General features: G+C 38.2%; 1 long non-coding RNA gene across 1 annotated transcript; it reads left to right on the top strand.

The window, feature by feature from the left end:
- The first annotated feature begins 26,832 nt into the window (after nucleotides 1–26,832).
- LOC149219319 (uncharacterized) lies at nucleotides 26,833–53,636 on the top strand. The gene is made up of 3 exons (XR_016249228.1): nucleotides 26,833–26,993; nucleotides 27,142–27,221; nucleotides 53,510–53,636. It is a non-coding gene; the product is annotated as an uncharacterized LOC149219319 (long non-coding RNA).
- Nucleotides 53,637–72,089: the final 18,453 nt, after the last annotated feature.

Raw genomic sequence — 72,089 nt, 5'->3', positions numbered from 1 at the left:
GTGCTCCTACTATCATCATCTCGCATCGAATGGAAAATATTTTGAAAAAGGGCCATCATAGAGTCATCGCCCAATTTAATGCCATCCAGTCTATTAAATCCACTACTCCTCATATTCATCCTAAGATGCAACAGGTCTTAGACCATCACCAACAGGTATTTGACAAACCTAAAAATCTTCCACCCTTTAGGGTGAACATGATCATAACATCCCTTTGGTCTCGGGGGCCCAACCGCCTAATGTTCACCCATACCGATATCCTTTCGCCCAAAAGAATGAAATTGAAAAATAATCACGGAACTCCTCAAATTCGTTGTTATTCATCCCAACATCAGTCCTTATTCATCACCAGTGGTCATGGTGCTAAAGAAAGATGGAGAATGGTGCATGTGTCCGGACTTTCGAGCCCTCAACAAGCTCACTATCAAAGACAAATTTCCTATTTCGGTTGTTGATGAACTACATGGTGCTCAATTCTTTACCAAGCTAGATCTTTGCTAGGACTATCACCAAATACGCATGAAGGAAGTAGACATTCCCAAGACTACCTTCTGAATTCATGAAGGCCAATATGAATTCCTGGTCATGCCATTTGGTCTCTGTAATGCTCCATCTACTTTTCAAAGCCTCATGAACCACCTGCTGAAACCATATCTCTGAAAATTTGTCCTCATCTTCTTTGATGACATTCTCATCTACAGCCTAACCTGGGACAAACATCTTCAACAGGTAGACTTGATCTTGCAACTGCTCTGGAATCACAAATTATTTTTCAAATTGTCCAAGTGCTCTTTTGGCGTGGAAGAAGTTGAGTATTTGGGACACATTGTAGGTCATGAAGGAGTGAGGGTTGATCCAAAAAAGATACAGGCAATGCAATATTGGCCCCAACCAAAAACCTTGAAGAGTTTGAGGGGATTCTTGGGTCTCACTAGCTACTATCACAAATTTGTTTGCAATTATGGTCGCATTTCTAGACCCTTCATTAATCTTCTCAAGAAAAATTAATTTCTCTGGACTGATGCAACTCAACAAGTGTTCATGGCTCTCAAACCGACCATGTGCTCCACTCCCGTATTGGCCCTACCAGACTTCACCAAATCTTTTGTGATTGAATGTGATGCTTTCGGTATTGGTATTGGTGTTGTATTAATGCAGGAAGGTCGACCTTTAGCCTTCACCAACCAACAACTGAGTGGAAAACATCTGGGTCAATCTACCTATGAGAAAGAAATGATGGCCATATTACATGTGGTAGACACCCGATGACCATACTTGTTGGGGCGACGTTTCCAAATCCGCACGGACCATCAAAGCCTAAAATATTTTTTGGAGCAATGTCTATCATTGCCACAACAAAATAAATGGTTGGCCAAAATGCTAGGATATGATTATGAGATAATTTACAAGAAAGGGCATGACAATGTAGTAGCTGATGCTTTACCGCACTAATTTGAGGATGAAAGCACCTTGTTATCAATCTCTCTTCCCATACCAGCTTGGATTGAATAGGCCCGCATGAAATGGTTCTCACACCCCTCTCTCTCCCAACTTATTAATAACTTGAGAGAAGATCCTAATTCCTCAGCTGACTACTCTTGGAAGGATGATATTCTTCACTACAAAGATCAAGTAGTTATATCACCAACGTCCACCCTCAAAACCCGCATTTTCGAAGAGTTTCACTCATCTCTAACTGCAGGGCATTTAGGATTTCAGAAGACTTATGCTCGCACTCGTCGTTCTTTCTTTTGTACTGGCATGAAAAACGACATTCTTACTTTTGTAGTTGAATGTGATGTGTGTTAATGCAACAAAGGACAAATAGTCAACTTACCGAGAACCTTACAGCCATTGCCACTCCCTGCCTCTGTCTAAATGGATGTTTCCATGGATTTCATCATTGGTCTCCCAAAGTCGAGCAACAAATCCGTCATCATAGTGGTTGTGGACAAACTTTCCAAATATTCTCATTTTTGCACTCTACCCCACCCATTTACCCCCACTTTGGTGGCTCAAGCTTTCATGGACCAGATCTTCAAACTGCATGGCATGCCTGTAACAACCCCGAGATTAAAACATGCAACTAATTAGATTAATCATGCGATTTATAATCAACATGCAATTTATCAACTATTTAACATCGAAATTCGGAAATATAAGCAGAGACAACTTACCTGTGGCGATGATATCCCTTACTTGCGATTTCGGAGTTAAATGTTATTTGAATCCTGCTAACTGCAACAAAGTTTTGGGGACGACTCTCCACCCAATCGTAGGCTCAATTGCACAAAATCTTGCTACAACTGACCACCCCCAAGCCATCAATCAACGTATCACTGCCAGGGAATCCTTTGTCTCACAACATTTTTCTCCCAAGAGAATGGATTATAGAATCATGGAATGATCTCTCATCTTCCTCACCGCCTATTAAATAGAGCAAACATTGGAAGGGGAACCACATGCACACATTCCATGTGTCAACATGCAACTTTTATTTCTTTATTTTAAGTTTAACTTAATTTAGTAATTCTCTTAATATAATTCCTTTTTCTTTTATTCATTTTTACTTTTTGATAACTTTACTTATTTTTACTATTTTTATAGTTTATTTTTATTTATATTTATTTAAAACTCTAGTATTGTTATTTACTATTTTATTTATTTATTATTATAATATTTTCTTCATTATTTATTATTTATTTACTATTATTATATTTTATTTATTGTTTATCATTTATTTTCTTATATTTTAATATTATATTATATTATTTATTATTTTTATTATTATTAGGGGACGTTACATACTCCTCCTCTTTAAGGAACTTCGTCTCGAAGTTAAGTTGAATTATTTAACATTTTATTTATTTAGTTATTTATTACTTCATGTTTGCCCTACACCCTTTGCTGAACTAGTATAACCAGCAGGCATCGAAAGTTTTCACAACACTCGGGAAATCTTAAGGAATCTTTGTCATTTTTCCCACTTTCGAAACCAGGCATAAGCCTCCCCGGTCTATATCCTAGTCCAAAGTTGGCCCCAAGGCTCACGCCTGACTCAGACTTCATCTGCCCCAAGGCAGGCATCCGATACAGTACTCAATGACTTCAGGTATCTCAAAAGGCTGGCCCACTCCCTCCACAACTACCAAGGCGCACAACCCCAGGCATCGAAGTCCTTACACCCCCATTAGACTTCGACACCCCAATCCAATACTAGGCACCTAGCCTACAATATCAAGCACTTGGCCTCCTCAAGATGGTCCCATAGCCCCTCAAGAGCTATCCATCAACAACTATACAAGACAAAGAAACCACTGGCATATGTAGTGTTGATTGAGTATGTCCCCAACGCATATGGTGTTTCATATTCTCTCTCGTAAGTATGGACTCCTACAAGATCATCAAATAAACTAGCCCTCTGAACCCATTTGTGGATTTCCTGTCAATTGCCACATCTCAACATGCAACTTTTTTTTTTTTTTTTTTTTTTTTTTAAGTTTAACTTAATTTAGTAATTCTCTTAATATAATTCTTTCTTATTTTATTTATTTTTATTTTTTGATAACTTTACTTATTTTTACTATTTTTATAGTTTTCTTAATTTAACTCTTTCTTATTTTATTTTACTTTTTGTTAACTTTACTTATTTTTACTATTTTATAGTGTATTTATATTTATTTAGAGCTCTAGTATTGTTATTTATTTTTTATTATTATATTTTATTCATTATTCATTATTTTTTTATTGTTTATCATTTATTTTCTTATATTTTAATATTGTATTATATTATTTATTATTTTTATTATTATTGGGGGACATTACATACTCCCTCTCTTAAGAAATTAAAACATGCAACTAATTAGATTAATCATGCGATTTATAATCAACACACAATTTATCAAATATTTAACATTGAAATTTGAAAATATGAGCATAAACAATTTATCTGTGGCGATGTTATTCCTTACTTGTGATTTCAGAGTTGAACACTATTTGAATCCTGCTAACCACAACAAAATTTTGGGAACGACTCTCCACCAGCCAATTTTAAGTTTATAAAAATCAAATTTCATTATAACTTGCTTAATACACATTTACACAAAACCTACTTAACGTAAATTCTAATCTTTAAATTTCTTGAGTAACTATAATACTTTTAAAATATATACATTATGCCCAAATTAACTTTCCCATACACATTAATATATTAAATTAAAATATTGAAATTTATGACATAATCTTTGATTTCATGAACAAAAATCATATAAAAAATTATGTATTATACTCTAACTACTTAAAAACACTAATATTTTAAAATTTCTAAAAACACATTCCACAATTACCTAATATTACCTAAAAAACACTAATATTATTCTCTTTTTTAACGACCTAAAAACACTAGTACAAATCTATAATAAAATTTTAAAAATATCTTAAACTCTCGAGTTTAATCAGTTCACCCTATTTTAAACATTCTTATCCTCATTTATTTTCCTTATATAGACCACCTAAATTTTACTATCATATATAAATAGAAAATATTATTAATTTTTATTTCAAAGCTTTCAATGTTGCAGGCTTGTGTTTTCTTTTGGTCCGGTATACTCCCCTCTAAATTTTATACCACTTATGTAAAAAAATAAGAGAGAATGGTTTGGTCCAACACCCCATGTGATATAAAACGAACAACTAATTCTTGTATTTTGTGCTGCATCCAGCAAAAGAACCTTGAATTTGGTTGTGCATGTATTTTATAAATTTGCGTAACAATAGCACAACAACTAGTCACTCAATTGGATAACAAAAATATCACGTGTACCATTGTATTTAAAATCATAACGCATACTAAATAACTGAATTCCGTGTAACATATCTATTAATAAGTTTAAGAATAATATGCATGCTAAATAACTCAATTTAGTAAAACATATCGATTAATAAGTTTAATAATAACTACAATCTATCAACTTGTAGATATAGATTATTGAGTATCTCTACTGGAAGTGAAACCAACTGTTACTTAATAAAATATTAATTCATTCACCAAAATATAATATATAATTATATTAATTGGATTACACTATAGTTAATTAAGCATGCAAAGCTAAGGCATTCCTTGTGATTAGAGGCATGGATCAATAAAGTATTATAATGAAAAAAATAAAATAAAAAAGGAAATATTTAATATTTTTGAGACTTTTAATATATTTTATAGGGAAAATAAATAATAATAATGTTTAATTTTTATAATATAATTATTATGTATAATTATTTGATGTCTATTTTATACTAAAAGTAACTAATTATATAGTTTTTTAATTGGCTTTAAAATGTACGAAATATATCTTAGATAAGGAGCATGTTTGGATAAGTTTTTTATTTTGGATGAAGCAATTTCCATAGAAATAAGCAAGCATGGTTTTTTTTTTCTTATAAAGAAAATTTAATAAAACAAAAGATCTATGTGATGTTATTGATGTTATTTTTTATGATTATGATGCTATTTCTAATACATGGGATAGATTAATGGTAATTTCTAAGAGTTGGATTAAACACAAAATATAAAATTTAGATATTATATCAATTTTTTTTGTGGTTTCTACATTAAAATGTGTATAGGCCCTAAGGGTTGAGCCTAAACTCTGATACCATATGTAACAACCCCGAAATTAGAACATGCAACTAATTAGATTAATCATGCGATTTATAATCAACACACAATTTATCAACTATTTAAAATCGAAATTCGGAAATATGAGCAAAGACAACTTACCTGTGGTGATGATATTCCTTACTTGTGATTTCGGAGTTGAATGCTATTTGAATCCTACTAACCGCAACAAAGTTTTGGGGACGTCTCTCCATCCAACCGTAGGCTCAATTTCACAAAATCTTGCTACAACTGACCATTCCCGAGCCCTCAATCAATGTACTACTGCCAGAGAATCCTTTGTCTCACAACACTTTTCTCCCAAGAGAATGGATGATGGAATCATGGAATGATCTCTCATCTTCCTCACCGTTTATTAAATAGAGCAAACATGGGAAGGGGAACCCCATGCACACATTCCATGTGTCAAAATGCAACTTTTATTTCTTTATTTTAAGTTTAACTTAATTTAGTAATTCTCTTAATATAATTCTTTCTTATTTTATTCATTTTTACTTTTTGATAACTTTACTTATTTTTACTATTTTTATAGTTCTCTTAATTTAACTCTTTCTTATTTTATTTTACTTTTTTGTTAACTTTATTCATTTTTACTATTTTTATAGTTTATTTTTATTTATATTTATTTAGAACTTTAGTATTGTTATTTATTATTATTATATTTTCTTTATTATTTATTATTCATTTACTATTATTATATTTTCTTTATTGTTTATCATTTATTTTCTTATATTTTAATATTATATTATTTATTTATTATTTTTATTATTATTATGGGACATTTTTTTTTTTTTACAGAAACAGTTATATTGTATTTATATTCCTCCTGGCTTAAATGCCAAATGTCTCAGTACAATGAGGATGTCTGAATCCTGAAAAGTCTCACTTATGGAAGTGATGATGTTATTGTGGCTTGAGATTTTTTTCATAGCATGAAGATCTATAGATTCTATATCCGCTATTTTCCCCCACTTGGATATACAGACAAATTTTTTTAAGGTCAAGCAGTAAAACATGGCGGACCGCGACTTAAGGGATGGATTCCCATGATTCTTTTCCTTCTTTCAGCTTGACCCCAGTGGAGAGGAGGGCTGCTTTATTTGCTTCACTGTCCGCTTCTTTATTGTGGGCTCTCAAAACATGGTAGTAGTTCAGCTTCTGAAAAGCATTTTCAAGGGCCTTGATTCTGAAAATCATCCTGGCTAGTTTAAGATCTGCAGCAGGGGAGTTAGAGATCATTACACTTATGATGATTTGGGAGTCTCCTATAACAGTTGCTTCCCTTATGTCTAGCTCCTTTAGGATCTTGAGGCCTTGCAGGAGGGCCAAGGCCTCAGCTTGAGTGCTGGTCATATGTCCAAGCCCCCAAGCGTATGAGTGAATTTTTTCTCCTATTGAGTTTAGGACGACACCTCCAGCACCTGCTCTGCCCGGATTACCCTTAGCTGCTCCATCGAAAAAAAGGGAGTACCTTGATTGTGATTTGAGCCAGTCTTGGAAGTCTGCTTCCGTTTTCCTTATTTGCCAGTCTCTGAGAGGTGGTGCATTTCTGACTGCTCGGAGAAATTGTAATCCTAAGAAGGAGCCCCAAATGTTATCATGATGGGTGAGATTAGCATCATCGTTTATTTGGGACAGACATTCCTTTATTTGGCACTTGATCTTAACTTCAATGGTCTTATGGTGTTGTCTGACGTTCCTAAAGGTTCTTCTGTTGCGTTCTAGCCATAGCTGCCAGCAAATGACCTTTGGAAGTATAGCCCAGGCTGATTTGATTAACCGATTTTGAGGAGGAGGGCCAAGGTATTTGGATGCCCAGCTAGAGAAGAGATCAACCATGGAACGCGGAAGCTGGAAGGAGGGATCCAAGGAATAGAGCAGGGCACACCATATCTGCTTGGCGTAGCTGCAATCCAGGAATAGATGCGCTGCTGATTCTTCACTATTGCGGCACAGGAGGCAGATGGAGGGGCCATTATATCCCAACTTCTGCAATCTGTTGAAGGTGAGGATTCTACCATGACACAGGATCCACGCGAATGTATCTATTTTGGGCCAAGCCTGACAGCGCTAGATCGCTTGCCATGGCGCTGGGATTAAGGGGACGTGCAGTCTCTCACGGTGCTTGGCGTAGCCCTCTGTGACAATGTAACCTTTAGTTTTATTCCCCCATCCGATTACGTCTTGAATGTTCTTATTCATAGGCGCAAGACCGTGGAGGAGGCCTGTCATCGTGGCCTAGTCATCGACCAAGCGTTTTGGCAGATCCACTGCCTTCCAGCCTGTCCAATCGCTGTCTTTCCAGAGGGAGATATCCCAAAGAGTTCGTAACTTATTCCTTTCCATCCACTCCCGCAGCTCGCCCAATTGCACTCTGTCGCTGATCGGATCTGTGGACAGGATTTTATCAGTCCATAATTTTATTTTCTTGCCGTTACCCGGGATCCAGTAACAATGGTTTTTGATCAGGGAGGCGGCCTTATCGTAAAGCTTGAGGAAAGGCGAATTAGGCAGGCGGATCACTCGGTCTAAGCAGCTGGAGCGAGGGCCATGGAAATATTTTTTTCTAAGAGTTGTTTGGGCCCAGCCAGGTTTGGGCGCGACAACTCTCCAGATGACCTTTGCAGCCATTGCTACATTCAGGTGGCCTAAATTTTTGAAATTAAGTCCTCCCTCCCACAGAGGCTTAGAAATAACTTCCCAACTGATGAGGGGAATTTTTCTTTCGTTCTGCTTTCCTCCTTTCCAGAAGAATCTATGGATATGCTTGTCCATTTTTTTTAGAATGATTGATGGAGCAAGCATCCCTGCAAATTGAAAAATAGGAAGACTAGTGAGCACTGATTTGATAAGGACGGATTTGCCAACAAAGTTGAGCCAGGTGAAGCCCCAGGCCTGAATTTTTTATTGGAATTTTTCGAGCTGGGGTAGCCAATCTTTGCTTGAGATTCTTTTGTGGACAACCGAGAGGCCCAAATATTTGAAGGAGGTCCATGAAGCGGAGGCTGCGAATCCAAGGCACCTGGAGATAGCAGAGAGAAGTCTGGGCGGGGTATTCCAACTGTAAATGTGACACTTGTTCTTGTTAACAACGCTGCCTGAGGCCATGCTGAATTCTTCCAGGGCAGCTTTGAATTTGGAGGCGGAGGAGAGGGAGGCAGCGCCCAGAAGCAGGGTGTCGTCCGCGAACAGAGCATGATTAATGTTCTTGACTCCTCTTGCTATACGCAGTCCCATAAGATCTTGATCTTGCATTTTTTTGTCCAGCAGGAAGCTGAGAGCTGAGGCTTGAATGACAAATAGCAGAGGGGAGAGAGGGCACCCCTGCCTGAGCCCTCTTGAAGCTTTAAAGAAGTCTGTGGCTCTTCCATTTACAAGTGGAGCAATCCATGGCTCCGAAACGCAAGCCCAGATCCAGTTAATGAAGTTTGATCCAAACCCAAACCTGTTCATAACTTTTAACAGAAAACTGTGATTTACACGGTCAAATGCATTTGCTAAATCAAGTTTAATTACCATACCTTGCTCTTTTCGTTGAAGACTTGAGTGGATTGCCTCCTGAACAAGGGTGAAGTTGTCCGCTATCTGCCTCCCTTGGATGAAGCCTCCTTGGTTCTCCGGGATTATTTTGGGAAGGATGTGCTTCAATCGATTTGCTATGACTTTTTTGATTAGCTTATACCCAATGTTACATAGAGAGATCGGTCGGAATCTATTCAAATTGCTGGCACCTTTTTCCTTGGGAATGAGGGCTAAGAAGGCAGAATTTGTGCTTCTGCCTATTTTTTGGGAGTTCTGAGATTTTCGGATCATTTTGATCAGATCTTTTTCGATAATGGGCCAGCATGTTTGGAGAAATATGGCAGAGAAACCATCCGGCCCAGGGGCCTTGTCCAGATCCATGTCATATAAGGCTTTTTTGACTTCATCTTTGGTTATTTTGGCCTCCAAGATTTCATTCATACCTGGAGAAATTGTAGTTGGGATCATGTCTAATAGATCTGAAGCTTGATGCTGAACCTTTTCTTCGCTATACATCTTTAGGAAGTGGGTGTGGGCTGCCTTCTTTATGTCTACAAACTCCTTGAATGTTTTGTTGTCCACCTTGATCTCGGAAATGGTGTTATGACATTTTCTGCTCTGCGCTTGTTTATGGAAAAAAGCAGTGTTTCTGTCCCTTGATTTGAGCTAGAGGTTTCTAGATTTTAATCTCTAGTATTCCTCTTCAACAAGACAGGCCTTATTATAGTGCTGTTGGAGATGGGCGTCTTGGTCAAGTAGATCTTTGGTGACTGAAGTAACTTCCATATGAGATTGATGATTGACAAGGGCGGCTTTGATATTTTTTCTTTCTATATCAGGTTTGGGTAGACTTTTGGCCCAATGTTTTAGAGCTCTTTTTACCCTTCTAAGCTTTTCTTCCCATATGTAGAAGGGGGATCCTTTAATAGATCGGTTCCAGCATTCCTTAACTAGCTGCATGAAATCTGGTTCCTTGATCCAGATTTGGCTGAATCTGAAGGGAATAGGACCCAGATCAAGGTGAGCTAGTAATTCTAGCTTTATGGGTTTATGGTCCGAGATACTGTTAGGGAGAATGTGCATTCTTGGTTCTAATCCCAGCAACAAATAAGAGCTTTGCATGAAAAATCTGTCTAATCTAGTAGCTATATGACCTGGGCCTATTCTTTTGTTGGACCAAGAGTACTTACCGAAGGAGGGTTTGATGTCAAGCAAATCCCAGTCTTGCATGAGATCCTCCGCCCATTCTCTTACCGGATCGCGAACAGCACTGCCACCTCTTTTTTCAGACGAGCTAAGGGTAAGATTGAGATCTCCGGCAATGATAGTATTCTCCAGATTCATGAGATTTGCTTGAAGTCTTATCGAATCCCAGCATGCTTTTTTTTCCCAGCGTTGACTGGAGAGTAGACATTAAAGATGCAATGAATTTCTTTAGTGTTCAGATTCTATATTTTCAGCAGCAACCAGTGAGTGTTGTTGGCCTCACTGATGAATGCAAATTTGTTATCATTCCAAAGAGTACCAATACCTCCCGAGGCTCCCCTAGCGGAGACTGCTCTTGCTTCACTTTTGAACCAAAGTTTCTTTCTTGTTTGCAGGAAGACTGAGTCTTCCAGCTTGGTCTCCTAGATGAGAAGTATGTCTAGGGTTTCTGTTCTTATCAGACTTCGCATGGCTTCTTCCTTGACCTTGCTCCCCATACCTCTGCAATTCCAGGAGATGATCTTCATTATTTATGTTTCTAATGGGCTCCCTTGGAGCCTTGAGGTTGGCTTTTCGGCATCCTAGGCTTTGAGGCTAGCAAGTTTTCCAGAGTGGGCTGGCTGCCTTGTAGTTTTTCCTTATACGTCTCCTCCTCTCTTTTTTCTCTGTCCGTTTTGCGGCCTCTCGTGGATCTTCTTACCGAGGCTTGGGACTCACCTATTTCTCCTTCCTCCTCTGAGTCATCTGTGATCTGCTCTTCTTCATTGCCTTCATCATTCTTACTTTTGGGATTTTCAGCATTTGTGTCTTTGATGGAGGCTGAAGGAGTGCCTTTGCTTGAAGAATCTGGGTTTTGTTTCCCAATCTCCTCTGTGGGTTCGGACTCCTTTTGGATCACTGCCTCCTGAGTTTTCTCTTTATGAGAACTGAGAGGATCAAACCTATTTCCTGAGGATGGAGAAGTATGTTGAACAGGTGGCTGTCCTTTGCTGCTAGGTCCTCCCGTCTTCTTAGATTTGTGGCGCTTGGTTTGGTTCCATCCGTCATCCTTTCCCTGCGTGGCCTCGGTGTTGGATGGGCAGCCTCTGGCGAAGTGACCATACTAGTGGCATTTCCGACATTTGAAGGGCAACTGCTTATAGTCCAGCTTCTGTAGATGCGTCCAGCTTCCGACATTTATCGTAATGGCCTCAGGGAGCCCTACCTCCAGATCTACTTCTACGCAGATCCGGGTGCAGTCGTATTGGTCCTTGTTGTTCGCTTGGTCAATAAATTTCCCCAGAGCATTTCCAATGTGACGCAGAGAGTCCCAATTCCAACAATGGACCGGGAGGTTCGGGAGTCTAACCCACACAGGGACTGCGTTAGGAACATCGACTGCTGGATCAAAATCCGGGGTCCATTTGTTAAGGTACAGGCCCCGAGGACCCATAAAGTAGGGGCCGTTTCGGAAGATCAGATCTTTGTCTTCCTTTGCAGTGAATTCGAAGAGGAAGTAGCCTCTCCCCAGAAAATAAGAGGTGACGTTTTCTCTGATCAGCGGCGCCCAGTTTCTGGAAACCCAGCTCTCCGTGGATTTGGGAGACGACCAAAGCCCCGTAAACTGGCCGATGAGGGCTCGTTCGGACAGCGACAGAGCAACTTGCATCGGGGTTTCAGGCGGAAGGGAGATCGCTGGGATATCATCCAGCTTTTTCACAAATTTCGAAGGTTCAGGGAATTTCTTCTTAAGTAGCCCTGCCAGAAGCTGCATGAAGGCCTATTATTAGGGGACATTACAATGCTGACTTCCATTGTGTTTGATCGTGACCTCACTTTCACCGACAAATTTTGGCAAGAACTTTTCAAGCTATAAGGCACGGAACTCCAACTAAGTACTGCCTATCATCCCCAAACTGATGGTCAAACAGAAGCAATCAACAAATGTTTGGAGACATATCTAAGGTGCTTCACTTTGGAAAAGAAACATCAATGGGTATAGTGGCCACCTTTAGTTGAATGGTGGTATAATACTAACTATCATAAAGCCACCAAGATGTCTCCATATGAGGCAGTGTATGGCCAACTCCCACCTTAACCTATTTCTTATATCCCTAGATGTTCTAAGGTGCAGGCAGTTAATTAAATCCTAGAGAATCGTGTCGACATGATAGCTCATCTCAAAGATAATCTACATCAAGCTCAGAATCAAATGAAGCAACAGGCAGACCAACATCATTCCAAGCACACATTTCAAGAAGGGGATCAGGTATTCCTGCGACTACAACCATATAAGCAAACATCTCTCAAAGAAAAGGGCTGCTAGAAACAAGCACCAAAATTTTGTGGACCTTATCAGATACTTCAACGCATTGGAGTAATTGCCTACAAACTAGCCTTGCCACCAACTTCAAAAATCCATCCGGTCTTCCATGTATCATGCCTCAAGAAAGTGGTGGGGAACAATTGCAGAATTCAAAGCAGTTTACCCGAATTGGATGAGGAAGGCTCACTCTGGCTCCAACTAGAACAAGCCCTCGATAATCGTGAAAGACATCTACACGGCTACACGATCAAGGAATTCCTCATCAGGTGGAAAGACACATCTCCAGAAGATGCGACTTAGGAACCAACCACTATTCTTCAACAGTTTCTGCAACTTCAACCTTGAGGACAAGGCTACTTTTGATGGGGGAGGGCATGTTAGGGTCCAACCCTAACCCCTTTATTTATGTAATAATCCCAATGGGCCGAGTCATAGTCATAGTTAGTTAGAGAGTAAATAAATCCCGTATTAATAATTGTAAGTGGTTGACCCACATTAGAGAAAAGGGACCATAATTAGTTGTAAACGAGCCATAGTTAATAAATAAAGTGGTTAACCTGTGTTATGCAAGGGACCACTAGTAGTTAGGGTTTTGGATACCATTTAGCTATAAATAGTCTTATTTGGTAAAGGAAAGATCGACGAGTCTTATTGTAATCGAGCTCTTCTCTACTGGAGGTTGCCCCCTCGAAGAGGCAAGTGAACATTGAATCTATTTATGAATAATAAAATACTTTCTGTTTTTCTCATTTATTTTGGGTTCTGGGCTATATTTATTCACATTTCTAGTATTCTGAAATTTCTCGCAGGTCAAGAGCATAACATTGTTTCACTTGCAAGGAGCCATGGAAGCTAGGTCACATATGATTATGAAAGGGGAAGGTCCACTATATTGAGGTGATGTCAGACAACAACAACGTAGAGGATACATTTTCGGCACCAAGCAGTGAGACTAGCAATTCAGAGGGGGAGTAGTCCCATAAGGAAGCTAATGGGGATGAGAGACCTTGTACAAGAATTAAGGGTGGTACTATCACCACTCTTTTTGGAGTCCCTAGATATTACACCTTGAAGATCACTGGGGTCATACAGGAACAACGAATCATAGCTTTGGTTGATGACATAGCAACTCACAATTTCATCGATGCAAATTTGGTGGCAAAGAGAGGTACTCTTAAGCAACAAAATTGTAGCTTGTTGACTTGAAATGTAAAATACTCAAATGTATTTGTAAGTAATATTTTTATTAATATATATAAATGTACAAGGATATTGAATGTTATAATGAGGCCCTACTTTTATACCTAGGCAGTTGTCCTTTCATGATTAGGCATGTATTTTAGACATGCCTTTTCACTTAACTAATGACTATTACAGATAATCATTATTATTTACTTCTTCCATTCGGCTAGATCTTGAGCATCAGATGTTGGAGGCTTCATGATATCATTATCTATGAATTCCTTCAGCCCATTATCTTCCAACATTGCCTCCATCCTGTCCTTCCAAGCAACATAATTCAAGCTACCCTTAAGGGCATACTCGAGTCTCAGTCCATAGAAAGCCATCCTGCTAGCTCTGAAGAATTGATCCTGCAAATTCGATCCACCTGCAAAGACAACTTCAAATTCTCTTCTCTACTATGATTCCTGCTTTGATACCATGTAGAAATTTAATGTGTAGATTCAAAACTACTCATGAAATTTACTAGATCACAAGACTTGAAGCTACTCTACTCATCTATGAAAATCAAATCATAATCGAGAACACAAATCATTAACATGCATCAAGATTCAACACATATACATAGAGATTTATCTAGGGGAAAGCAATTGCTCAAAACCCCTTACTATATGTATTGCATTAATCAAAGAATAGAGAAGAAATATAATGCTTGCTCAAGCCTGAGCAACCCCTGCACTAGTATAATCTATCTCACTGCCTCACAGACTGACTCAAGCCAATACTTAGCCAATTTCTCAGCCTGCCAAGCTCCTATTTCCTTGCGTTGTTTGATGAGGAATTAGCTCCCTATTAATTAGGGAAATTACTCATTGATAATTGCACAATTCCTTTAGGCCCTTCTTTGACTGCATGCACCACTTGTACAACTTGTAAAAATATACAGCTGATAGTACACTACACTTGAAATCCAATCTCAACTGGGTAACTTGAATTATCTGCATGCATGAGTTAATTTAGGCTAATTGATCAGTTTAACTGGATGAGCACTCAATGTGAAAAAAGTTACCCTCCCTTGACTGAACCTCCACTAGTTCTACTAATAGTGAGAACTAGTTACATTGATAATGACTCAAATTAACTGAAATAAATTGCTACAAATTAGCAATCAATCATGTAGAATTGAACTCAGGTGTCTCCAACTCGAATTTACTGAGTTAACTGAGTGACAAGACCCATGTAACCTCAGTTAACTACCTCCAAGTATTCTGCTGAATTTGAAATTCAAAGTTGGTATCAAATTATGAATGTCCATTCCACTTAAAATCCTCTTTTGATTATCATTTTTGACCATTTAACCTTCATATTCCAACTATAATCCTTAGAAACTAAATGATATGATGTCATTATCATCATTTTTAGCTTGAAATTAATTTTTGAAATTATTATGCTAAAAATGACATTTTTCAGAAAAATACAAGAAGTTGAGACTTCCTGTAAATGCTCCATTGTTTGACATGTTGCATAATAGGTGAGTGAATTTGAAGATTGTGGGCATGAAGTAAAATGTACGTGGATGGTGGATCACCTATCCACTTTCAGTTTTGAAGGAAACAAGTGTCCGGTCAACGCTAGTCAAACCCAGCCACTTCAGCAAGATTTCCAGATTTTGTGAAGAGAATAATTTCTATTTTGAGAATTTTTGCATAAATGAAGGAACTGATTCAATTTCAACCTTCTTGGATGTAATTAATAGAATTCTGTTAGGATAATATGGAGGAGGAATAGCTTCTTTTGTTATAGGATTCATGATAAATAACCTATGGAAGAAGACTATGTTTTTCAGCTAGATGGTGAACATATGAAAGTACAGTTTGTGCATTTTTAATCTCCAGATTTAATACAGACTTCATTATCAAGTTTATGCTTCCAGATCCAATAGTCATACTCTCCTGAATCGTTTTTCAGTGTGCTTGTGAAGTGTTGAAGGGCCCTCATCACTACACTGGTACACTCTGTTTTCAAGTTTCCTTACTAGTTGCATATTCGAATTTGAAAGTTAGAAGTTATTTTATGTGTTGTAGTAAAGGTTATGTTATTAAAGTTATCAATTGAAAAGGACTTGCATTCGTTGTGAAAAGAACCTTGTAAAAGGATTCAACCAATTCTGATCTTGAAAATTGATATATATGCTTGTTGTCATACAATTTCCATATTTGCTTATTGGCTTTGACTTTGAAGATAGTTCTGGTTTGATTTCCAAGTGATTCAGATTGTAATTGTTAAATTCAATTTTCAGTTTGATAAGTGATTCTTGTAAAAAGATTCAACTGTTATTGGTTTGCAACATTACTCATCTTATTCACTGTTTGATTTAGTTAGTTATTGAAATTACTTTGGATTGTTATGATTGGGAAAAGTTCTATTGAGCAATATTCTTGTAAGGGAATGATAGGATTTTAACCAGTCATTAATACTCTGTTTTTGTTACTTAGGCAATCAGAATTTCATAATATTTGTTTTATCTAGATTTATGCTTGAGTGATTGAAAAGACAATGAAGGACCTCTTGTAAGAGAGCACTGTTAATTTCATTTCACTAGGCTGTCATTAGAACCTTAGATCCTTCTAGATCTATATACTTTAGGTGAGCACCTCTAAGTGTACTTTCTTGGGTTGATAAAGGAATTAAGAGCTTAACTTACCTTAGTAAGTAGAGACCAAACATGCATTTTCAACATCTAATAGATGAATCTCCTTATTTTATTGAAGTCGTCAATGTTGCAAGGCTACGGGTGAGGTTAAGTTGCTTCCTTAAATTTTTATACAATGGTCATGGAAGTCAAATTATTCTGGCTTTTGTCATCAATAATAACTTAAAGAGGTTGTTGATAAACTAATGCATGCCTATGTAACATTTTCTATTATTTTTCCTCTAATTTAGTTGTTCTTGACATATTTGAGTCTCTATGCATTTTGATACAACAACATTGAAGGATTTGAGATTAGACAAAGTGATCTACGTACCCTTGTTACCATTCTATGTAGGAGAACCCTCAACTTTAATTAAAAGAGCTGTATGTGGTCAATGTTCCTCATTGTCATGATTATTTGTCATTTTTTGGTCTCAATGGATAATACTTACCATTCTCTACCTTCATGAAGTCATCCCATGTAATGATGGGCTTCCCACACTCTTTTCTATATTGGTTATGATTGTTGAGAAATGTAACTAGTATCGATCTTCATAATTAAGTCATTTGTCAAAAGAATGAAAATAAAAATTATTATAAAAGAAAATTATTCATAAGCATGGATTTCATGTTATATTTATTTTGTCTCTAGGTCAAAGCACCTACTGAGTGCTTCTAAGGTTTATTTTTTGAGTCTTTGTCCATGTCATCTTGTACTAGACCCTTCTTGGGCTTATTGTGTCAACGAAACAAAATTTATTTTATGTATTATGGTAAAAAATGGCTCCTCCACTCAAGTCTACCTCATGAATGGATTCATCCACCTTGTAAATACTATAAATAAGATGAGCACTCGACCTATTGTGACCATCATCCAAGAAGAGATATCGATATGCAATCATAAGTGCAAAAATAATCAAGAAAAAGGACACAAAGGCCAAGAGAAGAAAGAGACAACTCAAGCAAAGAAGGAAGATAAGTCTATCTGGAAAAGAGGACTAAAATCTTTATGTTTTCTACCACACGTGTGAGGGATCTGAGGCTAATTGTAGGGGCTGAAGATGGAGACCTGATTTCAGAAGTAGCAGGGAAGAAAATCCAAGATTCTAGATGACTTGAAGAATTTGTGTTGAGGGTTGACTTGGTGGATGGAGGAATTTTATGTCTTGGTAAAAGAGTCTAGGTTGTCTCATTTGATTTGATTCTAAAGAAGAGAAGAAGAATTTTGGGTCTTTCCCTAAGAGAGGGGCTTTCCCCTGGCCGAGTACCTACATCTTGTGTTCTTTGTTGTGCTTGTGACCTTCATTGTTTGGTATTTGCCTTGATGATAAGAATGTAATAATTGGAAAGAAGAACTAATAAGAAGCATCGCAAGAAAATGTCAAATAAAGAGAAACCAATCTAATAAAAACCCTAACTATGCTGCCCTAAGGATTTCTCAACAATGATGCCCATCAAGCTTTAGTAATCATTGCTATTTCTTATGGTTGCAAACTTTAATTATCCATGTCAAATATATTGCAAGACACTTAACAAATTTTTAGTGCTTTGACATAATTTTTTCCTTGCAATAGTGAAATCCTACAGTTGAAGTCGATCTCAAAATGGTTGCATCCACCAAATGACCTTGCTTCATGGCTAAATGAACTAGGTAAGGTTTGGGGAAATACCTTTTTATATAGATACACTAAATAAGAAATGATTTCTTTTGTGCATTGTAAATTTTATTTGATCATGTTTTGTGCATTGACATTAGATGCAATAGAGCAAGTGGAATTATCCCCCACCTATTTTGGTTATGTTGGGCATATAAAAGGGAATTTTGGGGAGGTAGGATCAATGAAGTGCCTATGGTACTCTTAATGTGTCTACATAGGTATTCACTCCTTATTGTGATGTATGGTGCATGAGAAAGATATTTGCAAAAGAAACCTTACAGAGTATTCAATATCATCAAATCATCAAATACTATGACAATTTACTGGGACTCCTCAATGGTGGTAAAGGGTCAATATGTTAAGGCTTAATTTGATTCTAATGACATTAACTAAAAAGAAATATTTTTTTTAGATTCGCTAAGGCTTTGGTTCTCTAATGCCAATCACTAGAAGATACAAAGCAATATAAAGTCCTTTTATGTGTTTAATATAAATGATTGAGATCTAAGGTGGGACTGGTCATCCCAACCATATAATACCTTCAATTTGTGGGGAGATTGATTATATCCATGCCATATGTAACAATGAGTACTACAACTGAGCTAACTACAATGATCATTGAGCTATCAATGAGCAATAACTTGACCTAGAGGAATCGTTAGAGCTATTAAAATAATTTAACTAGAAATTCAAAACTATTTTATGCTAATTAAGTGAATCAATTGTGATGCATGTGCACATGCCACTAAGGCAATGAAACAAAGAGATAATGGGGTTAAAAGATAAGAACACAAATTGTTCCTAAATGTTGTCTAAATTGTACATCTCTACATAATATAAATAATGAGCTACAGAGAATAACAATAATCAAAGTGATGCCAATGATTATTGTGGCTCAAACTTGAACGCAATATGAAAAAGTTTAATAGTATTTAATGATGATCACTATGAATCTATGTGATGATTTGCAATGGAATGTTTACATATCTATACAAGTAAATGCACACAATCCATCACAAATGAGATGGTTGTGAATTTGGCCAACAGGGTAACAAATTCCTATGATTTTTAGAAAATTGTAAATTATTAGCATCACTAGAGTAGACTTGGTGAAGTTATATTAGTAGAAATAATGGTTATGTCTTTTTCCCGTAGAAAAAGTCGTAATTTCTATTAGATCAAAGAAATTACATTCTGTAGATGTCTAAGCATATGCATAATGAGGCTGACTGCCTCTCGGACAGTAGCAAAATAACACAGTTTGTTGCAACCATGTACAAGTAGCACAAAAGAAACCTGTTTTTGCCTCCAAGCAGGGAGTTTACTGGTCTCATGTAGATATTGTATCATAAAAACATAGATAAACATGTAAATGTGCTCCACGCAAGGAGACTTTAGTATAAAACTGGAAAAAATTTACTAAGAACCCCAGGCCTGTAGCAACCTGAAAGAGTGTCTGTAATGAAAACTATCAGTTGTTTACAGCAGCTGCATCACCGCTGCCTTGTAGAAGAAACCCCTGTGGGTCAAAAACAATACAAAAAAAACAGTGTAGATAGGATGGGACTGTCCTCATGGCTGTATCTCCCTTTGAGCGTGTAGATCTACAAAAGGCCTGTGATAGTGTTGATGGAAAGTTCCATCCACTTCTTCCTGTATTAACCAGTTTTCTTCTTGCCTTTGCGCTGCCTGCTTGGATAGGAGGTCCGCGCTTGTGTTGCGCTCCCTGTAAATATGATAACAATCAAATTTTTCAAAAGCTGCTATAAGCCTGTGTGTCTCATCCAGAATATGTCTCAAAGAAAAAGCAGTGCAGATAGATTTTCTGTTGAGCCAGTTGCAGACAAGTTTTGAGTCTCCAAACAGTTGAAGTTTTGTGCATCGTTTTCCAAGTGAAAAGTGGATAAGGTGTTTGGCAGTGGAAAGCTCAGCATAATTATTTGTGCCCCTTCCCAGGTATATTTGTAATTTGAAGCAGTGATCTTCCCTAAGGAAGAGGAGGGCTCCTCCCCCACAGCCATCCGCTTGTGCTGAGCCATCAAAATAGGCCCAGGGGTAAGATTTGTCAATGTGTTCCGGGGAAATGGATCGAGGAGGGGCCTGTGGGGGGTCATCAGGGAGGAGTGCGAAGTCTGCGAGGATGTGTGTTCTGATGGATGGCCAGGATGGGATTTTTTGGTCAAAAATTGCTCGATTCCTCGCCGTCCAGATAGCCCAGCACATGAGGAGGGGGATGTTCCTATCTTTGCCCGAGTGATTCTCCAACCAATTCAGCCAGGCTTCAATGATTGACTGCCCTTGCCATTGTTTGAGGGAGGGGGATTGAGAAGAAAGGAGGGACCATTGTTCAATGACTACAGGGCAGGTCAGAAAAAGGTGTTCAGTGTCTTCCTCATTGCACCTACATAAATGACACCAGAAGGGCCCATGGAAGGATCGTTTTTTCAAATTGGAGCCTGTGGGAATTTTGTTGAAAAGGATGGCCCACATGAGCATACGCGATCTGGGAGCTGCTTTGAGATGCCATATAGCTTTCCACCACTGCTGAGCGTTTTCTAGCTGAAATTGTAGCATGAGCTTTTGGTAACCTTCCTTAGGAGTGTATGAACCATTTTTTGCAAGTGCCCAAACTATCTCATCTTCTTCTTCCGTTATCCTGATGTGTGCTTGTGTGAGGGCTTCTGTGTAGTTCTCCCATTCATGCTGCCACTGTTCCGGAATGTGGAGATCTAGTGCTGTCTTCCAGGCCTGTTGGAGAAAGGTGGAGTTTTCTAGGTCTGCAATATGTGCTATATGAGAGACACCTTGGTCCATAAGATAGGCCGTTAGCTGTGCTGGAAGTCGATGGGCATTGCCACATCCTATCCAGGGGTCTACACCTATACGGACTGCGTTCCCCTGATGTATTCTCCAAGTTAGACCCTCCCGAATGAGGGGGAGGGAAGTGAGAACCGCTTTCCATATGTTTGAGTGTCTTCCGCTTCCCCTGTGTTCCCTGCGAATCCAGCTGAAGATGCTTTCCGGGGCAATATATTTTTCCACTACTACTGTTTTCCATAGGCTATGGGATGAGATTAGTTGCCATCCTAGCTTTGCTGCCAGAGCTTTTGCGAAAAGATCCAGTCTTTTTATGCCCCACCCTCCCCATTTCTTGGGCCTCGCTATGGTGTCCCATTTTACCCAGGCAAAGAGGTTCCCCTGTTTGTTCCCCTTCCATAGGAATCTGCAGCATATCTTTTGGAGTCTGGTTAATATTCCTCTTGGTATCCAAGCCAATGACATCCAGTATACAGGGGTTGCTTCCAGCACTGCTTTTATAAGGGTGAGTCTCCCAACCCTGGTGAGATATTTGTTATACCACACATTTAATCTCTTCTCCACCTTTGCAATAAGCCATATCCAGTCGGCAATTTTGTATCCCTCGTGTTTCACTCGAAAGCCAAGATATTTCATCCCTTCCTCCATCGGGTGTAATTGGAAAGGGAACCAGTTCCTTATGTAGATGACCTCATGATGCGAGCAACCAGTTGTTGTGAGGGTGGATTTATGAACATTTATAATCATTCCTGTAGCCTTCTGAAATAGGTCAAAAACATGTTGTAAGGCTGAGGTGTCGGCCAAACTTCCATTTAAGAAGATGAGCACATCATCCACAAATAGGAGGTGAGTGAGAGAGCAGTTTTCCGTGATTTTTATCCCCTTAATCCTGCCCCTCCTGTGTTCTGTCGCTATCAGTCTGCTAAGCCCTTCCATGATGAGAAGGAACAGTAAAGGGGATACGGGGCATCCCTGCCGAAGACCCCTTTCGGCAGAGAAGAAAGGGGTGGGGGAGCCATTAAGTAGGACACTGTACGGCACATCAGAAATACAACTCATAATCCTCTTGATGAACATATAGGGAAAACCCAGATGGGTGAGAAGCATTCGGATGTAAAGCAGGTTTGCCCTGTCGAAAGCTTTTGAGAGATCTACCTTGAGGATCATTCCTTTCAAATGCTTGCTCTGCATAGAGTGGAGAAGTTCTTGTGCAGTACCAATAGCTTCATGGATCTGACGGCGATGGAGGAAAGCAAATTGTTCAGGGGATATATGGGCTGAAAGGATGGGCTTGAGCCTGTTCGCAAGGATTTTGGCCATGACCTTATATAGGCAATTGCAGAGCGAGATTGGCCTAAAATCATTGAAAGAAGCTGGCTTATCGGATTCGGGGATGAGGGCAATGAAAGTGGCTTTGATGGCCGAGGGGATTTTTCCTGTGAGGCTGCAATGATTGATCACTTTAAGGAGGTCCTGGCCCAGAAGCTCGAAGAAAGCTAGATAGAATTCGATGGACCAGCCATCAGGTCCCGGGCTTTTGTCTCTTTGGAAACCCCGAATGGTGGCTTCCAGCTCTCCCAATGTAATTTCTTTAGTGAGCTCAGCTGCTTCCTCGTCATCCACAAACCTGGGGAAGAGTTCGGCCACTCTCATGATCTCTAGCAAGCTTGCTTCTCTCGGGGCCCTGTACATGTTCCTGAAGTGTGAGGAGGCTAGAAAGGCAAGTTCTCTGGAGGTGTGGACCTGTTGGCCCTGTTCATTTTGCAGCTCCCAGATAGTGTTGATCGCTTTCCGTCCATTTGCAAACCGGTGGAAAAACTTTGTGTTCTCGTCCCCTTCCTTGAGCCAGATGGCTCTGCTTCTTAATCTCTAGCTTGCCTCCCGTTCTCTGAGAACTTGTGTTCTTTGATTGATAAGGCCTTCATACATGGCTTTCTGTTCCGGGGAGATGTAGGTTCCCTCCGAATGGGATTCTAGGTCTGCAATTGCTTGCTCTGCTTGGGAGATCATTAGGTCATCCTGTTGCCTTTTCTTGTGAGCCCATTCTCTGGATAGTACCTTGATTTCGGCGAGGTTCCTTACAAAGCAAGTAGCTGGGTCTTCTGCCTCGGGGATCGGATGTGATTTCCAGTAGTCTGATATTAGTTTAATATAGGAGGAGTCCCGGAGCCAAGTGGAATTAAACTTGAAAGGGGCCTTATGTTTCTGTTGCCTTGCTCCAACTTCGAGAAATATAGGTCTGTGATCCGATATCCCTCCATTGCCAACCCATTTCCTGGATCTGGGGTGATTACTGTGGAAAGCCTCCTTGATAATAAAGCGGTCCAGCCTCCTGGCTAGGCTTTGTTCACCAGTTCGATTGTTCTTCCATGTGTGCTGTATCTTAGCCGAGGGGATATCGATCCAGTGATGTTCCTCAAGCAGCTGCTCGAAGAAATCAGAAAGCGGGTCGATCTGTGCCATATGTCCCTAGGATTCTGAGAAGCCCATAGAGAAGTTCAAATCTCCTCCTATAATTGTATTCTCGGCTAGGAGGAGAGGGGAGCGGAGAAGCTTTCGCCATAAGAGATCCCTGTTGAGGCAAGGCCCATAGACATTTATGATTCTTAGATCCTCCTCCAGGTCCTTGGAGTATATGTCCGCACCCAAGAAACCTCCTCCACCCCAGATATTCTTCAGATTGATGGAGCAGTTCTTGAAGCCAATAGCTATACCCCCAGAGCGTCCTGAGACATCTATGGCGTAGAAAGACCATCCTGGCATCCAAGAGCCAAGGATGGAGGTGGCAGAGTCTGCTTTGCATAGAGTTTCTTGTAAAAAGATGATGTCAATCGGTTCAGAGAATAAGAGTCGCTTCAGGGCCAGTTTTTTCTCTGGGCTGGCCAGCCCTCTACAGTTGAAAGATAAAATCTTCATGGAGGGGGATGGGGGAGGGTGTCCTTTGCTCTAAGTACCCTTTCAATGGTGTGCTGTTTGCCCTGGATGACATCGTCCCCAGCTTGTTTCTGAGCCTTGTGGAGGGAGGAAGGTCTGCCTTTTCCCTGCTTGGGCGAGAGGATGAGAGGCCCCGCAGACAGCCCAATGGCGTCCGGCTCTTTCTGCTTGGTGATCGAGCGGGTGGAGTACCTCGGTGTAGAGTTTACCGAGGGGGAGGGCGAATGAAAGGAGAGGGGAGGGATAGAAGGGAGGGAGCAGGAGGCAGATAAGCCCGAAGGCTGTGGGATGGGGCAAGTCATGTATAGAGAGCGTGAAGGGGGAAGAGGCAGACGGGAGACCTTTACCAGGTCGAGGGCCGACGGGGAAGAGGGAGTGGGAATCCTGATCGGGGGGGGGGCATGTGGGAGGGGAGTGATAAACTTAATGAAGAAAGAAGTGAAGCAGAGTATGATAAAGGAAGAGACGTACCCGATGAGAAGACGACTCCTTTTGCAGCCTTTGAGCGCGTCATAGGAGGAGATGGAGGCCAGATCGGGATCGTTCCTTGCTTCTTTTGCCGAGGTGCAGGTGGCGCTTCCACCGTGTCAGAGGTTATATTGTGCTCCATTCTAGGTGCTGCCGCTGCCGGTGGGTCAGGTAGACCTTCAGTAGTGGGCTGGTCCTGTGTTATAGGAGTCGAAATAATGGTTATGTCAAATGAGCAAGATGTGAGATTCCATTGATGTTGCTAAAGAATCTAGAGTTGCACTAGTATAGTGATGTGTATTTTGATTTGTTAAGGATTTCACATGGAGGATTTGCCAAAGAAAGATCAATGGCACATAAAAAATCAGGGGTAGGGTGTGGTGAATGTGAAAAAGAACATGGATTTGTCATATCTGGGAATATGACAAAACTTGTCATATGTACTCTCCTAAGTGCATTGGAAGTTGAAAAGGATTCATTGTGATCCATAATTGTTCCAAGGCATATATCATACATATTTAATTAGAATATTTAATGCACAATTTTCTCTTGAGCAAAGTTTTATGACAATAGCCTAGATGGTTAGATAATATAGAAAAAAGGTTCAACTCAGTTTGCACATTTGATCAAAGTTAAGGGAGTTAGTAAAAATAGATTCCACTTAAAATTTTCAATTTTGAATTCTTGGCCAAATTATTTTTGGAAAATAACTATTATATATCAATCATGCACGAGGTGGACTACAACACATATTTACAAAATGAGTAAGTTAATAAATGAGAAAACTCAACTTTTTTTATGAGTATATTTTTGTTTCAGTGAGGCGATCTGTTCATTTTTTTTCAAATTCTAGTAATGTGGGTCATTCTAAAATGTGCCAAAAACCCTTGGGACTAAAGTTCCCATCAGTTAAATGGAACTACAAATTCTAGCAAATTCCCTTTGTATTTAAGGGAAATCTTTCCACTAGAATGGGATTGAGTTTGTCGACTTATTAACACACTCTTTTACAAAATTCATAAGCACTACTTAGTGTTGAGATGACATCCAAATAATCCCTTCACGCTCTTTCTTGATAAATTCCAAGAACAAATAAAGTTCATGTTATTCTCTACAATACTAAATAACCACTTATAGCAAAATGACCAATCATTCAAGCCACTTATTGATATACCCATACTAGTAAACACATATGTATATATAAGACATAGACTAAAGAAATATAAATTGAAGAAACAACACAAATCCATAATTACCCAATGTTAGACCTCCACATCGACTAATAGAGGAGGAACATCTTTCTCTTCTTCAATATTAAGCCCCCACATTGGTTAATAAAGGAGGAACATCCTTCTCTTCTTCAATATAAACATGTTGGTACATTATCTCATCAAAGAATAGGTTGAACTTACCTTCCAGGTGATTACAACTTCTCTAATCAACTTGTGATGATATTTTAATTTGCAACACCTAGATCTAGTGCTTATGCGATTAATACCCACATTCTCCATTTCCGCAACTCTCTTATAATATTTCCTCATCATGGTTTTCTTTTTCTTCTAGGCACACTCCCTTTCCCACGAAAGATCAATGGGCTTCTTTTCAATTGTAATAATTATTATGTAAATTTCACACAAAGTCAAGATTGTTTTAGATTTTGAACCATTGAGTCTTTTTTGTGGCTACCATAAATTTTCCAACTTTCGAAATTCCTTAAGCCACTAAGTTATCCATTGAAGCCCATATTTTTTGAACTCCTCCACTATAAGGTTTTATAAAACTGTCCTTCAAGTATTGTGTTGATGTTCCTTCTCCTCCTTCTCTCCAACATTTTCACTAGTGAAGTTCAATAACAACTCTTAAAATTTGAATTCTCACCACCTTTTGAGATCAATATACATAAAGTTGAGAGCTTTATTCAAAACATGCATAACCATCTCTATAGGTTAAATATATGACTATCTCCACCACACAACAACTATATAAATTCATTATATATCAGTGTAATATCTAACTTAATTGTATGTTTACCGTGAAATTAATATATTAAATTCTCAACCATAAATTTAATATATATATATATATATATATATAGTTTTTGTTTTGTTTGGGTAATGTTGGTGGTTTGAGTAGTTACTATCTAGAGATTTTTAAGTTGTTAAAATTACTAAGGGATCATATCTAGGTTAGATCATATCGACCTTTAGTATCACTAAATTGTTGCCCACAAAATTTCAAATGAGTAACCTTTTCACCACAAAGTATCTTCACAAAACATATTTACACCACCATCATTTGCGATCGTAAACTTAAAATTAAATTAATATATTAAATTATTATTATTACGATCACTTAACCATGGAAGTAATGGGCATTTTTCCCACTGCGTAGAAAAAATAGCGAAATTTACCGAACGATGATCTTAAATAATTAAGTTTGCATCAATGGAACACTTGCCCTCCTTGGTAGCGCTATTTCGTCTGGCTGATCGACGTGGTATCCAGAAGACAAACCACTGAAGTCGTTTAAGCAGAGGCAATCATCAAACAGACCTTAGTTTCGGTTCCCAAATTTTATTTTGATCAATTTGTCTTTACTTATATTAATTTCATTTCAGACATGTATGACACAGCCAAAACATTAAGGTATTTTGCTCACCGTGGGTGATTTATTTTGATAACAGGCAAGGGGAAGGATAAGATCAGATCGATTTCTCCGATTTTGATTTTTTTAGAGGCCAAGTTGATTTCTGCAAGTGATCAGGTACCCATCTCATCATTTTTATAAATAAATTACTTGGTTCGTTTTCACCTAGTTGTATGACTTTTCTGATTTTAACGGAAAATGAGTACTGGATGAAATGCTGGAATGGAAGAAAATGCAAACCCCCTCCCAAAAATATTTATTTAATAAAATCCGTGCTTGAAAATCATATTTTTAAATCCCACAAGGCATTGCCTGGTTCACATGCCAAAAATCCTGTCTCCGTATGTTGTGCGAGCCTCCATGAATCGAACCTTTAAACCCTAGGTCACCTTAGTTAAGATATATAAGCTATTTTCGAGGTCGAAATGCCGAGAAGGATGTTAAATCAGGGTAATCTATGAAAATGTTCTCTTATGGAAGATGCAAGAACCCTGGCTATGGTACAGACTTTTGATCTAGAAAAAAAATGATATCATCATAAAATATTTCTGAGTTGCAAAAGGACATCCAAAAATCAAGTAAAAGAATATGACATCTGAATGACTTATCCCAAGCCATACTTCAGGAAAATCAAAACAGGCATTTACCTCTTATACCTACACAAGCGGAAAAACTATTCAGTTGTATGTGTTCTTGTAATTTAGTTAATGATTATTTAATTATCTACATTCTGTGGAACAGTTACTTTTTTGTTGTCATCATTTTATTGTTCAGCAGGCTTGCAGGGTTATTAGTCGCTTATATTTTTGGACGGCGTTGCATATAAACCAATAGGACAGTTTGCTGCACTTTATAGCGAGACTTCAGCTTGCAATGCATACAAATGCACAGAAAAGTCTTCTTCGGTTAAGTGAGATAGCTGTGTTCTGAAATGGAATCCCTGTTTTGGCATTCAGATCGATCATTTTTTATCGGAGGGCAGCAAATATAACAACCCACTTTGCATTATTTACTTTCATTTTTTTTGGGATTTTTGTCAAGAGTTTTTGATCATTTTGTATAGTTCCATAGTTTGGCATTAGGCTTATCAATTTCTAGTAGTAAGTTTTCCTGCTTAAAACACAAAAGGTTTACTAAAATCAGAGTATCAACCCACATTGCATTATTTATTTTCATTTTTTGGGGGACTTTTGTCAAGAATTTTTGATCATTTTGTCTAGTTCCATAGTTTGGCGTTAGGCTTATCAATTTCTAGTAGTAAGTTTTCCTGTTTAAAGCACAAACGGTTTACTAAAATTAGAGTATCAGAAAGGATGTGATGTAGTGAGCAAGGTCTTTTGGCTTGTGCCTTAGATAGTGAAGACCTCAAAGTGTCCTTCTATCAGTATAAGTGCAAGCTCATGAGTTAGACTTTAGTTAGGATGAGTTATTTCCAGTTTACTGAAATAATCATCAAGTTAGCATGTGTAGAGTTGGAGCTTCAGTTAAGTGGAGTCTTCATCAGTTTGACTATAGAACGAGGTGGCAATTAGGAGTTAAGTTTAGGACGAGTTGGGACTTCAGTCTTTGATTGAATGAAGGACGAGTTATAACTCTAGTGATGATTGGAGAGAGAACTAGTTCGACTTAGTTAACTAGTCAATCACAACTCAAGTTCTAAACTTGTAACTCGTCTAATTATAGCATGGATTGAATTGATAAAAGGAGGATGAAGGCACAAAATTATTGATTGTTGTCTTGCATGAGTTTGTGTGTCAGAGAGTTCTTTGTTGAGGCAACGTATTTTGGAGGAGCTAATACTCAGTTTGTAGAGAGCTTCCTTGTTGCAGATTTGCACTAGGAAATAGGAGTCGAGCCCTAAGTAATAGGGAGTCCCTTGTGCTAGGAAATAGGCAGCCTATGTGGAAGGAAATCAGGATTATCTCAACACAAGGAAGCAGGTGAGCAGAGGTTGAGTGTATACAGGGTGTGTCTAGCTAGTATAGCATGAGGACAAGTGTGTTTGTTGTGGGTCATTGTCTGCTTTGTTAGAAACAAGATTACTCAGTCTCTAGCAATAAAGAATACTACAACAAAGAAGGGGTTTCCCAAGAAAAAATTATTGTGTCTCTTGTGTGACTGTGTTTTATCTCTGCGTTTTTATTCCACTGCTTATCTAGTGTTGGGAAATTCTGTGTCTTGGTAAAAATAAATTAGTTTCAGATTGTTCGCCATAGTAGTTGCAAATTTTCGTGGATCTTTAACATGGTATCAGAGCAGAGATTAGTATAAAGACCAACACCAAATTGACCAGTCAGTGAAGAGTGTAGATTAGGCAGAAGGCTTGCAACAAGTTTTGGAGAGATTTATTTTACAGGCGTTTTTTTTTTTGGTCGAACAAAAAAAATTGATAAAAAAAAACAAAAAAGTGCCTGCTTTTTTTTAAGGATAAAAAAAGGAAGTGGGCCATGGTGGTTGACAACCCAGTTGTTGGAGCAGTCGTCGCCTGGAAGCCGACAAGCGCGAGATTGATGGAGAACGCACAACCACCACTAGTGTACATGTGAACAAAAGACCGGTCGAGGTAATGACTCACAGGCCCACGCACGAGAAAGACAGCTGGTAGGCAACTTGCTCGGAAAAAAATTGTAGCTGCCACAAGCAGTGAGCTGCCAACGGAGAATTGAGTAAAGGAAAAGCCAACAGATAGATCGGTTGAGAAACCCGTGGCCAAAAATCGCGAGCATAGTGGTGGCTTGGGGGCAACATAGCTGAGTAGCTCGATAGGCAATCAGATTGATGCAGGTAGACACAAATGGTTGATTGTATTTTAAGCAGGTAAAGACTATTGCGCAGGGTGTTGGGGCGGTGTGCAACTGAATCGGGCTAAGCGAAGTAAGGTCGAGTAGCAGAGAGGTTGTGTTAAGGCGCAAAAATATAGGAGAGTGGACGCGGGCAGCTGGAGAGCCAAGCAACTGACAATTGACAGAGGCTAGTTGTCATGCAGATTAGCATGACAGGGGATAGAGCATGACATGAGAGTGGCTTCAACAGTAGGGAAATAGTGGTCTTGCCCGACGGGTTGAAGCCTTGATGGGGCCCTTCCTTGAGCCATGATCCTTGATAGGGCCCCCGAGCCTTCAGCCTTCCCAGATCCTCTGGGAGGACCTTGGGGTAAACCCTACCCTATTGATATAGGATGCATGCCTTGATGGGGCCCCTCCTTGAGCCTTGATGGGGCCCCCAAGCCTTGATCCTTTTTCTAAAGAGTTAAAAAATTCTCGAAAAGGTGGCGAGTGCAAAGGTGCCCTGTCGGAAAGGTGGCAAGTGCAAATTCCGCGAAGCAACCCTCCAGTGGGGTCGAAACTACCATCCTGTATCTTAAGTGCTTGGCAAAGCTGCCCTATGAACACAAAAAGAGTTAAAAAATAATCTAAAAGGTGGCAAGTGACAATTCCGTGAAGCGACCCTCTAGTTGGGGTCTTGAGCTACCATCCCCTAGCTAGCTACTGCTCGTCTCTAGCTACGAAGGTGAGTTCAGTTCCATGTTGGTTTCGGGCTACCAATCCGTAGCTAGCTACAAAGTCAGCTCTAGCTAAGGGGATCTAGGTTGAGCCAGATAGCCGCCAGTTAGTGCTACATGTGAGGTCTAGCCGCTTATAGCAGCAGTAGTGCACGGGGTCCACTTAGAAATATATAAGTTAGAGTTGCATCGAAGTGTGTGATTGGTGCAAAAAGCAAACAAAAAGGTCTACGTGCAAGAGGGATAGGTAGTCGGGGTTTGGCACGTGGAGGTGTGCCACATGGGACAGTGACAACACGTCTCAGGTAGCCATAGAGCGGTATGGAAGATCATGTCACAGATAAAGTGCCACACTGGGCATGATCAAGCAATTGTGAGGTGCAATGGCCAGCAAGAGTTGCTGGGCAAGGGGTTTGCTACGACAGGCATGGGCCAACAGTGGCTAACAGAGTTGGTAGCAGCCAGTAGATGGTACAAAGGACAATACCAACAACCAACAGGATTGGCAGAGGTCTGCGCTCAAAGGGAGAGAGGGAGACCATACTAATCAAGGGATTGGTATTAGAATTCTTGGGTGTCTCAAAGGACCGAGATAGACCCATAACAATGCTAGAAGAACTTAGCACAAGATCGATGTTAGTGACAGAGATTGAGTAGGAGGCTCTCAAGACTGAGTTGATACCGGAGAATCAACATTCTAATCTGGAAGATGGGCAAGAGGCCTCTTCCAGATCTGTCAGGACTAGTTGGTATGAGCTAACATTGATGGATGCTCAGGAGCAGGATCTTAGGAGCATGGTTGGAAAGAACATGTCTTCAAATCAGATTCAATAGAAGAAAGCAAGGAAGTCTTCCAGTTCAGAGGGAGTAGCTACAACAACGAATGGCATGGTGGTGTTGAAGACTTATCCAAGTGGAATGGGTTCTTCCAGAAGTACCTTCCTTGCTAAGATGGAGTGTTGAAAATGTAGTGAGCAAGGTCTTCTAGCTTGTGCCTTAGCCAATGATGACCTCAAAGTGTCCTTCTATTAGTATGAGTGCAAGCTCATGAGTTAGACAGTTAGGATGAGTTATTTCTAGTTTATTGGAATAATCATCAAGGTAGCATGCGTAGAGTTGGAGCTTCAGTTAAGTGGAGTCTTCATCAGTTTGACTACTAAACAAGCTTGCAGTTACGAGTTCAGTTTGGGATGAGTTGGGACTTCAGTCTTTGATTGAAGGAAGGACTTGTTATCACTCCAATGATGATTGGAGGGAGAACCAGTTTGACTCAATTAACTAGTCAATCACAACTCAAGTTCTAAATTTGTAACTTGTCTAATTATAGCAGGGATCGAATTGATAAAGGGAGGATGAAGGCACAAAATTATTGATTTTCTTGTACAAGTTTGTGTGTGAGAGAGTTCTTTGTTGAGGTAGCGTATTTTGGAGGAGCCAATACGTAGTTTGTAGAGAGCTTCCTTGTTGCAGATTTGCGCTAGGAAATATGAGACGAGCCCTTAGTAAAAGGGAGTCCCTTGCGCTAGGAAATAGACAGTTTGTGTGGAAGGAAATCAGCCCTATCTCAGTGCAAGGAAGTGGGTAAGCAGAGGTCGAGTGTATGTAGGGTGTGTCTAACTAGTATAGCGTGAGGACAAGTGTGTTCTCTAGGTCACTGTCTGCCTTGTAAGAACCTAGATTGCTTAGTCTCTATTAGTAAAGAATACTACAACAAAGAAGGGGTTTTTCCAGTTGGGTTGCCCAAGAAAGAGTTATTGCCTCTTGTGTGACTGTGTCTTATCTTTGCGTTTGTACTTGTACAGTCTGGCATGGACATAGACATACTTCCCGATTGGAGGATGTTCTCGGTAGAACATCCTCCAAATTGTAAAACGCTTAAAAATGTGAAATTCCTTACATTGCATTTAAGTGCACAATTTCCAATTTGGAACATTTTTCATCACAGACGAGTAATACAAACATTCAACCAGCTATACCTATAGCTTGAGTACATAATTTCTAAGGTGAGTAATGCAAACATCCACCTAGATATACCTTTACTAGACGGAAAAGATAATCCACTTCTCTCTGGGATAATCAAATAGCCATGGATTATGAACATCTCCTATTGTTCTGGATATTCAAAGATTGTTCTCATGGGACTTCTTCCTTGTCACAATTTTTTTCCTCCATTTAACTCCTTCAAATTGACTATACTTACTGGGTTGACTTTTAAATTTGGGTTATTAGTTTCGCTTGATAATCCTTTTCTTTTGTTGGTTTATTTTTGATTCCTTTTGTGTTTGGAAGCCTTTAGGGATTGGATTTACATTGATAACTGAAGGATTTCCTTTCTTTAAATGAGGTCTTTTACCTCTTGAAACCTAGCTCGATCTATAGACAATAACTATTGAACTATATTTTCATAATCTAAAACTAACCTCTACGTGTAATAACCTAGAGTTAGAGTTGTCTTCTTTGGTGACCATTTACTCAAAGCCATCCGATGGAAATTCTAGCAAAAGTAAGTGGCCATTGTTTTTCCCTGCTCTCATTCCAGAGAGTGAATTTTCCCAGTGAGTTATCCATTGCTTCCAACAAATCTGGTTCCAAAAGGTACATGGGGAGATTTACGTTCTCACCCATATAGGCATGGAAAATATAGGTGTTTGCAAGGTCAAAATCTGGAAACCAAGGTTTGAAAAAGAGGCTAGAACTTTTGTAGAACCCGGGGCCATCCTTTAATCTGTGATTTCTATCTTCGGGAAAACTTGAAACATAAATTAAACCGTGACAACATAAGATAGTTTAGATAAGATAAGATAATTTTATTCATGTCCGATGGATGACCACAAAAGTAGGTCAATGGGACTGAAGAATACATCTATGAGTACAATGTGGGAATGCAAATGCAACTCCTAGAAAATGCCAAAGCTAAAACTAGGATAAAATGAAGTAAAGAAGGATGCAACAATAGAACAACCTCAAAACATGTATATAATAGGATCAAAAGCCCCCGGTGATGTAAAAGACTAAGTGAATAAGTTTGGGGCTAGAGGTTGGTGATGTCAAGAATGCCCGAGTGTGATAGTCGATGGCTATGGGGGTGACAGTAGCGCTGGCTCGCCATTGGAGTCATCTAGATCCAATAGGGTGTTTGTTTGCACGATCTTGGGGGGGATGTAGAAATGAGGGATACTCTTAGCGTTCAAGGCTGAAGAAAAGAAGCTCTAGATAAGTCTCTAGTTGTTCCGTTGGGGCTGGGGTGGACTCTGTCATGGGGGGGCACTCTAGTTAGGAATTGTTTGGAACTAATCCCTTCAATGCTCTGGGTGTGAGTGAATTGTTGTGTTGTTCGATGCCTCCACAACGGTCTTGAGGATACCAGTTGGCCTTCCAAAGGGGGGCTGCTAAGGGGAGACCCGATGTCTCACTGTTTTACTATTTGAAATACTCTGGAACTTAGCTCATCGCTTGTTTTGATCAACTGGATCAACCTACCAATGTCTCACTGTTTTACTATTTGAAATACTCTGGAACTTAGCTCATCGCTTGTTGTTCCGATCAACTGGATCAATTGAGAAGTATGATGTGATGGTCCAGATCGTCCTTGAGTGAGATTTGTGTCTGAATATCTCCTTGATGAAGAGGGTTAGGCATCTCGGGTCAGAACACCGACAAAAGGTAGAGAGTTATGCTCTTGAATCTCTATAGAGGCAGTGGCAGTGCCCCATGATCTCATAGTATAGGGGGCACCTAAAAATGAGGTGTCGCTATGTCTTTGGTTCTTGAAGGTGGCATACCTGACAGATCCACAATTTTTACTTTTTTATTAACTTGAATAGTCTAAGATTGACTTCCAACCATATAGGCATGTAAGAGATAAGTTTGTTTATAGGGTCAAAATCTGGAAACCAAGGTTTGAAAAGGAGGCCAGAACTGCCCTAGAACCAGGGGCCATCCATTATGCCACTATTTCTATCGTAAAGAAAAATTGAAATTGAAATAAAACTGCCATGACATAAGATAGTTTAGATAGAACAAGGTATTTACTATGAACGATCCACAATTTTTTTCCTTTTTATTCACTTAAATAGTCTCGTGTATTACGTAATAGAATATATGTTTATGCATTTACATGATAGATTCAAAACTGTTGGAATCTGAATGGGAATTAGAACCGACTCTTCAACTCCTTTTTTTTTTAAAACCAGGACTGGTGAATTTGTATTAAAGTGGCTAAAATGGAAAAAGGTTATAGAGAAAACTTGCCTACTGTTTCAAAACTTATATCGTTGGCATCATCAAACTATTTCTATCCTCTATAAGACTTTCCTTCGATTTTACATTAGCTACAAAGATTCTGGCTTTACAAGTATATTGTCGATAAGGCATTCAATATGTATGGATTTACAAAACATTGAGTAGATATATTGTTGTCAATTTGATTCCGGGGAAAAAGAAAGTTGATACAGATCCATTGATTCCATAGGTTGCTACTCTGATCCCTCTCCTTTGACTTTATTGTCTATATGACTTGTAGATTGTCCCAAAGCTGTGGTTGTTAAAGTATATTTGGCACTTTCATATTGAACAAAGCATTTTATCTTGTAGCTGTCCATTTCTATTTTGGAAAGTTTTTCTATGTATTCCTTGAGAATGCCCATAATCGCTATCTGTTGATGTTTGTAGCTCAGGCAGGTACTGCTGCACATGACTAAATGTTTAGACATGCAGAAGTCACCTAATTGACCTTTAACCTTAACAATTACTTTAATTATTAAAGTAATTGACTTTTATAAGATAAAGTGAGTTAATCTAATGAAATACAAAGATTGTTTGTGTTGGTGAATTAGATGAATCTTAATTGTTGATCTCAAGTGATGTTGAGATTTAATCAACTATTAATCGCTTTGGAGATCGGGGTTGTCAATTCGGTCAATAACTCAAACTTATATAAAGAAGGCTAGGCTAAGAGAGATGACACATATTTGAGCACAAGACATAATCAGATAGTGAGATCTTAGTGGTTGGGTGAAGAAGGAAGTATGCAGGATTCGAGGAAGATTGCAAGGGACATCAAGGGAGAAGGATCTAGATCAACCAAGCAAGATCTGCAGAGGGTTTGATTCAACTTTGGTAAGTTTCTAGGTTTTTGTTGTAATTTTGTTTTTGCTCAGAGGGCCATTATCCCGGAAGGAGTGCTTGTTGATGTAGATTATTATTAATGAAAAAACAAATTTTGAAGGGCAAAAATTTTGTGTCCATATGTTTGATCTTGGTGTATTAATTTGCTTTTGATGTTATCTTTTATTTATGTGTTAAAATCCTAGCAATGTTTTTTATTCAATATACCTACATTTTACAACAAGGAATCTATTAGATAACGACTAACCAATAGCTAGGGTTAAGAAGATTTAACATGGTATCAAAGTTTCGTCTTTGAGGAAAGTTCCAGTGTTGCGGGGGAGGCCCCCCCCCTTCGATCCCACTCGCAATCCGCGCTCCGGGTGGGAGTGACTAGGGAGCGGGTCGGGGCGCGCTCCCAAAATTGCTCTCGAAAAGGGAGTGATTTCGGGAGCACGCTCCCTAAAAAAAATTTCGCTTCCTGCTTTTTCGGGAGCGTTTTGCCTTTTTTGCAATTTTTTTTTGTAGTAATGTTTGAAATGAATTTTTTTTTTAAAGAAACAAATAATTTTTGAGTGGGGCAGCTTAATGATCAAGTCTATGTCACTAGTATTGATATGCTATTCATGGTAATGTTAAATTCTTAAAGTAAAAGTGACATTCTCCTTGATCTTCATTTTCATCCTTTTACTTAAATTTTTAACATTACCATGAAATGACTCAGAATGTTTGCGAGTGGTTCCGGCCTCATTGGATTTCATATGGAGAAAGTAGAATTTTAGATTTCATTCAAAATCCAGCAGACTTATTAGTTTTTCAGGATTTCAGGATTGGGGGATTGCAATGTTCCATTGAGTTTTGTCATGTATTAGGGTATGGAACTCGTATTTAATCAACAACACCAATCCCTCTATGTACCTTGATGTTAGTGACATTGGTTGTTGAACTTCTCTATCATGACCCTCCTAAAAATGTACGCATCACTCAAACAAAATCTTGACTTGACATGCTATGCTTTTTCTATCTTATGTTAATGCTTAGAGGGTGATATTAATGACAAAGATCCCTATACGAATATAGAGGTAATGACAAAGATACCTCTGGATATTAATGCTTAGAGGGTGATATTAATGACAAAGATCCTGATTTTCCAACAAGACTAAAAAATTAGACATTTCTCGTGGTGGCAAGAGGCCCAAGCATAAGAAATAGATAATAGATTTACTTCTCTTTTCTAGTTTCTAGTAGTTTTTATAACTATTGACTCTTTCATATTTATTATGATATTTTTTTAAACAATATATGACGATTTAAGTTTGAAGTTGGCAATTATAACTCATTAGTAATGAATCATGAATATGATGCTTCATGAAAGTTGAAAGTTGTTTCATTTCATTTCATTTTATAACATTTCATTTCATGTTAGATATTATTTGTTGTAATGGTTACACTTAGCTTACAAGTACAACTTTGGTGATCAATGATGATAAATGTTATATATTGAATTTTGAAAGCTTGAAACTTTAAGATTGATGAATCATGAGACTCAATATGTTGTATGTTACTATGTTACTAACTTGTGGACGTGGTTGATGAAGATTATAACTTCTAGATGATTGTTATTATATGGTTCAATCTATGTTTTTTTATATCTAATTCATTATTCTACATGTTTTTGTTAACATATATGTATCAAAATATAAAAAATATATATATTATATAAAAAACGCTCCGGGATTCACTCCCAAACTGGGAGCTTCTAAAAATGTCGCTCCCGCACTTGTTTTCGCTCCCGCTCCCCACTTTCGCTCTCGCTCCTAAGTAACACTGGAGGAAACCAATTGCTAAGTATTGCACACAAGCCAAAAATTCACACATTGTGTGGTAGTCTGGAAGCAGAATGAGCAGGGTAGCGCATTTGTGGGTTAAATTTGCAGTTGCAACCATATAGGAAAAGAATGAGATGTGTATGAGAACTGCAACAATCATGTTGTATGCATAGGGGGAAAGAGATGATGGCGCCTGTACAACACAAACACAAAAACAAAAAGGGGGATTTTTATGGTGGCCGTATGCAACCTTATGATCATAGGAAAAAATGATTAGAAGAAGAAGAAGAGGAAGTTTCTATAGGTTGTAATTGCCACAAGTCACCATATAGAGTTGTGATTGTCAAAGAAATCACACGTGACGTACAAAAAGACATCCTCCAAGTTGCAAAAGGGGATGTTCAAACCATACTTGTAGCAAAAAGTTGACCATTGTACATATGCAGTTGCCAAGAAAATGATATGGGTGGGGGTACTGTTAGGTCCCTATACTACTAGTGTAACCGCTTAGGGCTCTGATTCCAAATGTTATGAAACCAACGCACAAAAAGATAGAAAAGATAGATCAATGCCCTATAAATAAGCCTTTTCGAGGGGGCAACCTCCTTTACATTACACAAATGAACAATTCTTAGATGATACAAATGACAAGACCTCCTTTCTATATATAGAAGTCTAAGGGGTCATAATATAATCAGAGCCGACATAACAATAATAATGTAAGGGCACAATAATAACAATAGTGGGCTTCTATGGGGCACAATAATAACAATATGGGGACTACATGGGCACAACAATATAATAAGGGGGTTGTACTAATAACAATAAGGGGTTACACTAGTAGTATAGGGACCTAACATGTACATATAACCATACACACAATCAGAGCACTCACCATAAACAATCTTACAACTAGTAGGGAAAGTGAATAAATTTGTTCCAATGATGACAATAGGTTGATTTCCCTGTTGCATAGTAGAAAGTCAGCAGGATTGGTGGAGGTCATTCTTTAGAGGGAGAGATGGAGATTGTACTAGTTAAGGGTTTTGCAAAAGATAATTTTATAGGTGTTTTTAAAGAACCGAAACGCAAATCCACGAAAGAGATCTTAGCAGATCTATAACCAACAATTATTTTTTATTGGTTGCTAGAAAGACTTAAGCACCAAGACAAAAAAATTATCAAATCTAGAAATAGTAGCAACCTATCTTTTAGTTTTGAAGAGCGTTTGGATGGAATATCTAGTTTCCTACTATGGAAGGTAATGATTACCTTGATATTGAAAGAAAATGACTGTTGGGAGATTGTTGATAAGCCAATTCAACCACCAATAGATGCAACACAGTTGGAAGCCCATGAAAAGGACATAAAATCTTAGTGGGTCATCATGGATGTGTTGTGAAGGATCATTTGATCCCTCACTTGGAAGAGAAGAAGACAACCAAGGAGATGTTTAAGTCTCTAGTAGACTTGTTCTAGAATAACTTGAACAAGAAGATGATCTTGAAAAACAAGCTCATATCCATCTCGATGTTGAAGACTGATGATGTTACCATCTACTTCATGAGGATCACATAGATATGTGATCAACTTGCATTCATTGGGGAGAAAGTGGAGAATGTAGGACTTGGAAATGTGGCACTCAATGGTTTTCCCAAGTCATGGAAATCATGAATCTGCAGTTGGGAACACCTTCGCAACTGGGAGAGGCTTTTGGATGATGATATCTAGGAAGAGACTTGGAAGGAGTCTAAGGCCAATAGGCAAGGAGATGGAGAGGAGAACTTGGCCCCAATCAATATTTACCAAGGAGGGCAAAGGTAAGGGTTCTAAGCAACTTCTCAGCTAGGGTAGAAAGACTTAAGCAAGCTTAAGTGCTTCATTTTCCCCAAGAATGGGCATTATGCATCAAAGTTTCTGGAGAAAGAGAAGGGGAATGAGAAGTTGCAACAGACATTAGCATCAATAAAGTTACAACTTGATGAGTTTGTAGCAAAGTTCAGGGAGGACTTCTCATTTGTCTTCTCTCTGTTTACCAACACCATCATCGAGAGTGATTGGTACTTGGATAATGGTGAATCACACCATATGATAGAAGCATGGGAGCTTTTTAGTAGTTTGATGGAGAAAGACATAGGAGTTCACGTGGAGCTTGGTGATGATCCCAAGTATGCAATGAAGGAATAGGGAGCCATTCAGTTCCAGCTTGAGTTAGGAGGAACGTTGGAAGCCAAGGACATGTTGTATGTACTAAGACTGAAGAAGAATCGACTCCCAGTTTTAGTGATGGAGGACAGAGGATATGAGGTCTTGTTCAAGAATGGGTAGGTGCTCATTTGTCCAGAGGAGTCTAGCCTGGACGCAACAATGGCCAGCTGAGTTAGAGAGGGAAACTTATATAGGTTGAAGGGAAACCCTTTTTAGGCACTGGTACATGACAATAACAACCTATGTGAGCTATGGCATAAGGGAATGGGACACTTGCACAACAGGGCATTGTCGATCTTGAGGGAGATTGTCATTAGTCTCCTAGATTTCAGTGTCGAGCAATAGGGCGTGTGTAAAGGGTGTGCACTTGGAAAGAATGTGAAGATTGCTTTTCTCAAAAAATCAGAGTAGGTCCAAGGGGATCTTAGATTCCATGTGTGGACCAATGTCAGTGGCATAAGTGTAGGGAGCACAATACTATGTCACATTTGTTGATGACCATTGCTGGAAAACCTTGATCTTCTTCATGAAGACCAAGGATGAGGTCTGTAGTAAATTTCGAGGATTCAAGGCCAAGTGGAGAACTAGAGGGACAAGAAGATCAAGGTCTTGATGTCAGATAATGGGGGAGAGTACACCTCAAATGACTTTGAGGAGGCATTCACAGGGGTGAAGCTAGAGATAGGACACTTGAGTATCTTTGGTTGTCTAGTATACATCCATGTTCCCGTGGAGAAGAAGATGAAGTTAGGGCCTTCAGGTCAGAAGGGGATAGTTGTTGGGTATAGCATGTTAGAATTTCTAGAACCTAGCACTCGATATTCGGTTCCCAACAATTATTTATTGACTGAATACACGACTAAGTTCCTAACAAAAAGAATATTTAGTGGAAGCAAAATTACTCTATCTAAATCATATACACATAACAGATTTATGGCCAATCAACAATTCTTCATTAATAAATTAATCACTAAACTTACTTGGGCTCCCGTCCTGGGATAATGGCCCAACTAAGAAAATACAGATTACAAAACTAATCGCTAGCCTCACTGCGCTCTCTCGGATCCAACACACGCTCATTGAGAAACCTCTCTCAATCTTGTGTTGTTGTTGTGTCTTATTACCTTAGCCTCGCCTTTATAACTTTACATTGAACCAAAACCCTAATCCTAACCCTAACCCTAATCTCAAAGTGATGGATGGTTGAGATTAGATCTTGCTTCAGTTGAGATTGACAACTAAGATTAAAACTTAATCACTAAAGTAAATACTTACTTTATTTAAGTTTTATTTTAGCTCAATAAGCCAACATATAATGATGCGCTTTTTCTTAAGTTTAACTTAGGCTAAGTTATATCAACAAATATTCTAAGGTGAAATGTGGGTGACTTCTGCACGCCTAGACACAAGGCCTGTGCAGAAGTACCTACCCGAGCTACAAACTTAAACACTCCCTCTTAGTGAGGGAGGTGCTTCTGGAAGAACCTCCTCCACTTGGATCTATCTTTAGGCCTCTCTCAACATCTGTAGTTGTTCCCTCTAATTCTAATGCCCGTCTTGTTACTTGGCTTGAAACTTGAGTTGAGAAACTATCAGATCCAACCAGGCTCCGAGGATCCTGCCCCTAAGCATCTAACAATATCATGTCATACCAACTGAGGCTCTTGGTAGTACTTGAAGAATCACTCTTCCTTACCACTTGTTACCTCTTAGTAACTGTTACTGTTCCTGTATCTAAGATCCCTTTGGATATACCCACAAGTTGTCCAAACAACCTATATGATTGCCCCTGTTTGATGCCAAGTACTACAACTGCTTCCAAGGTCGCTCCCTTCGAATATAGAAGTACGCCCATCCCAGAACAAAATTCTATATCCATCATCACTAAGGTTGATACTGAGAGCACGTGTACCATCAACCTTGGAACAAACAACATCCCTGTCACCTCTAGAGATCCTCCTAACTCTTGTTTGAATCTGTCACATCCAACTCCCTTCACTGCATGCATGTTACTAGTCCCACTAAACACATTGTAGTATGAGCTTGTCTTTGAAATCCTGTGGAACACTGACCTCATCCCCATCATGTGATTGGACGCTCTACTATCCACTAGCTTCGATCCCATGCTAAGTCCTTCTAGAATGGTTATGAATTAGCCTCGATTCTTTGAGACAACCACGAGTTATACTGCCAATCCCTCAATTAGTACAGTCTCCCTCTCTCCCTCTAAGGGTTGACCTCTGCCACTCCTGTTGGTTGTTGATACTGTCCTTAGTACCTGCCATTAGCTAATATCAACTTTACTAGCAACTGCTGGCCCATGCCTATTGTGGTAGATCCCTTGCCCAATGACTCATGTTGGCCACTACATCTTGAAGTTCGTAGCCTATCTCTATCCAGACATTGTCGCTCCCTCTGCAACTAGCCCATCCATAGCCTTGATTTCCATAGCTTCACTGCCTTTTGGTGGCTGTCCGACAACTTTACTTGTTGTTTGTGGATTCCTAATGGTTGGCATGGAGCTTGTGCACCTTGCACATCTCTGCAATCTCTTGTCTGAGCTTTGACATGACACACTTCCCTATGCATCTACCTATCAACCACTTTGTCGCTAACATGCATGGAGTCCTCCAGTTTTGTTGGCACTTCAGCTTGCCTGTTGACAATTTCTTTGTGCTGCTGCCAGGTCCATTCAGTGCTTTGTTGTCAATCGTAGCCCTAGTTGTTTCGCACGTTTGTTCCAGATTGTGCTTGCTTTTCACCTTTCACGATTGATGTCTATGGAGCGCGACTCAACTGTCATCCGCACTTACTCATGCACTGCAACCTTGTTTGCTCGTCCCCATGTAGTTGTCGACCTACATAGTTCTTTTCTTGCCGACTGAGTCTCTGTAGCCAGTAGCCCGAGTTTGTGGCGGCTCGATTGCGGAGCTTGATCTATCCCCTGCTCTTGCCTACGCTGCCACTTGACCTCCGTCTCACCACTGTCTTGACCTCCCCGCTCGATTGCGACCTTGCACGATTGCTGCGACTATCCTTATGTGAATCCATTGTACCTGGCGACTAGGTGCGGTTGGCTTGTTGGGCACTCAACTGCCAACCCTGCACATTGCTTTGCAACATTGAGCCAAAACCCTAATCCTAACACTAACCCTAATCTCAAAGTGATGGAAGACTGAGATTAGATCTTGCCTCACTTGAGATTGACAAAAGATTAAAACTTAATCACTAATTACTTTATCTAAGTTTTATTTTAGCTCAATAAGCCAACATATAATTATGTGCTTTTTCCTAAGTTTAACTTAGGCTAAGTTACATCACCAAATATTCTAAGGTGAAATGTGGGCGACTTCGACACGCTTAGACACAAGGCATGTGCAGAAGTACCTTCCTGAGCTACAAATTTCAACATAGCGAGACCTCAAAAGTTTATAGGGTCTTCATACCAACACACAAGAAGATAGTTGTGGGTAGGGATATTAGGTCGAGGAGAACTTGGAATCCAGGAAGTCCCATGAGTTGCAACTGGTGGTGACAGAGAATGCTCTGAAGGGAGAGCAACATGTAGAGATTTATAGTTCAGGGAGACCTTTAGGTGGGGAGGAGTTAATAGCTCCTAGTTCTGTTAGGAGACCTGAGTGGTTTGCACAGACATCGAGGGATGCTTAGAAGCATGTGGAGCATCCTAGGAGCACATTCAGGGAGAGTATGCCTCCAAAGAAGTTTTCAAAGTACATGGCACTGATGAGTAGTGTCATTGAAGATGCAACAGATGAGGAAGTTTGGAGGATAATCCATGGTGAAGGATGATGCATGGGACATTGTGCCAATACTGGAGGGTAAGCCGGTTTTAGGTGGTTCTTCTAGAAATACCTTCCTTGCTAAGAGGGAGTGTTGATGTTTGTAGCTCAGGCAGGTACTTCTTCATAGGTCTAAGTGTCTAGATGCATAGAAGTTGTGTAATTGACCTTTAACCTTGGCAATTACTTTGACTTCTATAAGATAAAGTGAGTTAATCTAATGAAATGCAAAGGTTATTTGTATTAGTGAATTAGATGAATTTGAATCATTGATCTCAAGTGATGTTGAGATCTAATCTCAACCATCAACCACTTTGGAGATTAGGGTTGTGGATTTGGTCAATAACTCAAAGTTATGAAAGGAAGGTTAGGCTAAGGGAGAAGACACATTTGAGCACGAGACATAGTGAGATAGTGAGATCTTAGTGATTGGGTGAAGAAGGACTTTCATCTAAGTGTGCAAGGTTTGAGGAAGAGTGCATGGAGCATGAAGGGAGAAGAATCCATACCAACCAAGTAAGATCTGCAGAGGGTTTGATTAGCTGGATCATTTCCAGGTTTTTGTTGTAATTGTGTTTTTCCTTAGAGGACCATTATCCGAGGAAGGGAGTTGCCCTTGTATGTTGTAGATTATTGTTAATGAAACAACATATTTTGAAGGGTAGAGATTATGTGTGCATTTGTTTGAGATTGATGTATTAGACAAATCATTATTGGACAAAGACTCTTCATGTTGCTGCAAAACCCTACAAACATCTACGAAATCTTGGGGGTCCATAAAGTACCAATCTCTAGAGGGTTTCCACTATCTTAAGCTAAAAATTGAGAGAAGAAAAAAGACCAGAGCGAAGCTAGAGGCCCTATTGACGAAGGAAAGGAGGGTGGATTGGAGCAAGGCACCAAAGCTAGATCAGATGAGATCAACAAACACCTCTCCACAACACCAGAGAGAAAAAACAAATCAAAGAGGAAAGCCCAGATGTCCACAAAAAAAAGAACCCCATAGGAAAAAGAGAGCCAAAAGAACCAAACCTTTCCGAGAGAAAGGAACCACACCTAGGAATCAAAACTAGACTGCCACCAAACTGCCCTCATCGGATGATAACACCAAAGGGAAGTGGAGAAGCAGAGCTTGAAACAGAAGCAAAGAAAGACATTCCAAAATCTCTCTCACTGAATACAAAACCATAAAAAGGACGTCCTAGCTAACCAAGATTAAGAAAAGATTCTTTAAAGATGATGATAAAGGATGATCACTTTGGAAAGAAAAATTAGAAGGGATAAAAACTAACCCTCAACACTAAGTACTAAAAAGAATGAGTTGCCATCTAAGAGAGGGTGCAATTACAATCATCAACAAAGCCCCACATTGGAAGGAGTGTACAACTAATAGTCAGCTTGCACCAATCCATGCATGGATTAGTTCCATTGTGCTGAATGGAGAAGAGTGTAGGATATGAATAATTAATCCAAGCCCAAGATGAATACCTGAAGTAGCGTGTGAGATTCATACTTGGAGTTATAGCAATGTTTCAAACATCAGCATCGGGATAATATCAACGAGGGTTCAAAAAAAGAAAAAATCATAAAAATTGGGTAAAAGTCAACAAGCATTGAAAAATTAAAAAAATACAAAAATATTCAATTTTTTTAGTATCTAAAGAATTCACAACATAAAATAAATGCATTGGCACATAAATATGAAAAGAAACCTAATATATAAGATTTATAAGATGTTTAGTGCTACATCACACATAACAATGAATCATAATCCTAAGGCCCGACTCAGCCTCAAAATATCAATAAAAAATATAACAAATGTACCTCATATCATGAGTCATATACAATGAAATTAGATATGTAACCCACTAAGTAAGTTTTAACTAATTATTTCCTCTTCCTCTTGCGAAAAAATGTAATCGCTTTTCCTCTAGATGAAGAAGGCCCTTGGGCTGGCATTGCACTGTGATGTCCTTTAGAAGAAGTAGGAGGTAGATTACATCCTTTACTAGTGACCATGGTAGGTGGTGTCATCTCCTGCTCTGGTTGCTCCTCCTCCTCTAGCGCTCTCTCCCTTGCAGTTGCTACCTCCTTCATTGTCTCTTCTTCTAACCAATCAGGGGCCGATTCCATGACAGGCCTCTCGGCCTCAATTCTCCATGTAGCAGTGGTGTCAATCCCATCCAATGAGATGGCCTCTGCATCAAGTGTCTTTTGAAGTTGCCTCACCCACAATCAGAGATTTTAGTAGACGTAGACCATGTTGTTAAGGCGCTGGGACTCCAACCTGTATGAGGGTCATAAATTATAAATTAATAATTATAAAAATAATAAATTATGATTTTTAATGAATTCAAAAATTAATTTGAAATTTTTTAACCTGTTGCACTTCTTAGTGTGTACTTTTTCAAATACACTCTCGCTGTGCTCACATCCAGAGGAACCACATGTTTGGCTGAGCATTCGAATGACAAGCTTTTCGAGATTGTGTACTTTGCCACCATAGCTTGTCCACCACCCATTTATAACAAATAAGAGAAACATAAGGCAAAAACTGAAATTTGATAGTTGAAGCAAAGTATAAAGAGACAATGAAATTTGAAATAAACTAAAGCTTACCTACATTTTGGTCTTCCTATCCTGGATAGCCATGTCAAAGCTAAATGTGTCACCTGCCATCTTGTATATCTCCATTTCTTTGGAAATTTCTACACGTTCTGCTGGAGATGACACCATCTTCTGAACATAAGTAAAGAATCCATCCATGACCTCAACATCAAATCTGAAACCAGAGGAGTAAGAAAATGTGGGGTTTAGGTAGATCCCTGCAACATGAATGGGACGATGGAGTGTATTGTTTCATCGCCTATCAATCACTTTCCATATCAATTGTTGTTTTTCAAACCCCTCATCCCTCTTATCCTCATAATAACTATGAATGGATTCTTTGGCCCTATCCATGGCCTCATACAAGTAGTCCATTGCGGGCCTCTTGCACTCTTGCCCAAAATCTCTCCTGGTGTGAAACTAGCCTCCTTATGGTCTCTCTCTCTTATTTGCGGCTAAATGATAAAGCATGCCACTCCTCTAAAAGAAACATTCTCTTCACATCCCACGTAGAATTCAAGAGAGATTGAAGAGATATGAAGCTAGTGGCAAATCGTATAATAACAGGGCACACCAACTTCTTGTTACTGGTGAATAATCTCATCAAATGAAACACATATGCATGGCTATATATAAATTTTGTTAAGCTTTTTGATGATTGAACAATATCCTTGACATAAGGAAATTTCCCCATGTCCTCGAACATCAAGTCAATAGAGTGTGTAGCGCAAGGTGTCCAAAACAAGTTAAGACACCTCTCCATAAGCAACCTGCCAGCATCAACATAATTTGTAGCATTGTCCATTATGTCCTAGACAACATTTTGTGGACCCACCTCTTGAATAAACATGTCCAACAAATCACATAATAATTGTGCATCTTTGATATGTGTAGATGTATCAACAAATTTCATAAACATTGACCCCTTGGGACAATTAACCAAGAAGTTAATAAGGGTTCTACTCTTTTGATCAGTCCAACCATCTGACATCATAGTGCATCTCATGTGTTCCCATGATGCCTTGAATTCCTCCAATCTAGCAGTGCAATCAGCCTTTTCATTTTGAAGAATAGACCCTCTCAAGTCATCATAGGAAGGGGCTTTGTACCCCGGGACAACAATAGCAATAGCATCAACTATAGGCTGGTAAAATGGATTGTTCTTGGCAATGTTGAAGGGAATGTCACTCCATAGAAAACACCAACCCACCAACATGTCAAATTCTCCCTTCTCCTTTTTTTAACCGTTGACTTGATAGACTTTTGTACATCAGGTGTGGTTCTAGGAACAAAAAATGATAAGGTAGATGTGGGGCTGTCCATTGTAGAAGTTGATGTTGAAGAAAGTAGAACCATTCTCATGGTCACCTACCACCATTCCACCCCTTGCAATTTGAGTCTTCATAGCTTCTTTGTTAATTTTGGATGAATCTTTATCATCTAATGATTTGATGGCAATACAGATGATTTTTGGAGATGCTTTTTTGCAAAGTCCTATGTCATGTCCCAAAATTTGTCCAAGTTGGTATTTCAATCGGAATATTCCCCCTGTCATATGATTCCCACACAACTTGCAACTCAAATTTTGTCTATCAAACCCTCCATTGGGTTTGCCATATTCCCACATAGGGTCCAAATGTCTTGGCATGTTTATTGAATTCTTTAATGTAAGATTGAACCTAGGGCACAAGAAGAATTTTAAGAAATAAAATTAAAAATCAACATTTTTACAATGAAAAATCCTCTCCACTCAATGAAACAATAATGGCAGAAAAACACACTCCTAACCCTAGCAAAATCATGGAAAATAAATGGGCGACTGAAACCCAAGCAAAAACAAGGAAAAAACAAAAAAACAGGGCCAATTTGATGTCCATACCTGCCAATTTGCGGCCTGTTGAGGAAAGTTGGTCCACAATCTAATTTTCTTTGAGTGGGATCCTCTTTAGGCTTAGTGGATTCATTCTCCTACTCCTCTGCTCTCAAACCTGATCTTTATTTGCAAAATGAGATAAAAAGCCCCATGAAATTATTTTATAAACAAGTTTGGGCACAGACCGGCGATTTTTGCCATCGACTCATGATAAAATCACGATTATTTTGTTGAGGAAAAAATTGCCAAAAAAATTGGACCTGTGAAAAAACCAGGATTTTTCGATTTTATTGCAATGTTTGCAACAATGGGTTATATTTCACATACTTGTCACCAACATAGCTTTAATGCTAGCTTCTAATCTTATAGTTGCCATTGCCATGCAAAACTTGGAAGGGATGGTCTTCAGGTATGATTGAAAGACTTCGAGCCCCATTTTTTGTAAGTGTTTCTTGTGGCAGATTTATTGCTCCATTAGCCAAATCATCTGTCCCCTCATTGTTCTTTCTCAAGATGTGATAAAAGGAGTTTTTGGCGAGCTTCTTTTAACACTTTGTGACTGTGGAGAGAATCGAAGGTAAGTTGAAGTCTTTCGGAAGTTCCTGAAGGGATAATGCCTTTATGATGAGCCTTGAATCTCCTAAAACCAGCAGATCTCTTATTCTCAAACTTATGACAATGGGAAGTCCTGCAGTCAAGTGCAAGCCTCTGCTTGGTTATATGTTGCAGTGCCAAGCCCCCAGGCATAGGCGGATTCCTGATTTCCTTCAGGGCCATAAATGATCCCTCTTGCTCTTGCCATTTCTGAATTTTCAACTTCTTGTGATCAATTGACCCTCCTCATTTTGTCTGTTTTGGACTTTTGATGCTCAGTCCTTCGCATCTGTTAGAGCATAACAGTGCACAGTGGAAAATAAAAGACAAATACAGTATAAAAAACCATACACAAATGACATAGTGATTTAACGAGGTTCACCCAACCAATCTGGGCTACGTCCACCAAACAGAGGCATCGGCAATCTTATTATTAATCAGGAGATTACAAATAATTATTTCCTTATACTCTCTACTACCACACCCCAATATCTGTACGGGCATATATTTTATAGCTAAGAGAATCCAACTGACTCATAAATCCTCTCACAACAAATATAGGATGCATTAACTCTTTCCCAACAAAATAGAGCTAATTTAGCAACAAATCCTATTGTTGTCACATACATGAGATTTTGCCCAATTTGTTAAAACCGAAAATCTCAACAGCATCTGCATCTGCAAGCTTCTGCAATGGCAAGTGCACTGCACTTTGCAGAGCAACAAGCTTGTCTTGTGGGTCAGCTACAATTTGCAAGCTTCTGTTAACAAATCTACAAATTCTTATTGTGCTACTCACCAAATCTTTTATCTTGTGAAACCCACAACTTAAAGGCAGCTCTTGCAAGACCCTGCAAACTGGTCATGTGAAGCCCACAAAAGGGTGCAAGCTCAGGTTGCAGCTGCCATGAACTTCCCATAACATTGCAAATATTTAGACTGCACTGTTTACAATTATCATCATCATTATTATTATTATTTTTTAAATAGGGATTTTTAAATATATAAAGCCTTTTAAGTAAATCCTAAGATAAAGTAATCTATAAAATACTGTTTCCACTCATTGTCATTCATTCCACTAAACATTTTCAATAATGAGCAAAAGTTTTCAGTTGTGGTCAGGCTATTTTGGATATGTAAGATGATGCTATTCATTGATAGGAAAAGTCATTCATCTACAGGTAGTTCTTATTTGTTATTTTTGGCAAGCTTTATTTGTGAGATATTAATCTTATCTGATATCATTTATGACTTATAGTAATGCGCTTTTGTTTTAACTTTTAACCTTTGGCTATTAATATAATAGAAAAAATAGGATACGAGCTATTGCTCTCTTTGCTAAGTGGTATATATATGTCCCTTATACCCATGCTACGTTGATAAAGTCCCTCAATGAAAAGGCAATCTATACTGCTACTCGATGTATCCTTGTTTCCTTATACCCATGCTACCTTGATAAAATCTCTCAATCAGAAAGGCAATGGTAAGAATCTGAAATTACTGTAGTATATTTTCTTCAATGCATGGCTTTGGATCAATCCTCAGATCAGCCTTCCGTAGAGGTCGAAAGCAACATTTGTCTTTTGATGGAAACTATTTCTAATTTTCTATTTTGCAAGTCTATTTCAAGATGCAATCTCTTCCATTTCTAATGGAAACCTTTTTTTTCCATGAAGAAAAAAGATATCACATTATGTAGCTGCTGAGCATCATCAAAACGAGCGCCAGACCCCCCAAACAGTACCAATTCATTTTTCAACAAGAAAACTGAGTTTAGAGGGAAAAACATAGCATTTCTATCAGAAACCCACCACAATAAAACCCCAATTTTAATCTGTTTTTTTTTTTTTTCAGCCTTCCCATCATTTATTCTTGGGTATGATGCATACAAAATGAAAATTTAAGCTTCCTGTATGAATCTTGAAGTGTGCGTAGTGATGAGATGTCTTTGTATTTTTTAAGGTAGTAGTAGTCAGATTGATATTTTGGCTCTTATGGACATAAGCACAAGTCACAAGATTCAGCAACTTTTATTGAATAATTGATGAGATTTGAAAATTTTCGATTCTCAAAAAATATTTGAATTTTGCTGGGACTTGCCGAATTCCAAAGATGGATTTTGGGATGAATCTTAAGGTGAATTAATAAAAAATTGCTATTTTAATCATAAATACAATTTTTTAATAGAAAATATTTGAATATTTATTAGATATATCTATATTTCTCAAAATTTGAAATTTATATATGGATGAATCTAATACTGAATTTTATCTGAATTTTATGGTTTTCGAACTTGAACTATGTGACAGATATAAATTAAAAGATAATCTCTTCATATGTTCCCGATATCAGAGGTATTTGAAGACATCTTTCTCCATAATCCCATTCAACGCATCAAATAAGAATCCCTTCTATATCTTTAAATACATGGCACAACCATCAGTGGCTAAGATTACAAGTTGATCACGTTCCTTCTGCTACCGAAGGAGAAAGTCAGTGAGAGGGATGATTGTTCATTTTCCAACTTCAGTGGGCCAATTAATTCATCAACTGTGAAGGATGCAAACAGCTTCAACAGTTATAATGGCATCTTTTTTTTTTAGGCTTTTGTAGTTACTGATATATTATTAGCTGTTCCAGGAATTTTAAATGGAATATATTGCCGCCAAAACATGAATGCAAGATGCTAGAGTCCTTTTGTAAGCTTCATTTTTATAAAACTGGTTGAAACTTGAACTACTAATTGAATGCTGAAAAGGAATTCACAAGATTCTCTGCAAATTATTTTACTTGAACCTAATTTGGATACCCACATTTATTATAAATGGGAGAAGCTAATAATCTGTCTAGAGAAATGCTAGTTATCATGATTGGTTGGGTTAGTTTCCTTTGAAATGAATCCACAATCACTATTCCCAAGAACAAGCATTCCAAGAGGGTAGAATCGATATTTTTGGTGTTGATATGGGATGATTCGTACTGTGCATAATTTTTGTGTACCAATGTCATTGTGGGTTTGCAAGCTTCCATCAACAAATTGCTATGGATGAAATCTTCCATATAATTTTAAGAGGCCAGCTAAGTTAAAAGTAAAACTAGTAGATTTTTAGGCTTCTGTGTTCCTCTAAACTCAACCTTTGAGAATGATTTTAATCGCATATCAAAATCCACATGGCTTGGGTTTTGATGTTACCATTAACAATGTGGATTGTTAATTAAGAATCAAGATAGTCGTAATTAGTTTGTTAGATGAGGATCAAACAATAGACAATAGGTTATTTGGAATACATGGAAGAAATGATAACAAAATGCATATATGGTGTCACATTACTTAATGTAATAATAATAACGACAATCTAATTTGTTTGTGGGACAAGGGACCCCCCTCCCCACATGGATTTGACTGCTCAAGTCTGCAGAGGTGTACATACTATAGCCCCTCTGGATTTGAACCTGCGACTCTTAGGAAATAGTAAATATTGTCTAAATGTGAGGAAATAGTAAAATACACTTATTATTCAGAATTGCTTTATACTAGCTTATAGACCTCTTGATTAATAATTTCTTGCTTGTTCAAGGATAAAAATGTATTCTTAGATATTTTATACCTGGGGGATGCATGTCTTGTGCTCTTTTTATGCCGCGTTGCTTTTCCACTTTATTTGTTATACATGTAAGGGCTTACCATCTCTAAATGTCACGATTTTTATCCTAACTTTAAGATATGATTAATAGTCTTCACGAGAAGCTGGTGAGGTCCATGTTTATTTGGCACCTCTTTTCTCAGTGCTCACTATGGCATGGGGGGTCATCAGCCACTTGGAAGCTTTATGAATATACTCTGCTTTTTTGTTGTTTTGCACTCTTGTTCTTATAAGATGATCTGTTTAGAAATCAATGAATCAACCCTTTACATTGTTCCTTTGCTTTTGCGACTATTAACAAATTTATGTTTTGATCCATGTACATTGTAAAGCTAAAGAGAAGCTGAAAAATCCACATAGATAAAGTAGTATGACACCAAATGAAAAGTAAATCTACGTTTCTTACATATAACAACCAACTTGATCGAAATTATACTTGGTTATATAATAGAATTTGTGAACATATTGTTGGAATTAATGATTTTCCACTTGTAATATTGTTTTTATTGTACATTAGTTGTAACCTTGTACCTTCCATTATTTAGTTTTGGCTTCGTCAATTTTTATCAGTAGTCAAGTCTGCCTAGATCAGTGTAAGATATTTTTTTGGGAGAAGTTGTGAGAAATGATACTTGACATAGTCAGCTTTGATCACTTTCCTCTTCCAATAAATATTTATGCACATTGAACCTTGATGGTTGATGAACAAGGTATTCTCTGTGAATACAAGTGAAGTTTTTTAAATTTTTAGTAATAAACGATAAGCAACATAAATGTGTTATGCATTCTCTCTGATTGCTTGATTTCTGTTATAGTTGCGGTGCTTTTCTCAGTTATTATGCACAGAAAACTAGCATTATGTCATCATGGACAACAAATAATTTTTTTTTGGACGTCAGTTCATGGTCTAATGGAAAACTGGTCATCTAACATCTTGAGGTCCGTGCTTGTTAATTTCCACTCTTGCTGTCGTCAATAACGTGGTCAGCTATTATCTGGATCTTGTGCCTGGGGGTGGTAGTACAACCTGTGTCAAAATCATTCAACAAGGATTAGTTTTTAATAATTTTTATTTATATATTGTTTGAGGTATTGATAGAGTCATCATTTTTGTGTGCAGATTTTGAAGGACAAAACCTAAGAAAATTAATTACAACGCAATATTGGCCTGCGTCTGTCACTATTTGTAATTTCTCAGAGTTTTGCCATTTTCTTACAACTTGATATTTGCTAGCTGTTCAGGTTGAAGTGAAGTCAAAACAGGACAAAGAGTACTTGGACGGGTGAGGAAATAACGGAGTTTGGTGAAGATGGTGATGGGATGGATGAAAGGGCAGCCTCTGATCACCAAGGTTTCCAAAATTATGCAGTATGTGGTATTTCCTGGCACCATGGCAGCAGCCTTGATCTACTGCCCTCCTGAGTCTCCTAAGAAAAAGAAATAAATTCAACACGGTGTTCTCTGGTTCAAAAACTACTAGTGTATCTTTTCTTTCAGCTCTGAAAGAAGATCATTGTATCTTCTTACAGTTTTTTGTTATCTTGGACCACTTGGGCTGTTAAAGCGTTCCTTGTCTCTGATATGGCCCTAGGAAAAATCTATGAATGCAATAATTCCTTTTGTTCTGGATTATGAGGTTCCAATCTGGTTCCATGAATAAACTGTTTAGGGACATGTTTATATAGACGTTTCAGTAATTAATTATATTTTTCATATGTGGTTTCGCTTGTTTTTATTTGTGAAATTGCTGACTCATTTTTACCTGTTTTCATTTTGCAACACTTGTATTAAAAAAGATCGTTCTTAATTTGTTTATTTTGCATGCTTTTAGTCAGACATTTTGATTTCAAATATTGGGTTTGCTAAAATTTTCTCAGTCATGATCATTTATGTCTTGAGAATTCTTTTGTTGGTAAATGGGCCTTTTTTAAACAAGGGATGTTGGTAAATGGCCTTATACTAGGCACGTTGAGATACACTACCTAGGCAAATTGCCTAGATCTAGTTATCATAAGATGGAACAATAATTGGTTGCATTAACTTGATTTATTGCTTGAACACATTCTGCTTAGCATTTAAGTTTCTGCCACTGCTTCATATATTTTTCATTGTTTGTCTTCCAAAATTTGGTTTCGTGATCCAACAAATTTGGAATAAAGGGAATATCCACAGAAGAAAGATACCCAAAAAACATAGACATTTACGCATTTTTTGTAAGTTGTAACGAACATTTGATGCTCTGACGTGTTTGATGCTTTTTTTTTGGCCCCTATCCAAAATTTTTATTTGGTTTCTACCGTACTTCACGTGGTAAATTTTTAGATAATATGTATTGTGGTGATGTATTTATGTTAGGTTGTAACTGAAATGGTGTTTGTTAATCTAAGTGTTTAAAAGGATTATATTGGGTGTAGCAAACTGGTAAACATTAATCACTATGCAGTTTCTGGTGGTGCCTGTGTTAAAGTGGACTCTGTTAAAGTGGACTTTGAGAGTGACATTTCACAAAGGTACTGGGAATGTAAGAAGGAAATAGGCTACTTTGCAGTGAAATGGTGAATCATCCACCATGGTTGACATCATCATTTTGAATCTTATAAAGTTTATTTTGGTTGTACATTTTTCTGAGGCCCATTTTAGACTTCAAAATTCCCCTAATGGGTCCTCCAAAGATAGCTAGATGTAGTAGCCCTTTTCGATGACCTTTGGAAATTGATGGTTGACTTGGGTAAAAGCAAGGCTATGATCTTGAATGGGTCAAAAAATGTCATTCAAACTATCATTTCTTCTTTAGAGTGGAAGAAATTGAGATCACCTTTGTGCATACATGTTCAAGGGTACGCTTTGCAATGCGCTATTTCAGTTCGAGGTATGTTCTTTAGCTTTGGTCTACAATCGATATATGTTCTCAACTTTGCTTAAGAGAGAGTGCTTTCAGCACCACTTTGAGCACATGTTGTCCAAGATGTCTCTCCTAGAGTTTGTTATTTGATACAATTCCTTATGGGTCAAAAGGTTTCAGGGCCTTGCTGGCTTGAGAGGGACTGGGCCACTGCTAAGAGGGTTTAGACCCTTCTCCTTTGATGCATGATTAGATGCAAAGACATTCTCTTGACCTAGTATTCTTGTAGAGTTTGGGGCATGTCCCTCTATCTTGGGATTGTATTTTGCATGGTCTCACTCCATCATGTTTGGGTTTTTCCTACTTAGTTGCGGGTTGGGATTGATTTTCATACTTGGCCTATTGGTCACCAGAGCGCATTGCTTTAGCTAGTCTCCTCGGATGGACATGTTGTTGGTTTTCAAGGGTATCAAATATTTTGCAATCAATCAGTGTTTTTTACGAACGACCTTGCTGTGTTCAAATGCTACTTGGATGCACGTAGCCACCTCTTGCCTATTATGTAGAAGTTGAACAAGTATCTGAGATGACATTTATAAGTAATATTGTAGTTCATATAGGTCACTTGGACTAATGCCTTGGGTAGTTTATGCTTGAAGATGGCCCTCTATGCAAAGAACTTCATCGAGTTGAGGGATGACCTCATTGTGCAACCTCCATACGTGTGTTGTCATAAGATGCATGCTCTTCACATTCCTTGGGCCAATTTAAAGTGGGTTCCCTTAGATTTTAGGTGGAGGCCAAGAACTAGTGTGACTCTTTGGATAGGGTCTACAAGTTGTGTCATCTCTAGGAGGTTGAGAGAGGAGCATTTCATATCCCATTGACCTCCTTATTATGATATTCAGGGAAGATTCCATTGCATATTTAGGAAGTCCAGACCTTTTCTAGTTTCTTTCCATACTCTGACCAATGATGCATTGGATGGAAGAACTATAAAAAAGGAATTAATTATTTGGGTGGGGATTGGTCAGAGTCAGTGTTCTAAAACTAGGCCGGTTCGAATTGGATTCACCCTGGTAGATCGAGCTAGACACCTGCCCGGGTCGGCTAGGTAGAAAAATCGGTCTGGCAGTCTGTTCGTTATCAAACCAGCCGAGCCGGACACCGATTCGGCCTGTTCAGTAATAGACCGGCAGGTTAGGCCGAGTCCGTCTTAAACTGGCCAAGCTAGTCCGCAGGGAAAAAGGGCGGCAACTCAAACTTCAAACTCAAAAAAAAAATGTTTTTTTTGTTTTGTTTTAATTCTCAATGCCTGTACCCCTCTCCCAAGCCTATAAAAGTGACCCAACCTCCTCACATTTACGCACAACTATCTCATTGTATTTGTGTGAGCATTTGTGAGGAGTTTGTGAAGAGTTGGAGTTGGTTTTTGGAACAGTAGTGAGGAGGAGCCATGGGTTTCCTCGTCTGACTCTGATTCAAAGTCTGAGCCAAATGATCTTGCCTTGTTTAGCAGTAGTGACTAGTGATGTTTTGTTGTAAGGGCCATTTAGAGCCTCTTTGGTTATGTGTTTTTGTTCTGATCTCTATATATTACATTTATTGGACAGTGCTCTGGGTGCCATTTTGATATAATAGATATATTCATGAGCATACTTTGATCATGTTTTCTCTCTATATTTTAATGCTTTGAATTTGGAAACATGAGTGAAAATCTTTAAAATATGTTTTTTCATAAAAAATAAGTACTTAATGTATTTTTTACGACGACTGAGTATTTGAAATCAACTAGGCCGAGTCGATAGCGAGTCAGATTTGACCCTCAGCCGATTCTAAATCTGAGTTGGAGTTTTAAAACTATGGCCAGAGTACGGAAGTAAACTAGAAAAGGCAGACCAATGGCAACTTGGCCTTTGGTCCCAGAGGATTGAGGAGACAAGGGACCATTTCTAATTTCCAGAGATCCAAGTTAGCGCCATTCCAGATTCGACGCTAGTGGTTAGACAGGGGATTCAAGGTCTGAGTGGCAGGCTGCCTCTTCCAAACAACAACACATTGTGTAGTCTTGCTTTTCTTCCAGATCCTCCTCCAAGCAACTCTCTATTCAGAGTTCCCTTCATCAGCCTCAGATGTTAGGGAAGAAAGCTCTAGCAGACAGATCCTCATATGTTTGCATTATTTGAATATGGAATTTTGGGTATACCTCCTTGTACCGTTTTCTCTCAGTTATGCTCTCCATTCTTTGGGTTTGGCTTTCAGGTTTTTAGTTTAGATCAATGGTCAAATCCAATGTTGCAACATTGCGATCGAGATTAAATTGGCGAGGGGGAAAAATCGGAAAAATCAGGAAAAAATCGGTAAAAATTGGGAAAAAATCGACAAATACAAAAATATTCATTTTTTTCAATTTTTTTAATATCTAAAGCATCTACAACATAAAATAAATGCATTGACACATAAATATGATAAAATAACTAATATATAAGATGTGCAATATCATTTCTAGTGCTACATCACACATAATAGTGAATCATGTCTTGAATAGTAAGTCCCGAGTCCCAACTCAGCCTCAAAATATCAACATAAAATATAATAATGTATCTCATATCATGAGTCATAATTTCATATACAATGAAATGAACCAAATAACTAATACTACTGATTTCATCTACCCCTCTTGCGAGAAAATGTAATAGCTTTCCCTCTAGATGTGGATGGCGATGGAGTTGGCAGTGGACTCTGTTGTGTTATAAGGATGTTCTTGGCATTTTCTTGCTCAAAATGATTCAAAATCTATCAAATGGACGTAAAATCAGCATTTCTTAATGAGGAACTCAAGGAAGAAGTCTACATGGAGCAACCAAAAGGGTTTGATCTAGCAGAAGGAAAAGACTTTGTATGTAAGTTGGAAAAGGCATTATATGGGTTGAAACAAGCTCCTAGAGCTTGTACGCAAGATTGGATCACTATCTAGAACAACAAGGCTTCAAAAAGGGGGTGGTAGGAAGTAATATCTACATGAAGATGGACGAGGATATTTTACTAGTCACTCTTGTCTATGTTGATGATCTGATTTTTGTTAGCAATAATGATGAGATGAGCCAAGAGTTTGCTCAAAATATGTCAAAAGAGTTCGAAATGTCGATGATTGAGTTATCTTACTTCCTTGGACTACAAGTATCTCAAACCACAACAACCATGTTCATATCTCAAGCAAAATATCTTAAAGACATGCTTAAAAGATATGAGATGGAAGACTGTGCACTTATGAGCACACTGATGACCACAGATTGCAAATTGAGCAAAGATGATGAATCCCCCTCAATAGATGCAACTCTTTACAGGGAAATAATTGGAGCTATCCTATACTTAACTGCTACAAGACCTGACATTATGCAAGTAGTAGGAATGGTGGGAAGATTTAAATTTGCCCCTAAACAATCCCATTTGTTGGCTATGAAAAGAATTCTCAGATACTTGAAAGGAACTCTTGATTTTGGTCTTTGGTATCCCAAAAGCACAACTCTTACAGTGACAACTTACATCGATGTTGATTGGGCTGGAAGCATGGACGATTGAAAAAGTACCAACGGAAATGCATTCTTCATGGGAGATTGTCTAGTATCTTGGCTCAACAAAAAGCAATCATCTATATCTCTTTCCAAGCGGAAGCCGAATATATAGTTGTACACAGAGACTATGGATGAAGGAAGCTTTGAAGGATGTCAATATAGAAACTAAACAACCAATCACCATCTATTGTGACAACACTAGTGCCATTAGTATGTTGAAGAATCCAGTGATGCATTCAAAAAGACCAAACATATACCAATCAAATATCACTTCCTTCGTGAACAGGTTGCTGAACAAAATATCAAGTTGGAATACATCAATATAAAAGAGCAAATTGCATATATCTTTATAAAGCCTCTTCCACGAGAAGCATTTGAACACTTTTGCAAAAAGATGGGGGTCACTGCTCTTGCATCACATTAAAGAAATCAAGCAAAGAAGTAACATGACAAGGGGAGCAACATGACAGGGGGAGTCTATTGACACCCCATTTGCCATTGATGTCAAAAAGGGAGAAAAAGTTGCAATATTTCTATCAATGACAAAGGGGGAGACTGTTAATCTAGGTTGTCATTGATGTTAATATGACAGTGGTCGGAATGATGAATTCTCTAGGGTGCTAGATGACATGTCTTGCCTCCAGTGATCTTAATGGATGATGAAAAAGACCATCCTTGGTGAAGGACTAGATGAGGATGGAAGACTACATGATGACAATGCTGCATATGACATGATGACATGGATAACATCATGAGCCTATAATGAAGAAGCCTAATAAGAGGAAGTCTAATTCTGCACCAGTCACATTAAAAATATTTTTTCACCTCCTTAAAGGCTGCAACTCACCATGAGACCTACACCATTCTTTAGAGCATAATTTTAGCTTTCTAATGAGCTATTATTTAGCCTGAAACTCCAAGTAATCTGAGAGATATGAATTTTCTAAGAAAAGAATGTTATTCTGGACATTAAGCCGACCTAAACTACTTACTCATGTCGGCCTGCTTGAAGGGATGTGTCTCTTCATTCCTCCTTACAAAAAGACTATTAATACACAGTCTGAGATTCAGTTTTCAATCATCTTTTCGGTGAACATAAGATGAAGAGAAGAAACATAGTTCACATCTCATGAACTGAAGAAGGTCAACGATAAATCTTGAAGTATTATGTTTTTGGGTTATTCACTGTGACTGTATATGCACATTCGGACCTGGTGCTACCTTCCAGCTCAGACTACGGAGGGACAACACTACCAAGTATTAAGGCACTCGGATCTGCTTAAAGGACTTCTGTGACAACTATAGTAGCTCAGATATCACAACATGCAGCAACATAACTTCTCTGCAACTGAACTAAGCCTCAGACCTGTGACAATATCGTTTACTGGAGTTAAGATTGGACTGTGGATTCGGATAAGCCACATGAGCTCACCACAGTCAGCTCGGCCACGTACAGGAGTTTGGAACAAGAAGCCCGGATTGATCACAAAAGCTCGAACTTGGGCACAAAACTTCAGCTGCAAAACCTCAGAACTTCAGACCAAACTACAACCACCACCACAGGCAGCCACAGAACCTCGGATTAATCACGGATGAGCTCGGATCCCTCGGTTTAATATCACAGAGCCTCAGATTAGTGTTATACCCTCGGATCTGTGATACTGAGATCATTTGTTGGAGTTCAGAACTGTGTGTGTACAGAAGGCTATTCGGACCTGTGGCAAAGCATTTTGAGCTTGGTATTTTTTAAAGATTTGTAACTGCTTGTTCTATGCAATATTGGAGACATTTTAGGAGCAGGTTGTTGAAGAAGAGTTAAGGCCAATGAACCTTGAGAAGGACCTTAGAGCACCTTGAAAAGAGCCAGAATACATCCTGTTGAACATCACTTAAAAGCATTGTATAAAATTGAAACATAAACCATTGTTGCAGACAATAATGAGAAGCATAACTTATTTGTTATAAGAAGACATGAAGAGTCTTGGTGATACTTTCTAAGTAGACCTTGAAGCAACTCATATAGCAGTTTTGTAGATATCCTTGAAGCATCTTGGAAGCCACTTGTAGCAATGTATTGAAGATTAATGATATTTTGAAGACAACCCTTGTATTGATTTGAGGACTTGAGTAAGATCTTGGAAGCCAGCAAAGGACCTTGGAGTAGCATACCTCAATTGGAGGAGCAGCTTATTGATATCACTTGAAGTAGCAAGGAAGGATTGGTGTCCTTTGGGTAGGTGCCCATAAACACAAGGTTGGTGCCTTGGAGAAAATAGGGTCGAAGCCCTAGAGGTTGGAGCCTCATTAAGTCCAAGTTGGTGCTTGGCAATAGGTTGGTGCCTAAATTTTGAAGGGTTGGAACCCTCACATCTTATTGTACTCTTTCATTTGATAAAAGGATTTTTATCCTCCTTGTTTCTATAATAAGATCATTCATTTCTCTGATTTTAATTGTGTAGAATCTAACTGGACATAATAACAATTGAAAAGAAATACTGATTCACCCCTCTCAGTATTTCCAACAATAAAGAGTGGCATGTAATTTTCATTGATGATAATATCCATGGAAAATAAATTTTAATTGATAATTGGACTCACTATTTTAAAGGATGTGGGGATGTTTTGATCACATTGAGCAAACTTAAAGTCATACTTTTAACATTGTTCAGTGTGTTCTTGAAATGAACAAAAATATTTTGTTTATCAATGAGATAATTAGAAGTCTTAATCTTTGCGTAAACTCAAAGAAATAAATGCATGTTTTATTCTCTTTATTGAAAAATAATAGCGAGAAATGGTTCCTTGATTTGTGCCTTAATCAAAGGAACCACAACAAGTTTCTCCTTGAGCATGCACGAGTTCCTATGAGTAAGGAACTAATTCCTAAAAAGTAGGACGAGTTCCTAAAATTTAGGGCGAATTCCTAAAAATTAGGAGTGCAAGAAGCAGTTAACTAGTGCTAATTAGTGGAAGGCCAAGTTTATTATCTTTTAGTGTGTGTTATTTTGGGTAACGGACGAGTTGATTGAGTCAGGATCCTAAATTATCGGAATGACGAGTTAACACAATCAATGAGCTTTTGTTAACTAGTCAATCAACAGTTTCCCCGGATCTGGGTGCTTCCGAGACCAATGGCACAATTCCCAAGACCCCTCGTCAGCAGCATCCACTTGGCTCGCGTCCCTCACCAAGTGGTAGTGATGGCCTTTACCCCACCCCACTGGCTCTTGTTGTCCTTATACCAGGCTCCTTTGCTCCCGCCCCTTGTAATAAATTGACTAACGCCATGGACATTCCCTTCTCCCTCTTTCATTCCCTCCAACAATCCCTCCGGCTCTAGCGCTGCAACCATGCTCTGCCACCATCAAATAATGAACTGTGACAGGGGGAGAGGTTGTTGCCTTGGTAGAGGCAGAGGTCGAGGGCATCTCCCCACCTCCTTCAATGATGCCACCATTGCTGAAATGTTTGATTATGGCATACCGGAGTCCATTCGAAGAGATGTTCTTGCTATGGAGGAGTTGGAGACTCGCAGAGGTTGTTTGACGCTCTGGGCTCTCTAGAAACTCCTCGCCCGCCAGCTTAAGGAAAGCGCTCAAGAGAGGCTAAAGGCCTCTTGCTAGATATTCGAGCTTCCAACCCACCAGAGCCATTCTTTCTCCTCACTCAAATGACTAGACATAGTCCTCTACATCGAATTTCCACCAAACATACCTTCCTCCTATTCTCTCGCTCCCTCTCCTTCGCATTCCCCTCTTGTCGACTCCTCATCTTCGCCTGTCCCCTGCTCTCCTGTGGCCCACCCCCCTCCCTCCCATGCTCCTGCCCCCCGGTGGTCAATGCTCCTCCTTCCTCACATGAGGAGCTTCTGGCGGACACTGGCAGGATCCAAGCTCAAGGTAGCGCCCAAGTGCAATGTGGCTCAAGTGTGGCAACCATGCAATTCCAATGTGGCAGAATATAGCCCATCAGCCTTATGATGACTTTCAAGTTGGTTCTCTCAGTCTGGTCTGGCCTCCTAGCAGGACCCCTTCAGTGTTCATTTTTGTGTGGATGGTAGACTTGTGCCACAGAGCCTCATGGCTCGCTGCGCACCAGTTTTGGTTTCTCATGCAAAGCTCTGTAATGCTAAATCCTAGGAGCATGCTTTTGGATAAATGTTGGTTGTTTTTTGAAAACTGTAAGACCTTTGGGCTCTTGTTTCTCTTTCTCGGGGCAAAGTCCTTCAGTTCGCATTTTTGGTTTCCTTGCTCAGAGGCAGAGAATGCACTCTTGGATATAAAGTATGTAAATTGTTTCCCTATTAATATAATGTAAATACGTTTGCTTACCAAAAAAAAACTAGTCAATCAACAATTCGACTTTCCTTAAGTAGAACTTGCCAGTAAGAGCCTAATCGAAGTGCTTATAAGGAGGAATGAAGTCACAATCTGATCATTGTCATGTGAGCACGAGTTGGTGAGACAAGGCAATAGAGAGAACATGTTGGTGCTTGTGCGTTGAGGCTTGTGTGAGTTTGATAGAGAGCAGATTGGGATCAACAATCTTGCAAGGGTTTCAAGCTTGGTTCAAGGTAGGAAAACAAGTTTGCTTTCATATTGAAATAAGTTGTATTTGTAAGAGATATAATGCTCAGTTTAGCATGTGTTGGTGCTTATGTGTTGAGGCTTGTGTGAGTTTGATAGAGAGCAGATAGGGATCAACAATCTTGCAAGGGTTTCAAGACTGGTTCAAGGTAGGAAAACAAGTTTGTTTTCAGATTGAAATAAGTTGTATTTGTAAGAGATATAATGCTTAATTTCTATCAATAATCAAGCAGATTGTTTTCCTAGTTGGGTTCCCTAAAAAAATTGTGTTATTTTGTGTATTTATTTATGTTCCTATTCTGCTGCAAAATGCGTAGAGATATTATTTGTCTATATGAAAAAAAAATAGTTTTAGATTGTTCATATTAGCAGTTGCAGAATTTCGTGGATTTTCTACATGGTATCAAAGCAAGGAACAGAATAAAGGCGAGCGCAAGTCACAAGTGGGTAGTCCTTGAAGTCCTCATGTATAGTGATCATTCAAGGACTAATGAGTTATTAGGAGGCAAAGTTGAGGAGCCCTAGTTCAGTTGATGAAAGGAGCCATATGGTTGATAAGAGGGGAGTTCCAAAATTACCTAAGAGTAGTGATGATGGGGTTGCCATATCATTTCTAGTGGGAAGTTTGTTAAAGACCCTAAGAGCTGATGATCTTGGAGGAGAAAGAGAGAAGCTAGTGGGCAGATTTGTTTCAGATAGGGACAATCTTGAGAAGCAAGGCAGGTAGTACTCAAAATAGAGAAGTGATGGTTGAGTGAGAGCAGGATATGGCTTTCAAGATGGAGCCTCGACTAGTATCTCAGTTTGAGTCTAAGCTAGTTGGCAGTTGGGTTGATCAGCAGGATTATGAGGAGCATAGCCCAAGGAGAGTGGAGGCAACCACTCAGTTAGACACTTCCAGTATAGGGAGGGTTCGAGCCAAGTGGGTAGAGGATTTGGTTAAGGGACATTAGAAGAGACTCGAGTCTCCCAACATTAAGAAGTAGCCACAGAGGTACATAGGGTACATGGCACTTACGAATAAAGTGGTGGACTCGCAAAGCACAGTGGGAAAGAACAGGTCTGCAAAGCAGGTCCCACAAAAGGAAACATGAAAGTCTTCTAGTTCAGAGGGAGCATCGGAAAACATGGTAGTGTTGGAGACAAATCCAGGTGGACGCGGTTCTTCCAGGAACACCTTCCTCGCTAAAAGGGAGTGTTGAAAATAATAGAGAGAAAGGGTTCTTTGATTTGTTCCTTAATCAAAGGAACCACAATGAGTTTCTCCTTGAGCATGCACGAGTTCCTATGAGTTAGGAGCGAATTACTAAAAAGTAGGACATGTTCCTAAAATTTAGGGCAAATTCCTAAAAGTTAGGAGTGTAAGGAGCAATCGACTAGTGTTAATTAGTGGAAGGCCAAGTTTATTGTATTCTAGTGTGATTTATTTTGGGTAAAGGATGAGTTGATTGAGTCAGACTGCTAAATTATAGGAAGGACGAGTTAACACAATTAGTGAGCTTTTGTTAACCAGTCAATTAACAGTTCAACTTTCCTCAAATAGAACTTGCCAATAATAGCCTAATCAAAGTGATTATGAGGAGGAATGAGGGCACAATTTGATCATTGTCTTGTGAGCATGCGTTGGTGAGACAAAGTAGTAGGGAGCACGTGTTGGTGCTTGTGTGAGTTTGATAGAGAGCAAATAGGGATTAGCAATCTTGCAAGGGTTTCAAGCCTGGTTCGAGGCAAGAAAACAAGTTTGTTTTCATATTGAATTAAGTTGTATTTGTATGAGATCTAATGCTCAGTTTTTAGCAATAATCAAGTAGAGGGTTTTCCTAGTTGTGTTCCCTAAAAAAATTGTATTTTTCTATTGTGTGAATTGTGTATTTATTTCAGTTCCTATTCTGTTGCAAAATACGTAGAGATATTATGTGTCTATATGAAAAGAAATGTTTCAGATTGTCATATTAGCAATTGCAAAATTTCATGGATTTTCTACACTCTTCATGATAACTAGGTGATTGGTGTTGGTATTGATGAGAAAGGGTTGTATAAAGTTGTTGATCTAAAGCCAACAAAAACACATGCACTTGTTGTAGTAGAGAATACCAAATGTACTTAGACATGAAAGATATGGACATCTAACTTATCATATTTATTTGTATTTAGTAAGACTAATATGGTGGATGGTCTTCCATCCATTCTGGAATGCCATAATGTGCATATTGGGTGTCGAAAGGGAAAAGAACATCAACATTCAGTTGATATTGACAAAGCATGGCAAGTCAATGACTTTTGGACCTAGTACATGTTGATCAACGTGGTCTAATGAAGACACCCATGATGTTTAGGGAAAAGCATTTCCTGCTATTGATTTGAATTTTCAAAGAAAAATAGGGTTTACTTTCTAAATAAAAAGTTAAATTGTTTTTCAGGGATTGTAGCATAGAAAACTTTGTTAGAGAAACAAATGGGAAATTAGGTCAAAGCTTTGAGACATGATAATGGAGGTGAGTTTGCTTCAGTTCAATTCAAGAAATTTTGCAAAACGAAAGGTAAACACAAGTAGTGTACCACTCCATAGCAAAATGAAGTCATGGAAAGGAGAATAAGATAGTTATGGATATGTCAAGGTGTGTGGTGGACAACCAAAATGAACCATATTGGTACTATATAGAAGCAGTGAATATCATTGTCTACATGCTCAACAGAGCTTTGCAAAATATCACTCTTAAGGAATTATGGTTAGGTAGAAATCCTTTTGTAAGTAATTTTCATGTTTTCAATTATATTTATTTTGCACATATTATTAAGGAAAATAGAAGTAACTTAGATGAAAAAATCAAGGCATATACATTTGTTGACCATAGTGAGTAATCTATAGCATAGCGATTACTAGATTTCTCTACCAACAAAATTGTGATTACTAAAGACACTGATGTAGATGAGAAAATTTCATTATTTTTTTATAACGATAAATCTATGAATAGCATTGTATGGGATATTACCACTAATTTAGGAATGAGTTTTGGAGTTGAAATCAAATAGGGCTTAGAGACAGAAGCATCAAAAGAGTCCAATTTGAGGGAGTGATATAGTGAAGAAAAGAGGGATTCTCACTCTTCATAGCTAAATAAGGAATGCCAACAAAGGAGACCAAAGCAATATTGTAACATGATGTATGATGTTTGGGAAGATGAATTTCCCAAGGAAATAGAAGGGAAATCTACATGATCATGGAAACAAATTGTGAGAGGTGATGAGCAGGTAAGTTTTGCTCTAACTTTTGTTGCTTTCAAGTATTTGAACCTATCACATTTGAGGAAGTGAAAGGAAAACCTAATTAGAATTCTACCATGAAGCCTAGAATATGATGTAGTGATGAAAAACACAACTTGTGTGCTATCATGATTGCCTCCACGAAAGAAATTTATTAGTTGTAAATGGAGTTTTTTTTAGGTCAAGTATAAATCTTACGGTTCTTTAGATAAATACAAAACTCATCTTGTCACTTATGAGTATGCACAAGAGGAAGGGGTTGACTATGACGAAACTTTTGTCCCAACTATAAAGATGGTAACCTTTCGACTAATTATCTCCATTGCTACTCATTTTGGATTGAAGTCATATGGTATGGGTGCTAAAAGTGCTTTCTTGAATGGAGACTCAAATGAGGAGGTTTACATGGAATAACAACATGGGTTTTAGGTTCTCGGATTTTTTTTTGGGTTTGTTGGTTGGCATAATCCTTGTGTGGGCTCAAAAAGGCTCCACAACCCTAGCATTTCAAACTTGATCAATTTCTTACAGAGTTTGGATTAAAAAAAAACTACTTTGAACCCATTATTTATGTCAAAAAAATTGGTGTTGACATAATAAACTTAATTGTTTATTTTGATGATCACTCCATTAGTATCAACCTTATTCAAGAAGTGAAATCTAATGTACGTTCTCTTTTTGAAATAATTGATTTAAGCCTACTTCATTATTGTTTAGGTGTAGAGTTTTGACAATTTGATCGAACTATGTTTGTATCACAAGTCAAATATGACAGGGATCTCTTAGAAAAATTCAAAATGATTGAATGTAATCCTACATATACAACTATGCAAGTTGGGATAAAACTCTCATTTTACACTGACTCAACATCGATCAATGAGTCATTGTATAGAAAATTGGTAGTAAGTTTGATATATCTTACCACTACTCAACCTAGCCTATATATTGCCATATATTTTATTTCTAAATTTATGTATAAGCTTGAAGATGTATATTGGTAAGTCGTAAAATGAGTTCCTTTATATGTCGAAAGGAACCCTTGACTTTGGCATTCTATATTGGAGATCCATATACTTCATCTTACTAGGATATACAAATTATGATTCGGTTTGATCAGTCGATACAAGAAAGTTAATGTTATGAAGGAAATGCCTTGAAAATGATAAAAAAAACAATCAATGACTAACAATCCAATTTGAGGGGCAAACCTAATTTATCAATGAATTAATGCACAAGACAATATGATATGTACCTAAAACTAGGTCTCCTTTGTGTGTGTGTGTGGGGGAGAGACAGGGTATATTTACAGTTAAAGGGTCTATCTGGTCTATTTGGCCATACTAATGTAACAATAGAAATATAGCTCACTATGTAGGGCTTTACATGCGGATTTGTGTACAGCTTAAGATGCCCCTCCCCTTCAAACAAGTTTTGTCCTCAATACTTAATTAATTGTGGGTGCTTCTACTTGAACCTTTGCAATCCCTTTCAAGGGTGATGTGCTGGATGGAGGATGATATCCATAAAGTGCCATAAATGGGGACATTTTTTTATGAATTATGGAAGGATGTGTTGTACCACCATTTTTGCAAGGGCAACCACTTGACTTATTATGTCTTTTTATCAAATGCAAAGTAGCAATATCCTTTTAAACATTTATTATCAATCTTAGTTTACCCATTGGATCGAGGATGGTAAATTGAGTTGTAAGCCAAATGAGTACCCGAACAAGAAAACAACTCAGTGCAAAAAAAATCCAATAAAAATTGGATATATTTCACTTACAATTATCTTTGGGATTCCATGTAGCTTTTGTAATGTATCCATCAATATCGTTGTTAGTATACTTTCTATAAAAGGATGAGAAAGAGAGAGAAAATGGGCATACTTTGTTAGTTAATCTATTACTACCATGATAACATTCCTTCCTTCATATTTGGATAAACCTGTAATGAAATCTATTGGAACTTCTTCCCAACATTGACTTGGTACAATTCATGGTTGTAGGAGACCTAGGGTCTTGATTGTCTCTCCATTACTCTATTGGAAAACCACAATATTTTGAACATTGGTTTTCAGACCTTCCTAGAAAAAATCTTCTTGATCTTCTCGTAAGCTTTCAAGAACCTTGAATTTCCTCCTATATGAGGTGTGCAATTCCAAAAGGAATTTTTTTTTATTTTATATATTGGAATTCTTACATAAATATTGGAAATCTTGATACCATGGTATATCATTTTTCCACACAAATTTATTTTTTGCGTCTTCTTGTAGTTGATGAATGATCTTGCATACCTTATGATCTTGCTTCCATTTTGTCCTTGTTTCTTCCACCCAATTAGATTGTGAAATAGAAATAGACATAGTAACCTTGTGTTTCTTCTTCTTTCATTAAAAGTGCATTTTCCACCATACTGTGATTTCTTTTCTTTTTTTTGAATAATTTCAAATTCATAACCTAGGATCTTTCTAAACCATTTTTGCTGATGTTCTGAAGATAATCATTACTCCAAGATGGACTTCAAGCTATTGTGATCTGGTTTTACTTTGAGCTATCTATCTTCCTATTAGGTAAGGGTGCCATTTTTTAATTCAATTTAGTACACCAACATTTCTTTTTCATATTAAGTTATTCCCTTTAAGTTGGTTGGTTTCAAATGCAAGGGACCTTCCTTGTATTAAAATGCCACCAATGCCATGGCTTGCAATATCACACTCCACAACAAAGGCTTTTGTGAATTCAGGTGTGCCTAGGACATGATCCCTACACATAGCCTCCTTAAGTTTTTCAAAGGCTTTGGTTGCTTCTTGAGTCCAAGAAATGTTTCCTTCCTTAAAAATGTTGTTAGAGGTATTGTTATTTGATAATATTTTTTGACAAATTTATAGTAATAGTCTGTCAATCCTAAGAATCCTTTAAGTTTTCTAAAGTTTTGGGGATTGGTGATTCCATCATAGCCTTAACTTTCCTAGGGTCCACTTTGACACCTTTATGAGATACAATATGACTCAAATATTCCACTTGAACCCCAATGACACACTTGGAATGCTTTTCATATAGTTCTTGTTCTTCGAATATTTTTAAGCCCCTCTTAACATGTTGTACATGCTCTTCCCCATATTTGTTATAGATTAGTATGCCATCAAAAAGTACTAACACAAATTTTCCAAGGGTTTGAAAATAGAATTCATCAAACTTTGAAATGTTGAAGGTGTAGAAAGTCCAAATGGCATAACCAAAAACTCATAATGACCTTCATGTGTTATGGAGTCATGGAAAGGAGAATAAGATAGTTATGGAGATGGAAAGGTGCGTGGTGGACAACCAAAATGCACCATATTGGTACTAGATAGAAGAAGTGAATATCATTGTCTACGTCCTTAACAGAGCTTTGCAAAATATCACTCTTAGGAATTATGGTTGGGTAGAAATCCTTTTGTAAGTAATTTTCAAGTTTTCAATTATATTTATTTTGCACATATTCTTAAGGAAAATAGAAGTAACTTAGATGAAAAAATCAAGGTATATATATTTGTTGACCACATTGAGTAATCTATAGCATAGCGATTACTAGATGTCTCTACCAACAAAATTGTGATTACTAAAGACACTGATGTAGATGCGAAAATATCATTCTTTTTTTATAATGATAAATCTGTGGATAACATTGTATGGGATATAACCACTAATTTAGGAACAAGTTTTGGAGTTTTGGATTTTCAGAGCCAAAAGCATCAAAAGAGTCCAATTTAAGGGAGTAATATAGTGAAGAAAAGAGGGATTCTCACTCTTCATAGCTGAATAAGGAATGCCAACAAAGGAGACCAAAGAAATATTGTAACATAATGTATGATGTTTTGGAAGATGAATTTCCCAAGGAAATAAAAGGGAATCTACATGATCATGGAAACAAATTGTGAGAGTTGATGAGCAGGTAAGTTTTGCTCTAACATTTGTTGCTTTCAAGTATTTGAACCTATCACATTTGAGGAAGTGAAAGGAAAACCTAATTAGAAATCTACCATGAAGCCTAGAATATGATGTAGTGATGAAAAACACAACTTGTGTGCTATCACCGTTGCCTCCACGAAAGAAATCCATTAGTTGTAAATGGAGTTTTTTTTAAGTCAAGTATAAATCTTACGGTTCTTTAGATAAATACAAAGTTCATCTTGTCACTTAAGAGTATGCATAGGAGGAAGGCGTAAAATATGGCAAAACTGTTGTCCCAACTGTAAAGATGGTAACCTTTCGACTAATTATTTCCATTGCTACTCATTTTGGATCAAAGTCATATGGTATGGTTAGTAAAAGTGATTTCTTGAATATAGACTCCAATGAGGAGGTTTACATGGAATAACCACATGGGTTTTAGGTTCTTGGATTTTTTTTGGGTTTGTTGGTTGGCATAACACTTGTGTGGGCTCAAAAAGGCTCCACAACCCTAGCATTTCAGACTTGATCAATTTCTTACAGAGTTTGGATTCAAAAAAACTACTTTGAACCCATTATTTATGTCAAAAACAATGGTGATGACACAATAAACATAATTGTTTATGCTGATGACCTTTCCATCACCAGAAGCAGTATCAACCTGATTCAAGAAGTGAAATCTAATGTACGTTCTCTTTTTGAAATAATTGATTTAAGCCTACTTCATTATTGTTTAGGTGTAGAGTTTTGACAATTTGATGATACTATGTTTGTATCACAAGTCAAATATGACATGGATCTCTTAGAAAAATTCAAAATGATTGAATGTAATCCTACATATACAACTATGCAAGTTGGAATAAAACTCTCAACTTACACTAATTCAACATCGATTAATGAGTCATTATATATAAAATTGGTATTAAGTTTGATTTATCTTACCACTACTCAGCCTAACCTATTTTTTTCCATATGTTTTCTTTCTAAATTTATGTCTAAGCCTCAAGATGTATATTGGTAAGTCGTAAAATGAGTTCCTTTATATGTCAAAGGAACCCTTGACTTTGCATTCCATATTGGATACCCATAAAATTCATATTTCTAGGATATACAAATTATGATTAGGTTTGATCAATTGATACTAGAAATTTAATGTTATGAAGGAAATGCCTTGAAAATGATAAAAAAAAATCAATGAATAACAATCCAATTTGAAGCGCAAACCTATTTTAACAATGAATTAATGCACAAGACAATATGATATGTACCTAAAACTCGGTCTACTTTGTGTGTGTGTGTGTGGGAGAGACAAAAGGTATATTTAGAGGTTAAGGGTCTATATGACCATACTAATGTAACAATAGAAATATAACTCACTATGTAGGGCTTTACATGGGGATTTATGTAGGGCTTAAAATGCCCCTCCCCTTCAAACAAGTGTTGTCCTCAATACTTAATTAATTGTGGGTGCTTCTACTTAAACCTTTGCAATCCCTTTCAAGGGTGATGTGATGGATGGAGGATGATATCCATAAAGTGCCATAAACGGGGACATTTTTGATGAATTATGGAAGGATGTGTTGTACCACCATTTTTCCAAGGGCAACCACTTGACTTATT

The sequence above is a fragment of the Pinus tabuliformis genome, chromosome Q (assembly GCF_031772625.1).
Source record: "Pinus tabuliformis cultivar Carrire ecotype Pingquan chromosome Q, CPIR1, whole genome shotgun sequence".
Lineage (NCBI taxonomy): Eukaryota > Viridiplantae > Streptophyta > Pinopsida > Pinales > Pinaceae > Pinus > Pinus tabuliformis.
This window is presented reverse-complemented; position numbering and strand designations above follow the sequence as displayed.